Source organism: Hypanus sabinus, chromosome 11 (assembly GCF_030144855.1).
Source record: "Hypanus sabinus isolate sHypSab1 chromosome 11, sHypSab1.hap1, whole genome shotgun sequence".
In the NCBI taxonomy this organism is placed as follows: Eukaryota; Metazoa; Chordata; class Chondrichthyes; order Myliobatiformes; family Dasyatidae; genus Hypanus; species Hypanus sabinus.
Genome location: NC_082716.1, coordinates 110429274 through 110501173, shown reverse-complemented (window position 1 = coordinate 110501173; position 71900 = coordinate 110429274). Strand labels below are relative to the sequence as shown.

At 49.1% G+C, this 71900-nt stretch overlaps 1 protein-coding gene across 3 annotated transcripts; it reads right to left on the bottom strand.

Annotated features, from left to right (window-relative positions):
* Positions 1-18130: 18130 nt before the first annotated feature.
* On the bottom strand, positions 18131-54962 carry LOC132402278 (zinc finger FYVE domain-containing protein 1-like). 3 transcript variants are annotated; one of them, XM_059985116.1, is made up of 12 exons: positions 54831-54962; positions 54365-54588; positions 48768-49272; positions 46325-46542; positions 45515-45621; positions 43620-43728; positions 36737-36834; positions 36193-36310; positions 35171-35341; positions 33693-33873; positions 28260-28364; positions 23538-24927 (listed from the first exon to the last, which is right to left on the bottom strand). In XM_059985116.1, exons 2-12 carry the CDS (start codon positions 54440-54442, stop codon positions 24695-24697), a joined length of 1923 nt encoding a protein of 640 aa, XP_059841099.1. In that variant the 5' UTR covers positions 54443-54588; positions 54831-54962; the 3' UTR covers positions 23538-24694. The 3 variants fall into 3 exon arrangements, with proteins under 3 accessions (XP_059841100.1, XP_059841099.1, XP_059841101.1); XM_059985117.1 differs by lacking the exons at positions 23538-24927; positions 54831-54962 and adding an exon at positions 18131-19170 and having other exon boundaries at positions 54365-54824; XM_059985118.1 differs by lacking the exons at positions 23538-24927; positions 54831-54962 and adding an exon at positions 25934-27787 and having other exon boundaries at positions 54365-54824.
* Positions 54963-71900: the final 16938 nt, after the last annotated feature.

The window sequence follows — 71900 nt, the reverse complement described above, 5'->3', positions numbered from 1 at the left end:
TTCTGATTCTGGAAGAACGTAACGAAGACAGAAAGTAAGAAGTGAGAAAGGCCGCTGTAGTGCGACGTGTTGCTACCCTGACGAGGTGATCAGGAACCGAATGGTTGAAGGGAAGGAGCTGCTCCTGAACCTAGTGATGTGGGACTTCAAGCTTCTGCACCTCCTTCCCAGTGGGAGCTGTGAGAAGATGGCCTGGCCCGGATGGTGGGGATCTTTGATGCCTTCTTGAGGCAGCACCTCCTGTAGATACCATGGATGGTGGGGAGGGAGGTGCCTGAGACGCATCTGGTCTCTGCAGCTTGCACGATTGAATTGTCGTACCAGACTAGTTCCCCAGGGCCGTGGAATGGACAGCCTGTAACTTAATGGAGGATCATACCCATTATATGTTTGAAGCTAATTCTGAGTAATCAAGGAGATGGGATGGGAAGGAATATTATCCAATCATCATTCTCTCCGGGAGAGAGGGGTCATGATTAGCTATGTTCAGGCATCAGATCACAAGACCCAACAGAGAAAATTAAAAGCCGCCAAGAGGAACATCTCCGCCATTGGTGACATTTACTAGGAACATTTTGTACGAAGGGTACAAAGCATTATTACAGATCCCTCCCACCCACCCCACAATCTCTCTGACCCACTACCGTCAGGAAGGAGGTACAGGAGCATCAGGATTAGGTCTGCAAGACGAGGTAACATCTCCTTCCCTCGGGCTGTGAGACTAATGAATACCCTGCCACCCCCAGGGTCTCATCACCTGGACAGAGAGCTGTTTACCTGAGCTGCACGCTACGTGCACTTTCAATGATATTTTATTAACGTATTTGTGGTAATATTTTGTTTTGTGTGATGTATGTTGTGTGGGTGACCTGTGGTCTGGAGTGATGTTGTTTTGTTTGGTTGTAGATACATATAGTCAGGTGACAATAAACTTGAACTTGGTTGGGTGAGAGTGTAAAATTGTTACTTCCAGTTTAACATTCGTATGTTTACTTGTATTTTTATGTAATTACTTATACACGTGTAATTATGCAGTGAATTTCCAGTAGTTAGAGTCACAGAACCTGCTTCCACGTTACATATAGCTGATTCTTCATTGTCTAGAAGCTTCTCCTCAGCCTTTCTCACGCCATGAATCTATTTCATAGATTACTCCTTATCACTGGGATGTGCGTTTTTCTCGCTGGTCCAGGGGCTTCCGATCTTTCTAATGCCATGGACCAAAACCGTTAAGCAAGGGGTCTGTGGAGCCCAGGCTGGGAAGCGGTGTGAAACGCAAGACAACCACAACATGATTCTTCTTCCTTGTTCTCCTTCTCCTTCGCACTCTACCTCTCTCTCTCTCTCTCTCCCTTACCGCAGAGTGAGTAGGTTATCGTCATTTTATTTGTTATGAACAACCAAGAAAACAGCTGTAATCGCAAGACTTGCGCCTCGTTCTCAACTCCCAAAAGATCCTTCTGGAACAAAATATTGACGCCTGATGGAATGAGGGACAGGGAAAGTTTTCCATACTGTCTGGCTATGCGTCTGATGAAGTTCGACTGTGTTCTTTTGGAACCTGGAGCTTGTGGGATTGACTAAAGAGTGATTTTTCAGTTTGCATGTGGTTATATTGCTGTACAGGAGATTGTTCAGCCAGCTGGGTCAATGCTAGGGAACCTCATTGAACATTGAAAGGCCTAGATAGAGGAGTGGCTGTAGAGAGGATGTTTCCTATAGTGGGAAGTTTATGAGAATGATTCTGGGAATGAAAGGGTTAATATTTGAGGAGCATCTGATGGCTCTGGGCTTGTACTCACTGGAGTTTATGGGGGGGGGTGGAATCTCATTATAATATTATAATATTATAAAATATTATAATATTGAAATGCCTTGATAGAGTGGGTGGAGAGGATGTTTCCTATAGTGGGAGGTTTATGAGAATGATCCCAGGAATGAAAGGGTTAATGCACAAGGAGCGTTTGATGGCTCTGGGACTGTACTCATGGGAGTTCAGAAGAGCAAGGTGGGACTTCATTGAAACCTATCGAATATTGAAAGGCCTTGACAGAGTGGATGTGGAGAGGATGTTTCCCATGCTGGGAGAGTCCAGGACCAGAGGGCATAGCCTGAGAATAGAGGGACGTCCCTTTAGAACAGAGATGAGGAGGAATTTCTTTAGCCAGAGAATGGTGAGTCTGTGGAATTCGTGGCCACAGATGGCAGAGGAGGCCAGGTCATTGGGTACATTTAAAGTGGAGCTTGATAGGTTCTTGATTAGTCAGGGCATCAAAGCTTACAGGGAGAAAACAGGAGAATGGGGCTGAGAAGGAAATATTGGTTGGTTCTTGAAGGTAGGTGTTTGGAGGAGGGGGAAGGTGGGTGTGGGAGAGGGAATGAAATGAGAATCGGGGGGGGGGGTGATAGGCAAAAATCAATGTTGGGGAATAGGAGGAGGAGGAAGCTGCAACTGTCCAGAAAATTGGAAATTTATCATAGAACATGGAAGAGTACACACAGGAACAGGCCATTCGGCCCACAATGTTGTGCTGTACCAGCTACAAAGCAAATCAAAAACACACAAACACTAATCCCTCCTCCCTACACATGTCCACATCCCTCCATCTTCCTCACATCCATGTGTCTATCCAAACATCTCTAAAGCCTCTAATGTATTTGCCTCTATCACTGTACCAGGCAGCACATTCCAGACATCCACCACTGTCTGAGTAAAAAACTTACCCCTCACATCCCCCTTGAATCTACCCCCTCTCACTCTCAATGCATGCCCTCTGGTATTAGACATTTCTACCCTGGGAAACAGATACTCCCTGTCCACTCTATCTATGCCTCTCATAATCTTATAAACCTCCATCAGATCTCCCCTCAGCCTCCGACACTCCAGAGAAAACAACCCAGGTTTGTCCAGCCTCTCATGACAGCACGTGCCCTCTAAACCAGGTATATCCTGGTAAATCTCTTCTGCTCCCTCCCCAAAGAATCTCATCATCCTCCCTATAGTGGGGCGACCAGAACTGTTTACAGTAGTCGTTCCTCCCGCTGCCGCTCCAGAATTTGCTTAAGTGGTCCTTAGGTTTCAGCAGGAAAGGATGTGGATTGATTTTTTACTAATTGCACACAAGATTTTGTGCTGTCAATTCGTTTTTAATTCCTGGAGGCCGTAGAGCTGGGCTGCCCTGCAGGAGAGAGGATTGGCCGGTTAGACCTCGGAGCTAATGTGTACTCATATCCCTCCAACAGTCATGGCAAAGACTGTCAGCCTCCAAGGGTCAGTGGTAATGAGGGAATAAAAGTCTCTGTGGAGGTCCATTTGAAGGCATTAGTCTCCATTCCAATTACTGTCTGGGGACTTCAAATTGCAATTAACACTTGAGGAACTCACTAAAGGAGAAGCAAAGCAAATTCCCTGGGAATTCCCGTCATAGCTGGGACTCTCTATGATACGCAGTATTTAATCCGAGAGCCAACGTTCCCTCTGCAGCCCTTCTCACCAGTAAATGGGATCGTCTTATTACTGCTCGGTCGATCAGAGGTCTGGATCGAAGCCCAAAGGCCAGTTGAGAGTCTGGGAGTTGAGGCCCAATGGAGAATTTCTGTGAGTCCGCTGGGACCAGCGTCCGCGAATCCGCAAGTCAGCTGGAGGCCGAAGGTGCTCTCTCTTGGCCCAATGGAGAATTTCTGTGAGTCCGCTGGGTCCAGCGTCGAATCCACAAGTCAGCTGGAGGCCGAAGGTGCTCTCTCTTGGCCCAATGGAGAATTTCTGTGAGTCTGCTGGGTCCAGCGTCGAATCCGCAAGTCAGCTGGAGGCCGAAGGTGCTCTCTCTTGGCCCAATGGAGAATTTCTGTGAGTCCGCTGGGTCCAGCGTCGAATCCGCAAGTCAGCTGGAGGCCGAAGGTGCTCTCTCTTGGGGTGAGGACTGTATATGTGGGTGGCTGGGTCGGAGGAACAGGACGTGTTTCGGATTTGTTCATCTGTGCTGTGTCGAATGACATCATCATTCTGTGCCGCGCTGTGTGACGTGGGCGATCATGGTCTATCCATGATCGTGATTGTTCTTGGCAAACTTTTCTTTCAGAAGTGGTTTGCCCTTGCCTCCTTCTGGGTAGAGTCTTTACAAGACGGGTGATCCCAGCCATGATCAATACTCTTCAGAGATTGTCTGCCTGGTGTCAGTGGTCACATAACCAGGACTTGTGATATGCACTGGCTGCTCGTACGACCATCCACCACCTGCTCCCATGGCTTCACGTGACCCCAATCGGGGGTCTAAACAGGTGCTACACCTTGCCCAAGGGTGACCTGAAGGCCAGTAGAGCGAAGGAAAACTCTGTACCTCCGTTGGTAGAGGTGTATCTCCACCCCACCACCGACATCAACTCTTACCAAGTTTTACTGATGTACCATATGAAGTTTTCTACCGGGACACATCCTGGCTTGGTACAGTATCTGCTCGGCACGTGACCTCAGGAAACCGCAGAGAGTTGTGGACACTGCTTAGTATATTGCAGGAACCTTCTGTGGATTCCTTCTAGACCTCCTGCTGCCTCGCGTTATCAAAGATCCCAATCACCCCAGACATTCCCTCTTCTCCCCCTTCCATCACGCCTACAAAAGGCTGAGATCATGTACTACCAGGCTCAAGGACAGCTTCTACCCATTGTTATCAGACTCTGGAACAGACCTCCTAGATCATATGACATAGGCGTCATGTTAGGCCATTCGGTCCATTGAGTCTGCTTCTCCATTCCGTCATCGGTCTTTTATTAACCCTCTCAACCTCATTTTAACCAAGAACCTATCCATTCCACGTTAAATACACCCAATGACTTGGCCTCCGCAGCTGCCTGTGCGAACCAGTTCCACAGAATCGCCACTTTATGGCTAAAGAAATTCCTCCTCATCTCTGTTCTAAAGGGACCACCTAGTATTCTGAAAGTGTTCTAGATACCCCCACTACAGGAAATATCTTCTCCACATTTACTCTGTCATAGTCCTTTCAATATTTAATAGACTTCTGTGAGATTCCCCCCCCCCATTCTTCTAAACTCCAGCGAGTACAGACCCAGAGTCATCCAAAGCTCATGATATGTTAACCCTTTCATTCCCAGGATCGTTCTTGTGAATCTCCTCTGGACCCTCTCCAATGGCAGCACCTCCTTTCTTAGATATTGACCAATATCTGTTCACAATACTCCAAGAATGGTCTGACCTATGCCTTATAAAGCCTCAGCATCACATGCTTTCTTTCATATTCCAGGTCTCTCAAAATGAATGCTAACATTGCATTTGCCTTCCTCACCACTGACTCAACCTGCAAGTTAACCTTCAGCGAATCCTGCACAAGGACTCTCAAGTCCCTTTACACCTCTGATTTCTGAATTTTCTCCCCATTTAGAAAATGGTCTACGCTTTTATTTCTTCTACCAAAGCGCATGACCGTACCCTTCTGGACACTATAATCCACCTGATACTTCTAGCGTATTTTCCCAGTTGGTCTAAGTCATTCTGCAGACTCTTTTCTTCCTTCAACACTACATACCTCTCCACCTGTCTCTGTAGTGCTTGCAAACTTGGCCACAAAGCTACTAATTGTGTCATTATTGACATATATGTGAAAAGTACCGGTCACAGCATCACCCTGACAGAGCACCAAAGGTCAAGGCACCCAATCAATAAAGCCCCTCTTTATTCCCACTCTTTGATTCCTGCTCACCAGCCAATCTTCCATCCTTGCTAGTATATTTTCTGTAACACCGCCAGCTCTTTGCTTGTTAAGCAGCCTCATGCAGTCAAAGGTCTTCTGAAAATTCAAATACACAACATCCACCAACTCTCCTTCGTCTATCCTGCCTGTTATTTCCTCAAAATGTTCCAATAGATCTGTCAGGTTCCCCATAAGGAAACAGTGCCAATTTCAGCCCATTTTATCATGTGCCTCCTAGTAACCCGTAATCTCATCCTTAAAAATGGACTAATAAGTAATAATAATAAATAATCAATAACATCTTCCCAAACACTGAATTCAGGCTAACTGGCCTATAATTTCCTTTCTTGGGCCTCCCTCCACTCTTTAGGATAGGAGAGAGGCAAAAGGGAATCTCAGACAGTGGCCATGTAAGAAGATGTGACGATTTCATTTAGGTCTGGGGCTGGAGATTTAAAAAGCAGTGCTATGTGGCAGTTTTTGGAGTTGGACTGCACCCAATCAGTGAATGGGATCGTGGGAGAAGCAGTGATTTCACTTAGGTCCACAGTAATTTTTAGAGATGGGCTGTGCCCAGTGTGCAGGATTCATTAGAAAGGGCGAATAAGACAGGGCCAAGTACAGCGGCCATTGTGTGAATGGGCCTGTCTCGGAGTGGTTTTGACTCATCAGGCTGGGGCGAGGTAAGTGCCTGGTCAGTTTCTTCCTCTTTATTCTCCACTCGTCACCTGCAGGGAGAATGGCTCCAGGGGCCGTGTTTTGCTCTGTGTGTGAGACGTGGGAATCCTGGGAGACGTAACCGGGCACACTGAGCTGCAGTTATTCAGGAACTTGGGCTGCAGCTCGATGACTCATATGAGAGAATGAGGAGGCGATGGACAGGAGCTACAGGGAGGTAGTCACCCCTAGATTGCAGGACTGGATGACTATCAGGAGGAGGAGGGGAAATGCACGGTCAGAGGAGAACACCCCTGCGGCCATTCCCCTTGATAATAAGTATACCACTTTGGACACCGTTGAGGGGGATAACCTAACAGGTGGGAGCCACAGCGATTGGGCTTCTGACTGTGGCTCAGAAGAGAAGGGAAAAGAGAAGGACTGCTGATGGTGATGGAAATTCCATAGTTAGAAGAGCAGAGATGAGATCCTGTGGGCGCCATAGAGACACCTGGATGGTATATTGCCTCCCTGGTGCCAGGGTCAGGGATGACTCAGATAGGGTTCACAGCATTCTGAAGATGGAGGGTGAGCAGTCAAAAGTCTTGGTACTTACTGGCATCAATGACAAAGGTAGGAAAGGTGAGGGGGTCCTGAAGAGAGAGTTTAGGGAGCAGTTTAGAAGGCTGAAAAGCAGGGCCCCCAAGGTGGTTGTCTCTGGATTGCTGCCTGTGTTGTGTGCCAGAGATGAACGCTTGGCTGAGGGGAACTGGTGCAGGGGCAGGGTTTCAGATTCTTCTGTGGAACGTATGACCTGGATAAAAGGGATGTGTTACACCGACATCCTCGGGGGCAGTTTTGCTTGAGCTGGTCGGGAGGATTTAAACTAACTTGGCACGAGGATGGGGACCAGAGTGCTAGGGCTGACGATGAGGTCATTAGTTTACAAACCGTGTGTGGCGAGACTGTCAGAAAGGACAGAGATGACAGGGCAAAATTGCAGTCAACAGGGTGAGTTGCAATGTAAAAGGGGGGCAAAATCGCAAAGGACGATGAATACAGGACTGAAGGTGTTCTATCTGAATGCGTGCAGTATACAGAGTAAGGTGGGTGAACTTGCAGCACAGTTACAGATTGGCAGGTATGAAGTTGTGAGCATCACTGAAGTGTGGCTGAAAGTTTATCGCTGGGAGCTTAACATCCAAGGGTACACTTTTTATCAAAAGGACAGGCAAAGGGACTGGTGTGACTCTGCTGGTAAAACTGAAATCAAGTTTTAAAGAGGTGACAGAGGATCAGAAGGTATTGAATTGTTGTGGGTGGAGTTAAGAAACTGCAAGTGTATGAAGACCTCTGAACAATAACAAAGATGTGGTCTGCAGTTCACAATGGGAGATAGAAAATGGATCTCAAAAGGGCAGTGTTTGTTATGTTATGATTGCACTGCTCCTGGGAAACGCTGTCTCATTCTGCCCGGCAGAGCTGATGTACGGTTAGAATGACAATAAAGTTTTTGAATCTTGAATCTTACGGTAGTCACGGGGATTTCAATATGCCGGTACATTGGGAAAATCATGTTGGTGCTGGATTCCAAGCGGAGGAGTGTCCAGAGTGCCTGTGAGATGGCTTTTTCGAGCAGCCTGGGTGAGCCCACTGGAGGATCAGTGATTCTGCTTTGGGCGTTGTGCAATGAACCAGAATTGATTAGAGAGCTGAAGGCAAAGGAATCCTTAGGGGTCAGTGATCATAATACGATAGAATTCACCCTGCAACTTGGGAAGGAGAAATTCAAGTAAGATGTATCAGTACTGCAGTGGGGTAAAGGGAATTACTGAGGCACAAGAGAGGAGCTGGTCAAAATCGATTGGAAGGGAACGCCAGCAGGGATTGCACAGAAGAACTGTCCCAAAAAAGAAGTATTTTGAAGACAGGATGACGCAACCATGACTGACAAGGGAAGTCAAGCCAACGTAAAAGACAAAGAGAGGGCTCGTAATAGAGTGAAAATTAGTGGGAAGTTAGAGGATTGGGAAGCTTTCGAAAACCAACAGAAGGCAACTAAAAAACGTCACAAAGGAGGAAAAGATGGAGTACAAAAGCAATGGCGGACAGACTGAATAAGTATTTTGCATCAGTCTTCACTGTGGAAGACACTAACAGTATGCTGGAAGTTTGAGGGGGTCAGGGGGCAGAAGCGAGTAAACTTGCATTACTAGGGAGAAGAAGTAATGTCTGAATGCAGAAAAGTCACCTGGACCAGATAGTCTACGCCCCCTAGTGTTCGGAAAGAGGCAGTTGAAGAGATCGCGGAGACGTTAGTAATGATCTTTCAAGAATCAATGGGTTCAGGAAGAACGGAAAATTGCAAATGTTTCTCCAGTCTTCAAGAAGGGAGAGAGGCAGAAGGAAGGAAATTATAGGCCAGTTAGTCTGACCTCAGTGGTTGTGAAGGTGTTGGAGTTGATTGTTAAGGATGAGGTCTCAGGGTACTTGGAGGCTCATGATAAAATAGGTCAAAGTCAATGTTATTTCTTTAAGGAAAAATCTCGAGTAACAGATCTGTTGGACTTCTTTGAAGAAATAACAAGCAGGATAGAGTAAGGAAAAAAACATCGGTTGTGTTTACTTTCAGAAGGTCTTTGATACTGCGCTACATAAAGCTACGAGCCCATGGTATTACAGGGACAATACTAACCTGGATACAACACTGGCTGATCGGCAGTAGGCAAAAAGTGGGAATGAGGGGAGTCTTTTCTGGTTGGCTGCTGGTGACTAGTGGTTTTTCCTCAAGAGTTTTGTGGTGGGACCACTTCTTCTGATGTTATATGTCAGTGACGACAGAATTGATGGCTTTGTCGCAAAGTTTGCGGATTATATGAAGATTGGCGGAGGCCAGGTAGTTTTGAAGAAGTAGATAGGCTACAGAAAGACTTAAACAGATTAGGAAAATGGGCGAAGAAACAGCAGATGGAATACAGTGCCGAGAAGTGTACAGTCATGCACTTTGGTAGAAGGAATAAAAGAGTTGATAATTTCCTAAATGGAAAGAAAATTCAAAAATCAGAGGTACAAAGGGATTTGGGAATCCTCGCGGCAGGATTCCCTAAAGGTTAATTCGGAGGTTGAGTTGGTGGTGAGGTAAGTGAATACGATGTCAGCATTCATTTCGAGAGGACTAGAATATAAAAACAAGGATGTAATGTTGAAGCTTTATAAGGCATTGATCAGACCGCACTTGGGAGTACTGTGAGCAGTTTTGGACCCAATATCTAAGAAATGATGTGATGATATTGGAGAGGGTTCAGAGGCAGTTCATGAAAATGATTCCAGGTTTGAAAGGCTTGTCGTATGAGGAGCGTCTGATGTCTCTGGGCCTCTTCTCACTGGAATTCAGGATGAGAAGGGGACCTCATTGAAACCTAATGAATGTTGCAAGGTCTTGATAGAGTGGATGTGGAGAGAACATTTCCTTTGCTGGGGGAGTCTAAGACCACTGGACATGGCCTCAGAATAGAGAGATATCCATTTAGAACGGAGATGAGGAGGAATTTCTTTAGCCAGAGGGTAGTGAATCTGTGGAATTTGTTGCCACTGGTGGCTGTGGAGGCCGAGTCAAACTACTACTTTATCTTTGTTTACTATCTTTTCTTTTAATGGTGGCTCGGCTACAGTTTGAGCCTGTGATCTACATCTCGGCGGTGTGTTTTCAGGACAATTGAGCGACCTGGCGCGTTGCTGTCTCCGACTAAGTTTAGTGAAGTAGCGAGCGAAGGAAGATACCAGTCTCTCACTCGATGCTGCCAAAGGATCGTTGGCAAAGTTTAATCGACGCGGTTTGTGGTTTGGACTCTGTAGTTCACGTTATGATGTGCTTCTGGTTTGTGATTGCTGCTATTTTTGTGCGACTTACATCGGGACAGACTGGTCCTGTGGCCCGCAGATACTGAAGACACAGTGCTGGGTTAGGATGAACTCGGCTGGACTGAATGCCTGGACTTCTTTGATAACTTTATGGTTGTGTTGCTTTATATTCTGCTTTTGTGGCTTGCTGTTTTTCCCGTTTGCATGGTTTCTTCTTTTCCTTGTGATTTGGGATTTTCACGTTTTTTCTTTGAACAGGTTTCATAGCTTTCTTTGTTTTGTGGCTGCCTATGGGGAAGATGAATCGCAAAGTTGTGTACTGCAGACATAGTTTGATCCTCCTCGAAGGATTAGAGGTGGAGAGGATCAGCAACTTAAAATTCCTGGGTGTTGTTATTTCAGAGGACCTGACCGGGACCCAGCAATTATGAAGAAAACACAGCAGGGCCTCTCGGTCCTTTGGCGTCTGCAGAGATCTGGCATGACTGCTGAAACTTTGACAAACTTCTATAGTTGTGTAGCGAAGAGTGTATCGACTGGTATGGAAGATCCTACAAAAACCAATGGATTCAGCCCAGTACATCACAGGTAAAGCCCTCCCAACCACGGAGCACATCTATGTGAAGGCAGCTTCCATCAGCAGAGATCAGCTCCATGCTCCCTTCTCACTTCTGAAGGTACAGGAACCTCGGGACTTGCACCACCAGCTTCAAGAACAGTTATTACCTGTGGTGAACTACATATACCTGTCTGGACACGCCCTCTGCTGACTGCTCCTGTTGCTCCTCCCACAGACCCCTGTATAAAGACCATCAAGGCCTGAGCCCGGCCTCTCAGTCTCCAGGATGTAGTATGGTGGTCACTCACTGCTGGTTCCTTCTTTCAGTCAATAAAAGCCGATATCTCGCCTTTACGTCTCAGAGTGAGTTATTGATGGTGCGTCACTACCTCACCACCATCAGGCTCCTGAACAAAAGAGGATAACCGCACCTCTCCCACAACCAATGATTACACTTTCAAGACTCCTTATCTCACGTGCTCATTATTTATAGCTATTTATTCTATATTTGCACTGCGGTTCGGTGTCGTTTTTCATTGATCCTGTTATAGTTACTATTCTATAAATCTGCTGAGTTTGCCCACAGGAAAATGAACCTCAGGGTTGTGTATGGTGACATATATGTACTCTGACTTAGATAATAAATGCACCTTGAATCTTTGATATACTTAAGGAGAGGTTGATAGATTCTTGATTAATCTGGGCACGAAGGGATACGGGGAGAAGGCAGGAGATTGGGGCTGAGAGGGAAATGGATCAGCCTTGATGAAATGGTGGACAGACTCGATGGGCCAAATGGTCTAATTCTGCTCCTGTTATGATCTGGCACTTTATTGTTCACCTGCACTGCACTTTCTCAGTAATGTTTCCCCTTTATTCTGCATTGTGTTGCTTTACCTCGTTCTACCACAGTGCACTGTGTAATGATTTCATCTGTTTGAACAGAAAGCAAGGCAAGTTTTTCCACTGTATCTCAGCACGTGACCATAAGAATCCAACTACAATAGTAGAACTTTTTAAACCATTTAACCTGAATCCTGGCGGTGCACACTCATCACCTCTGGCGCTTTAACCACTCAAGGTGTCCGGGCTGTAGTAATGCAGTTCTGACCAGTGAAGTTCAGGGGGTGACGTGACTGAGAATATTGTAATTTCCTCCTAGCAGTGACCAAGACAAGCTGAGTCTGCTGGACTCCACGGGAGTCCTTCTTGCTAAAGCCAGTGGATTTGACTTGCTTACAGGTTTTACTGAGCATCTCTGGATTTCTCGCCAACAGCTACTGGATTCAGCAGTGAGAAACCACCTTTCACAGGCTCCATATGACCTGGGTCCTGGCAAACTCCGTGAGGTTGGGATATCTTGCCCACCTGAACCCCGATTTGTGTGAATGCTGTGTCTGTCACTTACTGTCCCCACGCAATTGCTCAGAACATACAGTGCATACGATTATAAAGAAAGTATATTTCAGAATGTAACCTTAACCAAAGAGTTATTAAAGAAAATAAACAGTCAAATGTGAAGCTGTCTTTAACTCGCGCATTCGTCCCTCGGTCTGCGAGAAAGCACACACCACCTCCAAGTGTCACTCAAACAAACGGGCCCCCCCCAGCAGGATAAGCCCTTCCCCCTCGAAGCCAATCATCCACACAAAGCTCCTCATGCCTCAGCCATCCTCCCTCCTTTCTCCTCCTAGCTCCCGTCAAAAAGACCTCAACACTCACCTGTGTTCATCACAAACACCTCTCCACCCAGCGTCCTCTAGAACCTTCTCCCAATTCCACCATCCTGATTGGCTGACACCACATCCCAAAGCTGAACAACCAAGTCTCTTCTCTTGGACTCAAACCCAAACCGGCTGAAAGCACAACAGTGTGCTCTTACAAAACCGCTGAAATGAAATACTTACAGCATGGAGGTAAAAACCTTAGCCAGGGCATTACACCGCAAAGTAAATTTATTATCAAAATACATCCATGTCACCATGTACAACCCTGAGCTTCATTTTATTGTAGGTATACTCAATAAACCTATAGAATAATCTATAGAATATCTAGGTAATGATAGAGATCTAGAAAATTATAAAGCTAACAGGAAGAAGCACAAGAAAGAAATTAGGAGAGCCAGAAGGGGCCATGAGAAGGCCTTGGTGGACAGGATTGAGGAAAATCCCCAAGGCATTCTACAAGTACGTGAAGAGCAAGAGGATAAGACATGAGAGAATAGGACCAATCAAGTGTGACAGTGGAAAAGGGCATATGGAACCGGAGGAGATGGCAGAGGTACTTAATGAATACTTTGCTTCAGTATTCATGACAGAAAAGGATCTTGGCAATTGTAGGGATGACTTACAGTGGGCTGAAAAGCTTGAGCATGTAGATATTAAGAAAGGGGAGCTGCTGGAGCTTTTGGAAAGCATCAAGTTGGATAAGTCACTGGGACCAGACACAATGTACCCCAGGCTACTGTGGGAGGTGAGGGAGGAGATTGCTGAGCCTCTGGCGATGATCTTTACATCATCAAAGGGGACGGGAGAGGTTCCTGAGGATTGAAGGGTTGCGGATGTTGTTCCCTTATTCAAGAAAGGGAGTAGAGATAGCCCAGGAAATTATAGACCAGGGAGTCTTACTTCAGTAGTTGATATGTTGATGGAAAAGATCCTGACAGGCAGGATTTATGAACATTTGGAGAGGCATGATATGATTAGGAATAGTCAGCATGGCTTTGTCAAAGGCAGGTCGTGCCTTACGAGCCTGAACTGAATTTTTTAAGGATGTGACTAATACATTGGTGAAGGTAGAGCAGTAGATGTAGTGTATATGGATTTCAGCAAGTCATTTGACAAGGTAACCCATGCAAGGCTTATTGAGAAAGAAAGGAAGCATGGGATCCAAGGGGACATTGTTTTGTGGATCCAGAACTGGCTTGACCACAGAAGGCAAAGAGTGGTTGTAGACAGGTCTTATTCTGCATGGAGGTCGATCACCAGTGGAATGCCTCAGGGATATGTTCTGGGATCCCTACTCTTTGTGATTTTTATAAATGATCTGTATGCAGAAGTGGAAGGATGGTTTAGTAAATTTGCTGATGACACAAAGGTTGGAGGTGTTGTGGATAGCGTGGAGGGTTGTCAGAGGTTACAACGAGACATCAATAGGATGCAAAACTGGGCTGAGAAGTGGCAGATGGAGTTCAACCCATATTAATGGTAAGACTCTTGGCAGTGTGGAGGATCAGAGGGATCTTGGGTCCGAGTCCATAGGACACTCAAAGCTTCTGCACAGGCTGGCTCTGAAGTTAAGAAGGCATACGGTACATTGGCCTTCATCAACCATGTGATTAAGTTTAAGAGCTGAGAGTTAATGTTGCAGCTATATATGATCCTGGTCAGACCCCACTTGGAGTACTGTGCTCAGTTCTGGTCACCTCACTACAGGAAGGATGTGGAAACCATAGAAAGGGTGCAGAGGAGATTTTCAAGTTCGTTGCCTGGATTGGGGAGCATGCCTTATGAGAATAGGTTGAGTGAACTTGGCCTTTTCTCCTTGGAGCGACGGAGGATGAGAGGTGACCTGATAGAGGTGTACAAGATGATGAGAGGCATTGATCGTGTGGATAGTCAGAGGCTTTTCCCCAGGGCTGAAATGGCTAGCCTGAGAGGGCACAGTTTTAAGGTGATGGGGAGTAGCTACAGAGGAGATGTCAGGGGTAAGTTTTTTTTATTTTTAAATTTTTTTTAAACACAGAGGGTGGTGAGTGTGTGGAATGGGCTGCCAGCAATGGCGGTGGAGGCAGATATGATAGAATCCTTTTAGAGACTCCTGGACAGGTATATGGAGCCTAGAAAAATAGAGGGCCATGGGTAACCCTAGGTACTTTCTAAGGTAAGGACATGTTTGGCACAGCTTTGTGGCCCAAATGGCTTATATATGTTTTCTATGTTTCTCTATAATAACTGTAACAGAATCACACCCACTTGGGCATTCAGCCAGAATGCAGAAGATAACAAGCTGAGCAAATACAAAAAGAAAGAAACTATATTAATAAATAAATAAAGGTTCAACGGTTCAATTTCATATCACAGATTGTGTACAACATGAAATTCTTACTCTTCACAGACAGCTAGAAAACAGAAATAAACCTCAAAGCATCAATTATCGAAAAATGTTAGAACCCCAAACCACGCTTGCCATCCACACACAAACAGCATCAAAAACATAAACCCTCCCCCACCCACCTCAGCAAAACCACCCCCCTCACCACCTGACAATGCCCCAAAGAAACCATGACGTACGTCCATAAGAAAATAAGCAATAAATATCAAGAACATGAGATGAAGAGTCCTTGAAAGTGATCCCATTGGATGTGGGAACATTTCAATGATGGGGCAAGTGAAGTTATCCCTTTGCTTCAAGGATCTGGACAAGCTTTTGGATTACAAGGACATTTCAGTTCATGCCTGGGGATGTGTCAGTGCTGAAACCTATGGAACACCAAATTATAGCACAATCCCTGGTTAGGCTTGCAGAACTTCCTGCTATGTGGTATAAAGTTGGAATAACTTCCTGTCACATATTTATGCAAATCAAATGGTTCAATTTAATATCAGAGAATGTACGTGTTATAAAGTCTTACTTGTCACAGACATCCTTGAAACAAGAAACCCAGGATCAGAATCTGGTTTAAAATCACCAGCATTTGTCATGAATATAGAATGATTAACAGATATTAGCATTACACAATTTGTTTTGTGTTATCTGCATACTTGGTCAACCCCAGTTCCCTGAATTTGTACTAACAGAACCTGAGAGATTCGGCAGATGCTGGAAATCCACAGCAATGTGCACAAAATACTGGAGGAACTCAGCAGGTCAGACAGTGTCTATGGACAGAGTAACACACACAACATGCTGGAGGAACTCAGCAGGTCAGACAGTGTCTATGGACAGAGTAACACACACAAAATGCTGGAGGAACTCAGCAGGTGAGACAGTGTCTATGGACAGAGCAACACACACAAAATGCTGGAGGAACTCAGAAGGTCAGACAGTGTCTATGGACAGAGTAACACACACAACATGCTGGAGGAACTCAGCAGGTCAGACAGTGTCTATGGACAGAGTAACACACACAAAATACTGGAGGAACTCAGAAGGTCAGACAGTGTCTATGGACAGAGTACCACACCGAAAATGCTGGAGGAACTCAGCAGGTCAGACAGTGTCTATGGTCAGAGTAACACACACAAAATACTGCAGGAACTCAGCAGGTCAGAGAGTGTCTATGGACAGAGTAACACACACAAAATGCTGGAGGAATTCAGGAGGTCAGACAGTGTCTATGGACAGAGCAACACACACAAAATGCTGGGGGAACTCAGCAGGTCAGACAGTGTCTATGGTCAGAGTAACACACACAAAATACTGCAGGAACTCAGCAGGTCAGACAGTGTCTATGGACAGAGCAACACACACAAAATGCTGGGGGAACTCAGCAGGTCAGAGAGTGTCTATGGACAGAGTAACACACACAAAATGCTGGAGGAATTCAGCAGGTCAGAGTGTCTATGGACAGAGCAACACACACAAAATGCTGGAGGAACTCAGCAGGTCAGACAGTGTCTATGGTCAGAGTAACACACACAAAATGCTGGAGGAACTCAGCAGGTCAGAGAGTGTCTATGGACAGAGTAACACACACAAAATGCTGGAGGAATTCAGCAGGTCAGACAGTGTCTATGGTCAGAGTAACACACACAAAATGCTGGAGGAACTCAGCAGGTCAGACAGTGTCTATGGACAGAGTAACACACACAAAATGCTGGAGGAATTCAGCAGGTCAGACAGTGTCTATGGTCAGAGTAACACACACAAAATGCTGGAGGAACTCAGCAGGTCAGACAGTGTCTATGGACAGAGTAACACACACAAAATGCTGGAGGAACTCAGCAGGTCAGACAGTGTCTGTGGACAGAGTAACACACACAAAATGCTGGAGGAACTCAGCAGGTCAGACAGTGTCTATGGTCAGAGTAACACACAAAATGCTGGAGGAACTTAGCAGGTCAGACAGTGTCTATGGACAGAGTAACACACACAAAATGCCGGAGGAACTCAGCAGGTCTGGCAGCTAGCAGTTGAAGTTTTGGGCCGAGACCACTCATCAGGGCTCTTGCTCTAACAACCTTTTCTACAGGTGCAGTGTTTGTATACATCAGGTGATCACTTTCCAACCCAGTTGTGACACTCAAGAGTCTCCGTTCACTGCTCTCCGTCCAGTCATCGTTTCCTCATCCACTCCGTGCTTGCAACTTGTGAAATCCCCGCTGAAGTGGCTTGTTGGCAATATTATTTTCTGCATTTATTTTTTTAATATGTTTATCAACAAATGTTTGTTTTGAAAACTATTCAGCAGAGAATGTGATGTGTATAAATTTAGCATTTGATGTATATTACTGACCTGGATAAAAAATGTGGATGGGAGGGTTAGTAAATTTGCATGTGATACCAAGATCGGTGGTGTTGTGAATAGTGTAGGAGACTGACAAAGAATACAGCAAGATGTAGATTAAAGATTCAAAGACCAAAGCATATTTATCAAAGAATGTATATGTAACCAGATGTTTCCTGGAGTGGGGGAGTCTAGGACCAGAGGACACAGATAGAATGGATGTGGAGAGGATGTTTCCTATAGTGGGGGAGTCTAGGACCAGAGGACACAGATAGAGTGGATGTGGAGAGGATGTTTCCTATAGTGGGGGGAGTCAAGGACCAGAGGACAGAGATAGAGTGGATGTGGAGAGGATGTTTCCTATGGTGGGGGAGTCTAGGACCAGAGGACACAGATAGAGTGGATGTGGAGAGGATGTTTCCTGTAGTGGGGAGTCTAGGACCAGAGGACACAGATAGAGTGGATGTGGAGAGGATGTTTCCTATAGTGGGGGGAGTCTAGGACCAGAGCACACAGGTAGTGTGGGTGTGGAGAGGATGTTTCCTATAGTGGGGGAGTCTAGGACCAGAGGACACAGATAGAGTGGATGTGGAGAGGATGTTTCCTATGGTGGGGGAGTCTAGGACCAGAGGACACAGATAGAGTGGATGTGGAGAGGATGTTTCCTATAGTGGGGAAGTCTAGGACCAGAGGACACAGCCTCATAATAGAGCAGGGGTTCTGAACATTTTGTAACCCTGAGGTTCTGTTGGCTGCGTAAGTCTAGAAGACAATTTTTGGCCCCACCAAAATGTGTGAGACTGAGGTGCAAAACCTCCTGTTTGTGTGGATGCTGCGCGATGTGTTCCCCTGTTACAATTCAGTACCACAAAATAACAGGCAGTACAGCGTTTGGAATTGAACAGTTTAGCTTTATGATTCTTAATTTGACTGAAGGGTTAGCAAAGTAAAACAAAAAGGGCCCATTTTAATGAGCCAGTCTAACACGCACAAGTTGGAGCTCACAGGTTCTCTTACGTTGGTCCTCCATCGATTTCCTCAGGCTTCGTTGACTCTCAGCTCCACTCCAAGTCCACTCCTTTCTGGCATCTTCTCTCCCCATCTTCCACCGAACAAAAGACCCAGATCACCTCGGTCTCAGGTGAAAAGACACTTCGCACTTTCCAAAGCCCCCGTTGTCTCCAGCCATGACCCAAGCACTGCTGTTACACAGAAACCATTACACTGGCAGTGAAACCTTTCCCAGGGTGCTACATGTAAATTATACACTTTGAAATTTGTCTGCCTGCAGTCAGCCACAAAGCAAAAAACTCCAATAACCCAATTTTAAAAATGACCAAAAGCCACTGTGCAGAGAAAAAGAGGAAGAAAAACGCACATCGTGCAACAATAGAAGCAAGCTAACAGCATCCCGAACCAGACTGATTCCCAGATCTGCCCCCGGAGCAGCTGGAGTGGGCCCAAGAAAGCCTCGGCCCCCAGTTCATCACACCAGCGGCTGGATCAATTCACAGCCTCATGCCGCAGGGAAAGGAATGAACATTCACGGGAGAGCGAGCGGAACCCGCCCCATCCTCACCCCTGCACCCAGCACTCAGTTTTCCAGTCTGTGTCGGCATTTAAATTGTCCAGGTACCGGGTTGTGCCACGTTCCGGGACCCGAATCCAGGTGCAGCGACACAGTGGGGCCGCCCAGCCCGAAGCCGGTCTCTATCTCGTCGACTTGGCTCAGTGCTTGGGCGATCCAACCTCGCAACCGGGTCAGGTGGACCGGCATCGAGGTTCTTCCACGTCGACTCCTCTCCAAATCACTCAATCCACCTCCACCTCCGGCAGCAGTACGATCTCCGTCTGTGAAGCCAGCAGCCGAAGCACACTGTGCTTCACTATGCTCCAGGACGGCTCACCCCTCAACCAGTCTCGCTTCTGCCTGCCTCCTCAATATGTTTCATGAAAGAGAAGTAATATTTTTAGTGGAATCTCTTGCCTTAGGATTTACCAGTAAGCCGTCACACAACTTCGGTAGCGTCACCTTAAACCAGAAGCTGGACCGGTTACAGATCTGGGCAGAGGAATGGCAGATGGAGTTTAACCCAGATAAATGTGAGGTGTTGCACCTCAGTAGGACAAATGCAAGGAGACAATACACAAGATCCTTAACAGTGTTACTGAGCAGAGTGATCTTGGGATCCGAGTTCAGAGCTCCTCGATAGTAGATATACAGGTCGATAGTGTGGTTGAGAAGGCTTATGGAATATTTGCCTTTAATAGTCAAGGCACTGAGTTCAAAAGTCGAGAGGTTATGTCACAACTTTATAGACCTCTGGTTAGACCACGCCTGGAATATTGAATAGAGTTCTGGTTGCCCCACTATAGGAAGGATGTTGGGGCTCTGGAGAGGGCGCAGAAGAGATTTACCTGGTTTAGAGGGCACGTGCTATCACAAGAGGATGGATAAACTTGGGTTGTTTTCTTTAGAGCGGTGGAGGCTGAGAGGAGATCTAATAAAGGTTTGCAAGATTATTAGAGTGGACAGGGAGTATCTGTTTCCCAGGGTTGAAATGTCTAATACCAGAGGGCGTGCATTGAGGGTGAGAGGGGGTAGGTTCAAGGGGGATGTGAGGGGTAAGTTTTTTACTCAGAGTGGTGGATGTCTGGAATGTGCTGCCTGGGACGGTGATAGAGGCAAATACATCAGAGGCTTTTCAGAGACGTTTGGATAGGCACATGGATGTGAGGAAGATGGAGGGATGTGGACATGGTGTAGGGAGGAGGGATTAGTGTTTGTGTTTAAAAAAAATTCTTTTTAGCTGGCTTGGCACAGCATTGTGGGCCGAAGGGCCTGTTCCTGTGCGGTACTCTTCTACATTCTTGAAACATAGGAGCAGAATCAGGCCATTCAGCCCATTGAGTCTGCTCCACCATTCCATCATGGCTGATTTATTACCCCCCTCAACTCCTTTCTCCTGCCTTCTCCTCGTAACGTTTGACACCCTCAGTAATCAAGAACCTACCAAACTCCACTTTAAATATACCCAATGACCTGCCCTCTCTGCAGAAACAAATTCCACAGATTCACCACCCTCTGGGGAAAGAAGTTCCTCCTCATGCCCATTCCAAAAGGCTACCCCTCTATTCTGAGGCTGTGCCCTCTGGTCCTAGACTCCCCCACCATGGGAAACATTCACTCTATCAAAGCCTTTCAACATTTGGCAGGTTTCAATGAAATTCCACCCCCCCCCCCTCAGTTTTCTAAACTCCAGTGAGCTAAGGCCCAGAGACATCAAATGCTCCTCTTATTTTAACACATTCATTCCCAGGATCTTTCTAGTTACTTCTTCTGGACCCTCTCCAAGTATATTTAGGTTTATCTGGAGAATGAACTGGTACAAGGCACCTGCAGCTTCCATTGTTTGTGGGAGGTCAGTAACAACATCCCTCTGGGGTACAGAGAACTTTGAGATCTGAACATTGACTGGAGGTCAGTGTCCCAAAGCACAGAAACATGTCCTTCATCCCAGCTCACCAATGCCTCCTCGTGTTCTCTGCACTATTTATTTAGTTGATTATTTATTTGCACACTTTGACTTCTTTCACACGTTGATTATTTGTCAGTCTTTGTTCGTCCATCACTGGCAAAGTCCTTCCCCACTGAGCAGAGTTACATGGACTGCTGTCACAAGAAAACAGAATCCATTATCTCAGAACCCCAGAACCCAGACAACGCTCTCTTCCTGCTGCTGTCATCAGGCAGAAGGTAAAGGACCCTCAGGTCCTACACCACCAGGTTCAGGAATAGTTATTACCCCACAACCATCAGGCTCCTGAACCAGTGCGGATAACTTCACTCACCACAATGAGCCTCAGGTCCCACACCACCAGGTTCAGGAACAGTTATTACCCCACAACCATCAGGCTCCTGAACCAGTGTGGATAACTTCACTCACCACAATGAGCCTCAGGTCCCACACCACCAGGTTCAGGAACAGTTATTACCCCTCAACCATCAGGCTCCTGAACCAGTGTGGATAACTTCACTCACCACAATGAGCCTCAGGTCCCACACCACCAGGTTCAGGAACAGTTATTACCCCTCAACCATCAGGCTCCTGAACCAGTGCGGATAACTTCACTCACCACAATGAGCCTCAGGTCCCACACCACCAGGTTCAGGAACAGTTATTACCCCACAACCATCAGGCTCCTGAACCAGTGTGGATAACTTCACTCACCACAATGAGCCTCAGGTCCCACACCACCAGGTTCAGGAACAGTTATTACCCCTCAACCATCAGGCTCCTGAACCAGTGTGGATAACTTCACTCACCACAATGAGCCTCAGGTCCCACACCACCAGGTTCAGGAACAGTTATTACCCCACAACCATCAGGGTCCTGTACCAGTGTGTGGATAACTTCACTGATCTCAACTCTGAAATGATACAACTACTTACAGACTCACTTTTAAGGATTCTGCAACTTATTTTCTCAATATTATCTCTGAACTTTGCAATGAGGTGAGCCATCTAAGGCAGTAACGCTTGCTTGTGTTTTGGTCGATATGTTACTAAACCAGACGTCCCCAACTATTTTTATGCCATGGACCAATACTATTAAGCAAGGGGTCTGTGGCTGGGAACCCCTGCACTAAATCTTTCCTGACCAATTGCTTTTTGAAAGTTGTTAGGGCCTACCTCAACCACTGCCTCGCAGACCACCCTCTGCATGAAGTAGTCACCCCACAGATGCCTTCTAAATCTTTCCCCTCTTACCTGAAGTTTATTCCCTTTGGTTTAAGTTCCAATTTTGCTGGAGAAAAAGAACGTGTATTCACCCCATCCAAGAGCCACATGATTTGATATGACCCAAGGCACCCCTCAGTCTGGAACAGCCCTAAGCCTGCCCAACCTCTCCCCTATAAGGCCACATGGGATATGAGCAATTTAGGCCATCTGGATCACCAAGTCTGCTCCAGCGCTCCATCACAGCAAATGTATTATCCCTCTTAATGCCATTCGTGTCTTCTGCCCCTAACCCATTCATTCATTCATTCCTTATAACTCAGTCCCAGCAACATCCTTGTAAATGCTCTCTGTACTCTGTCAACCTCATTTATATCCTTCCTGCAGATTGTTGTTCCTTTCCACGCCTGAACTTAGTTTCCTATAGCACATGAGGCCGAGTTGCTAGCTCAACACACAACCCAGCAGGGAAAAGCAAAGCAGCACACAAAATGCTGGAGGAACTCAGCAGGTCAGACAGTGTCTATGGACAGAGTAACACACACAAAATGCTGGAGGAACTCAGCAGGTCAGACAGTGTCTATGGACAGAGTAACACACACAAAATGCTGGAGGAACTCAGCAGGTCAGGCAGTGTTTATGGTCAGAGTAACACACACAAAATGCTGGAGGAACTCAGCAGGTCAGACAGTGTCTATGGACAGAGAAACGCACACAAAATGCTACAGGAACTCAGCAGGTCAGACAGTGTCTATGGAGAGAGTAACACACACAAAATGCTGGAGGAACTCAGCAGGTCAGACAGTGTCTATGTTCAGAGTAACACACACAAAATGCTGGAGGAACTCAGCAGGTCAGGCAGTGTCTATAGTCAGAGTAACACACACAAAATGCTACAGGAACTCAGCAGGTCAGACAGTATCTATGGAGAGAAGTACAGTTGACATTTCGTGCCGAGTCCCTCCTGCATTTTGTGTGCATTGCTTGGATTTCCAGCGTCTGCAGATTTTCTCTTTGTTTATGATCAGATGAAAGCGTAGAAGGAGCTGACGGAATCGAACCTGGAGCCACAACTCGAAGTCTGGTGAGGGTGCCACTACAACACCAGCTGGCTAATTCCTGTAGGTAGCTGACCAAAACGGCACACAATACACCACATTAGTGGTGTGTACAACTTCAACATAACATCCCAACTCCTGTACTCAATACTTTGATTTCTGAAGGTCAGTGTGCCAAAAGCTTTCTTTACGACCCTACCTACCTGTGATGCAACTGCCAGTGATATGAAATCTGATTCTGATTCGATGGACGGTGAGCTGGTAGAGGGATTATTGCACTCATGTCTTTGGGTTGTCAACTAGAAGATCAGCACCTACCAGATTCCTTTTCCTTCCTCCCTTCACCTATCACCTCCCAGCTTGTTACTTCACCCCCCCCATTCCCCCTCACCTGCCAACGTGTTCTCCCTCTCCTCCCCCCCCACCCTTCTTATCCAAGCATCTTCCCCCTTCCTTTCCAGTCCTGACGAAGGGCCTTGCTCCGAAACACCGACTATTTCTTTCCAAAGGCGTGGCCTGACCTGCTGAGTTCCTCCAGCGTTGTGTGCGCACGTTGCTCTGCCTTTCGAATCCCACCAGAGAAAAAGCAGGGAGTGCTGGGCTGACCATGTCCCACACGCTCTCGAACCTCCGTCTCTGTCCAATCGGACTCCTGGCCCCCTCTTGCATGGGGTGACCCAGACAGCGGTCACCTCATCTCCCACCCACTCATTTTCTGGTCTACCCCCTCAGGTACTAAAACTCGGGACCACCAGGCTCGGGGACAGTTTCTACCCCGCTGTTAGAGCATGCTTGCACATACCTCTTGTAGAATAAAGATGAATGTTTGATCTCCCAATGAATCTCGTTGCATTTTGTCCACCTGTACTATACCTTCTGTTACTGCATCACTATCTTCCAGGGCCAGCAAGACCGGCAGATTCTTACGGATGCTGATTCTAATAAACTCCAACAGACTTTTATTTCACATTAAACATGATAGCAGTATAATACATCTTTCAGTGAATCCAGTGTGTTCAAAGAGAGTGGGGGGGAAAAGACCCAGAGAGTTCCAGCTTGTCAAACCCTCCAGGAACGTGTAAGCACACTGCTTTGGTTCACAAGCCAGCTCAGAGTCCAGATACCTGCCCGCCATCCGGATCCGAGATCACAATCCGGACCAATTTGCTGGCACACAGACTAAATCCCTGCTTATAATCCAGATCCGGTACTGTGGACCCAGTCACTGGTACAGAGTCCAGATTCCCCCGCATAATGCAGATTGGGATCACGATCTGGACCAAGTGGCTGGTGCGGAGTCCGGGTTCCTGTTTGTCATCCCGATCTGGGAATCTGGACCAAGTCGCTGGAGCGGAATCCGGATCCTGCTCACAATCTGGATGCCCAGAGTCTGGCTTCAATCCTTTTCTCTCTGCTCATACAAGGATGCGCCTGCTCACGCTCCCAACGGATCCTGTCAAGGGTCTAGGGCCGAAACGTCGACTGTTCGCTCCCCTCCGCGGATGCTGCCTGACCTACTGTGTTCTTCCAGTGCTGGCGGGACCGCCAGGGTATTCCCACCAATCAGCCACCAGGGTAGCAAACAATCACCTGCAGGGAGCCCAGGATTGCTCGCGAGTCTCGTCCCTCGAGGTGGGAGGGGTCAACGGTCCCGCCCCGGGTTCACAGATCCCCGTTCTTCTGGCTGCAGTCCACGCACACCCGGACAGGGTGAACCCAGCCCCTGGAGGGCACCGTCCGCAGGCCGGGGGAGCAGGGGCCGCAGAAGCCTCGGCCGCAGGCCCGGCAGTGGTGACGGGAGGTGGTACCCGTGAAGGGCTTCCCGCACCGGTGGCACTCAGTGAGCTGGTTGTCAGGCACCCAGTAATCTGGCCTGGCCACATCCTTAACCAGCCCTGCAAAACAAAAACGCCAACAGGGAGTCACCTAATGTTCGTATGGGGGGGTGGGGAAGAGACCCCTTTTACCTTCCCTACTACCCTGCCCATATCAGCCTGGGTTTGCCCTCTAGAAGGATACCTACCAACACCACAACTCTGAACTGATTCCACGAACTACGGACTCGCTTTCAAGGACCTGGTGGTGTGGGACCTGAGGCTCATTGTGGTGAGTGAAGTTATCCACACCGGTTCAGGAGCCTGATGGTTGTGGGGTAATAACAGTTCCTGAACCTGGTGGTGTGGGACCTGAGGCCCATTGTGGTGAGTGAAGTTATCCACACCGGTTCAGGAGCCTGATGGTTGTGGGGTAATAACTGTTCCTGAACCTGGTGGTGTGGGACCTGAGGCTCATTGTGGTGAGTGAAGTTATCCACACTGGTTCAGGAGCCTGATGGTTGTGGGGTAATAACTGTTCCTGAACCTGGTGGTGTGGGACCTGAGGCTCATTGTGGTGAGTGAAGTTATCCACACCGGTTCAGGAGCCTGATGGTTGTGGGGTAATAACAGTTCCTGAACCTGGTGGTGTGGGACCTGAGGCCCATTGTGGTGAGTGAAGTTATCCACACCGGTTCAGGAGCCTGATGGTTGTGGGGTAATAACTGTTCCTGAACCTGGTGGTGTGGGACCTGAGGCTCATTGTGGTGAGTGAAGTTATCCACACTGGTTCAGGAGTCTGATGGTTGTGGGGTAATAACTGTTCCTGAACCTGGTGGTGTGGGACCTGAGGCTCATTGTGGTGAGTGAAGTCATCCACACTGGTTCAGGAGCCTGATGGTTGTGGGGTAATAACTGTTCCTGAACCTGGTGGTGTGGGACCTGAGGCTCATTGTGGTGAGTGAAGTTATCCACACTGGTTCAGGAGCCTGATGGTTGTGGGGTAATAACTGTTCCTGAACCTGGTGGTGTGGGACCTGAGGCTCATTGTGGTGAGTGAAGTTATCCACACTGGTTCAGGAGCCTGATGGTTGTGGGGTAATAACTGTTCCTGAACCTGGTGGTGTGGGACCTGAGGCTCATTGTGGTGAGTGAAGTTATCCGCTCTGGTTCAGGAGCCTGATGGTTGTGGGGTAATAACTGTTCCTGAACCTGGTGGTGTGGGACCTGAGGCTCGTTGTGGTGAGTGAAGTTACTCCTCAACCATCAGGCTCTTGAACCAGAGGGAATAACTTCACTGGCCCCATCACTGAAATGTCCCCACAACCAATGGACTCACTTTCAAGGACTCTTCATCTCACGTGCTTGATATTAATTGCCTATTGATTACTATTATCTGTTTCCTTTTGTATCTGCAGTGTTTTTGGCACAGTGGTCGAATGCTCAGTTACTGCAGTCTTTCTCTGATCCTTTTAGAGTTAGTATTCTATGGGTTTATTGTGAATGCCCACAAGAAAACGAATCTCAGGGTTGTAGATGGTGACGCTTACGTAGCTTGGCAATAAGTTAACTTTGAACTTTGAGCATTGTCGATAAAGGTCGTGAAGCATTGTTGGTGGGACCCCTACCACCCATCCCACCATCTCTTTGAGCCACTACTGTCAGGAAGCAGGCCTGCGCTGCACAATTGACTTACATCTTGGATTATATTTTACTAATTTAGTTGTGGTAACATTTTGCTTTATGTGCCATGTGTGACAGATGTTTTGTGGGTAGCTTTGCTTCATTTGGCTGTATATATTTACAGTCAGATTACAATAAACATTGAGACAGCAGGCGCGACTGTCAGAGGCCTCTGCACTCAAATAGTCGCTCTATTTCGATGGTGAGTGGGAGTCTGCTGGCTCCGAGCCGGGGGAACTCGAATAAGTGACGCTGCAGACTGTGACATCGGAACAGCAAGCTGCTGGCCTCCCCTCTCACTGAGGCAGGAGGGGTATCTCTCTCTCCCTCGCTAGTAAGAGAGAGCGGGCCTGTCGGAGATGTTGGGATAGACAGCAGCTCTTGATGGACTCTCGATTGCGGGCTTTGCTGTTCCTCGAGATGGGGAGGTTTGGTGCTGATGCTGAAAAGGGGGAGAGGGAGAGGGAGGGCTGATGATTCGGCTGCTGCTTGTGCGTGGGGGGGAGGGGGCTTTGGAGTTTGAGTGCTTTTCTGGCATTTGTTCTTCAGGTTTTGTTTTCTCTGTCTGGTGGATGTCTGTGAAGAGTAAGAGTTTCCAGTTGTATACATTCTCTATTAACTTGAACTTGGAGGGTCAAGCCTGAGTGACAATCCCCCCTCACCGGAGCATCGTAGCTCACAAAGCTGGCCAAACGAGACTCAGTCCCTCCAGCAGGATCCCAAGAGAGTTCCCCTGCTGGCTGCCCAGTCCCCGGCCAAGAGGTGTGGCTGCCTCACAGAGCAAGGCCCGGTGAAGCCCTGGATTCATTCCCCAGCCCCCGTGCCTGGTTTCAACCTCTCAATCGTAGCCGCAGTGGGGGGAGAACACCAATCAAACCCCTGCTGTCAGGGACGGGTCAAAGGGAGGGGGTGACTAAGGGAGAGTGACGGTGACGGGCCTGGGCCGGGCTGACCCAGGCAGGAAGTAAAGTACAGGAGGGTCTGCAGATACTGGAAATATCGAGCAACACACACAGAATGCCAGAGGAACAGCGTGGAGTCAGTCCATTTGGCCCTTCGAGCTGTGCTACCCCAGCAACCCACAGCCCCAATTTACCCTAACCTAACCACGGGACGATCGACAATGACCAGTTACCCTACCTGGCACGTCTTTGGATTGCGGGAGACCCGGAGCGAACCCTTGCATTCTCGGGGGGGGGGGAGAGACATACAGAACCTGGAATGCCCCGATCAGTAACCATCACGCTAATGTGGTTTCCTGATAGAGAGATACACAAGGGAGGTGAGGGGCAGGCAAGGAGAAGGGGGTCCCTCTCTCACTCTTTTCCCCTCCTCCTACCCTGTCTCCCACAGTCTACTCCAGCCCTACCCTTCCACCTATCACCTCCTACTTCATCTCCCTCCATCCACCCACCTTTCCCCTCACCTGCTCTCACCTATCACCTCCCAGCTTCTCACTTCATTGCCCACCCCCCCCACCCACTCACCTTCCCCCTCACCCATCACCTACCAGCTTGGAACTATTCCCCCTCCCATTCCACCACCTTATTCTGGCTTCTACCCTCTTTCTCTGCTGTCCCGCTGAAGGGTCTCGGCCCAAAATAACATCTGTTTATTCCCCTCCATTGATCCAGCATTCTGCGTGTGTTATTCGGGCAAACTGTCCAGGAAAACCAACAGTCGACCGAACTGAGCCCAGGAGAGTGGAGGGAGCAGCTCACACTACGTACCAAGGGGATAATTGACGGCTGAAGACATCACCTCCAGAGTGCTCTGGGCCATCTCAGTGATCCTGCGTGCTAGCAATCCGCTACCATCCGCGGGCAGCACCTTCCCTGTGGAGAGATAGAGAACCAGGTCAAAACGAGCAGCAGGGAATGGCCTGAAGTCAGACTGGAGCCCCCCCCCCCCCGGTGCATCTGCCTGACAGCACGCACTCCCCCCTCTCTCTTTTCTCGCTGCCATCAGGTAGGAGCTGCAGGAGCCTCAGGTCCCACACCACCAGGTTCAGGAACAGTTATTACCCCTCAACCATCAGGCTCCTGAACCAGTGTGGATAACTTCACTCACCACAATGAGCCTCAGGTCCCACACCACCAGGTTCAGGAACAGTTATTACCCCACAACCATCAGGCTCCTGAATCAGTGTGGATAACTTCACTCACCACAATCAGCCTCAGGTCCCACACCACCAGGTTCAGGAACAGTTATTACCCCACAACCATCAGGCTCCTGAACCAGTGTGGATAACTTCACTCACCACAATGAGCCTCAGGTCCCACACCACCAGGTTCAGGAACAGTTATTACCCCACAACCATCAGGCTCCTGAACCAGTGTGGATAACTTCACTCACCACAATGAGCCTCAGGTCCCACACCACCAGGATCACGAACAGTTATTACCCCTCAACCATCAGACTCCTGAACCGGTGTGGATAACTTCACTCACCACAATGAGCCTCAGGTCCCACACCACCAGGTTCAGGAACAGTTATTACCCCACAACCATCAGGGTCCTGAACCAGTGTGGGTAACTTCACTCACCACAATGAGCCTCAGGTCCCACACCACCAGGTTCAGGAACAGTTATTACCCCACAACCATCAGGCTCCTGAATCAGTGTGGATAACTTCACTCACCACAATCAGCCTCAGGTCCCACACCACCAGGTTCAGGAACAGTTATTACCCCACAACCATCAGGCTCCTGAACCAGTGTGGATAACTTCACTCACCACAATGAGCCTCAGGTCCCACACCACCAGGTTCAGGAACAGTTATTACCCCACAACCATCAGGCTCCTGAACCAGTGTGGATAACTTCACTCACCACAATGAGCCTCAGGTCCCACACCACCAGGATCACGAACAGTTATTACCCCACAACCATCAGGCTCCTGAACCAGTGTGGATAACTTCACTCACCACAATGAGCCTCAGGTCCCACACCACCAGGTTCAGGAACAGTTATTACCCCACAACCATCAGGCTCCTGAACCAGTGTGGATAACTTCACTCACCACAATGAGCCTCAGGTCCCACACCACCAGGTTCAGGAACAGTTATTACCCCACAACCATCAGGCTCCTGAATCAGTGTGGATAACTTCACTCACCACAATCAGCCTCAGGTCCCACACCACCAGGTTCAGGAACAGTTATTACCCCTCAACCATCAGACTCCTGAACCGGTGTGGATAACTTCACTCACCACAATGAGCCTCAGGTCCCACACCACCAGGTTCAGGAACAGTTATTACCCCACAACCATCAGGCTCCTGAACCAGTGTGGGTAACTTCACTCACCACAATCAGCCTCAGGTCCCACACCACCAGGTTCAGGAACAGTTATTACCCCACAACCATCAGGCTCCTGAACCAGTGTGGATAACTTCACTCACCACAATGAGCCTCAGGTCCCACACCACCAGGTTCAGGAACAGTTATTACCCCACAACCATCAGGCTCCTGAACCAGTGTGGATAACTTCACTCACCACAATGAGCCTCAGGTCCCACACCACCAGGTTCAGGAACAGTTATTACCCCACAACCATCAGGCTCCTGAATCAGTGTGGATAACTTCACTCACCACAATCAGCCTCAGGTCCCACACCACCAGGTTCAGGAACAGTTATTACCCCACAACCATCAGGCTCCTGAACCAGTGTGGATAACTTCACTCACCACAATCAGCCTCAGGTCCCACACCACCAGGTTCAGGAACAGTTATTACCCCACAACCATCAGGCTCCTGAATCAGTGTGGATAACTTCACTCACCACAATGAGCCTCCAGTCCCACACCACCAGGTTCAGGAACAGTTATTACCCCACAACCATCAGGCTCCTGAACCAGTGTGGATAACTTCACTCACCACAATGAGCCTCAGGTCCCACACCACCAGGTTCAGGAAAAGTTATTACCCCAAGACCCTCAGGCTCCTGAGCCAGTGTGGATAACTTCACTCACCACAATGGGCCTCAGGTCCCACACCACCAGGTTCAGGAACAGTTATTACCCCAAGACACTCAGGCTCCGGAGCTAGTGTGGATAACTTCACTCACCACAATGACCCTCTGGTCCCTCACCACCAGGTTCAGGAACAGTTATTACCCCACAACCATCAGGCTCCTGAACCAGTCTGGATAACTTCAGTCACCACAACTCTGAACTGATTCCACAAACTACGGACTCACTTTCAAGGTCTTTACAACTCATGTTCTCAGTATTATTTAATTTTTTAAAAATTATATGGATGACTTGTCCTCTTCTGCACATTGGTTTTTCATCAATTCTATTGTAATTCTTTATTTTTTTTGTAAAGTGCCAAAGATATTCAAAAGTTTGTCTGGTCTCTGCCCCCACCCCTCACTAACTGCTGCTGGAGGAGGATGCTGGAGTCTTGTGTCTTGTTCAGGGTTCAATCTTTGCAGTTCAGGGATTGGACACTGTAGTTTATGTGTTTCTGTTCCTACTTTTAAAAATATATTTTTTCTGTTTTGTGCTATTTTTAATCTATTTGATACACTTGTTGTAATTGATTTATTTAATTCTATATTATCATGTACGGCATTGAACTGCTGCTGCTAAGTTAACAAATTTCATGACACATGCCGGTGATAATAAACCTGATTCTGATTTTTGCTATTTTGACTGGGGCGGACTGGCCCTACAGTCGATGAACAACACTGCGCTAAATTGAACTGAACTGAACATTCCTAGACTGCTTAAGGACTTTGTGTTTTGTGATTTTTATTTGCCGATTGTGCGACTCGCTGTTTCTGCGTGTCGGATGTTTGACGGTTTCTTTGAACGGGTTCCAGTGTTACTTGGCTTTGTGACTGTCTGGGGGGAAGACAGATCTCTATGCTGTCTACATGCTTTGATACTATGAATCTTTGAAAATACATCTCAGGGTTGTATATGACTCACATGCTTCTGTAATGACTTTACTTTGAAAATCTCCCATCAGGAACTGCCTCACTCTCCCGGCAAGAGGAGAGAAGCCTTTTCTGACTTCCATAAGCTGAGAGAACTAATGCTCAGACAGCTGACTGCGGTAGGGAGCATCTCAATGAATACAGATCAATTAATATGATCAATGGAAGCACTTAGAAAGCAGCTCAGGCCATCAGTTAACAGCCGTCACTGCCTCCTGCTCTCTTTAACCAGCAGAGGAAGCAGGCCCCAACTGTCACTTGGTGTGGAGTGTGTGATTTATGCTCAGGTGCTGTCAGAAGTTCAAGGCCAAGATCAACTGTGCAGAGGTCAAGTCCAGTTGGTGACCAACAACCCCGCTGGTGACCTTAACAGGTCCACAGGTGTAGGGTTAGGCCATTTCGTCTGTCAAGTCTGCTCTGTTCAATCATGGCTGATTTATTTTCCCCCTCAAAGTGCAAAGCAAATTTATTATCGAAGTACATATAGGACACCATATACAACTGAGATTCATTTCCTTGCACATGAATTCAAAGATTCAAAGTACATTTATTATCAAAATATGTAGTACACAACCCTGGGATTCGTCTTCCCCACAGACAGCCACGAAACAAAAAAAACACCGAGGAATCCGTTCAAAGAGAAACATCAAACCTGCCCCCCCCCCCAAACAAACAACAAATAGAGTAACAGCAAAAACAACCGAGCGAAAGCACAGAACATAAAACACAAAATCGAAATCCAGCTATATTCAGTTCAGCTCAGTATTCTTTATCGGCAGTCCACCCCGATCAAAACAAAAATCACAGAAAATAACTTTAAATAAAAGGAGCCACTGGGGGTGGGGGGGGGATGGTGAGAGGAAAAAGGGAAAAAGAGACAGAGACGGCCCTCCCCCCCACCTTCAGCAGCAGTGAGTGAGACGCTGGTAGTCGGTGCTGACCACTCAATGACTTCAAACCTCATCAGCGCTTTAATTGGTGAGAAATGGAGTCGATTATGCCCTGCCTCCAGGCTTCTTGGCCTCAAGGCCCCATACTTTGCTCGAAACCTCACCAGACACCATTGGAGACCGAAAAGTGCCAGATCGCTCAATCGGCCTTTGAACCTTCGAAAGCGAGTCCGTTGGTTGTGGGAACATTTCAATGATGGGGCAAGTGAAGTGCAGCCTATTCTCCTGCCTCCTCTCATATCCATTGATGCCCTTACTGATCAAGAACTTATCAACCCACTGACAACCATCTGTGACGATAAATTCCATAGATACACCACCCTCTGGCTCAAGAATTTCCCCCTCATTTCTGTTAGAAACATAGGAAACCTACAGCACAATACAGGGCCTTCAGCCACAAACCTGTGCCAAACATGTCCCCACCTTAGAACTACCAAGGTTTACCCCTAGCTCTCTATTTTTCTAAGCTCCATTTAGCCATCCAGGAGTCTCGTAAAAGACCCTATCGTTTCCGCCTCCACCACCGTTGCCAGCAGCCCATTCCACGCACTCACCACTCTCTGCATACAAAACATACCCCTGACATCTCCTCTGTACCTACTCCCCAGCACCTTAAAAATATGCCCTCTCATGCTAGCCATTTCAGCCCTGGGGAAATGCCTCTGACTATCCACACGATCAACGCCCCTCATCATCTTATACACCTCTATCAGGTCACCTCTCATCCTCCGTTGCTCCAAGGAGAAAAGGCCGAGTTCACTCAACCTATTCTCATAAGGCCTGCTCCCCAATCCAGGAAACGTACTTGTAAATCTCCTCTGCACCCTTTCTATGGTTTCCACATCCTTCCTGTAGTGAGGCGACCAGAACTGAGCACAGTACTCCAAGTGGGGTCTGACCAGGGTCCTATATAGCTGTAACATTACCTCTCGGACATTCCTCTATTGTGAGGCTGTGCGTTTTGGGCCTACACTTCCCTCACCATAGAGGAACATCCTCTCCACATCCATTCTATCTAGGTCTTTTTTCAATATTCAATAGCTTTCAATGAGACACCCCCCCACCCTTCTTCCAAACTCCAGTGAGCACAGCCACAGTGCCTTCAAAAGCTCCTCACACATTAACCCTCTCATTGCCGGGATCACAGCTGCAGCCTGACCTGTGTGTGGCGTTTTGTACGCAGAGGCCAACCCTGATCCTCCACTGGCAACACAGAGGCTCCGGGTGTTGGGATTTGACTTTGCTCCCTGCCCTGCCCCACGCGGACATTACCTGTGCCGTTGCCCCTGGCTCTGAAGCAGCTGTCGCAGACGCGGACGGCAGCCGTGCCCCAGCCGCGCTCTGGGACGGGCACGCTCTCGCTGGAGCAGGAGTCGCAGCACCCCTCCCCGCATGCCCGGCAGTGATGTTTCCGCTCCCCGGGTCCGAACGCCTTCCCGCAATGGTGGCATTCCTGCGGGGAGAGGTGGGGCTTCCATTAGTGGGTAGTCACTGCGGTCCCCAGATCTGCCCACCCGCCCAAGATCCGTGGGAGATACACCAGAGACCTTGAAGAGGCCATCTGGCCCATCAAGTTCATACCAGGCAAGAGCGCCAATGGAGTGAACATCACCTTTACCTGTCCTGGTCCAATCATGAAAACAGGCCCTTCAGCCCACAATGTTATGCTGACCTTCAAGCCTACCCAAGATCAGTCTAACCTTTCCCTCCTACATGGCACTCAATTTTTCTACAGTGCAGGGGACCCGGGTTCAATTCCCAGTGTTGACTGTAAGGAGTTTGTATGTTCTCCCGTAACCGTGTGGGTTTTCTCCGGGTGCTCTGGTTTCCTCCCACAGTCCAAAGACCTACCAGTTGGTAGGTTAATTGGTCATTGTAAATTGTCCTGTGGTTAGGCTCGGGGTAAATCTGGGGATTTCTGGCTCAATGGGCCAGAAGGGTCCATCTCAATAAATAAATAAAAACAAATAAATTAAAATTCTGCCCCCTCGTGGAAGTTCTGCAGAATCCTTTCTGCTCTTTTCCCGTGAACAGGTTTCCCTCGTCTTGTTGCTGCCAGGGAGGAGCCAGGAGCCTGAAGGTATGTATTCAACATTTCAGGTTCTTGTCTTGTCCTGTCCAGACTGCACTAACCGCTGCCACTGGGCTATAAACGTGCAGGAGCAGAGTGTGGTTAAGAGCCTTGCTCGAGGACACACACGCTGCATCAGCTGAGGCTCGAACTAACGACCTTCAGGTCGCCAGCCCAAAGCCTTAACCACGTGGCCACACTTCTTCCCCTCCACCAGCGGATTCCTGAACACCATCAATTCCTGCATTGATTCCTGAACCAATGCAGGATGATGAATGAAGTCACTGTCAGGCTGTCTAAGGTCCCTCACGTTTCTGCCTCTACACCACACCAGGCAGTGTGGTCCACACACCCACCACTCACTGTGTAAAAACCTACCTCTGATATCTCCCCCCCGCCCCCAGCCCCCAATACTTTCCAGCAATCATCTTAAAATCACCATCATTACAGGCCACGTGGGCAATCAAGGTCTTTCCCGGTATTCTCTGGCTATCCGCAAGATCTCTGCAGGTATATTTCAGAAAGTGTCCGCTGAGCGCAAGTTTTACATCGTCCCTGCAGGAGAGGGAAGGAGGCAGCATGGAGTGGGAGAAGCATCTCGGACCCTGGAGCACCAGAGTGGGACTTGAACCCTTCACCCCTCTCCACCTGTTCCTAACCCGGCTGGGGAGGGACTCACGGTTATCTGGGAGTTTGGGATCCAGTAGTCCGGGGCGACGTGGTCGGTCAGCCAGGCCGTGAGCGCCCGAGTTGGGCCACTGCCGTACTCGCTGACGGACTGGATGACGTTGCACACGTTGTCCAGCATCCCCCGAGCTCTGTTACTGCTCCCCCTCAGCCACGATTCACACTGCAAAATACACAGACACCGCGTTGGCGCAGTCTCACCCCCACAGCAATTCAGAATTTACCATCAACAGACATATACGCTCAGCAATCACATGCCCCTCCCACCGGTGCTGCCCTCTAGTGTTCACTTAGTGAATCAAGCTGGATTGCACTGGTCTGCAGCTGCACCAGCCGGCGTGCGACGAGGAACTGCTACGTGCTTGTTCTTATAGAAACATGGCTACAGGACAACATCCATGCATCATCAATCTGCAGGCCAGGACACTCGGGGGTTTGGACTGTTGCTTCTCTGTGACTGTGCTTTTTTCTGCTATTGTAATTAGGTGTTCAACATATACCTTGTGCTGTGCATGACGGTTGGTATGGGTTTTGCACCTTGACCCCGGAGGAACCCTGCTCCATTTGGCTGTTCAGCTGTGTACGGTTGAACGACAACTGAATGAACGATGTTGATGCAGCTACAACGAAGGCACGGCAGTGTCTATATTGCATTGGGAGTGTGAGGAGATTTGGCATGTCACCAAAGACCCTACAGACATACTGTGGAGTGTGTTCCAACTGGCTGCATCACCGGCTGGAATGCTAGGAGGGTGGGGGTGGCAGCTTCTTCCCCTCTGTCATCCTTTTTCTGAATGGACCTGTGAACACTACCTCACTTACAGTTGTTTTTTATGTATCACCACATAACAACAAATGTCACGACGTAGGCCAGCGATGTTAAACCCAACTCTGATTTGCATATTTCAATAACATATTTACTTTGAGCTTCTGATGGTAAACACAACTTTGACCTTCAGTTCCGAGGCCGCAAGGCAACGGAACCCCCACTCTGCAGTGAGGCACAGGACTCACCCCCAGCCAGACGTGCCTCAGCTCCGCACGCACAACCGAGCCCTCTGGGTCTTGGTTCCCAATCCAGTATTGCCGACTGCGATAGATAATCCCGCAGTTTGGACATTCCAGCACATACCTACGCAGAAACACAACACCCAGCGTTGTCACAGTATTCTTCAGATTCATTTATCACACATTCACTGAAACGTAGCCAGCCGGTGGTGAAGTGGCATCTTCGAGGCCAGCGGTCCCGAATTCAAATCCAGTTGGCTTCCCATCCGTGCTTTGCGTCGGGTTAGCAACGCGGTCTCATAAAAATCAGACAAAAATGCGAAAGAAACGGTAAGGCTGCTGCCCAACGCACCACGAGGCGTGGAGAGGAGCCACATGGAAACAGAAATGTATCGCTTGTGTTAACGACCAACGCGACCCAAGGGCGTGCTGACGACAGCCCAGTGCCAACGTAGCATGCGCGCAACGCTCAGCGGACTCTGGCCGTGCAGTGGTCACCAAGACGCCGTGCCTCCCCCCCGCCCCCCCTCAACAATCGCACTCAACTCACCCTGACCAGGCATAGGTGGCCAACCCGAGCCACTGGCCGTCTGTGGAGGAAGAGGTCTTGGGGCTGACGGTCACCTCGAGGCCGTGCTTGAAACAAGTCTGGGTGGAGGAAGAGGAAAGAGACCGAGTGAGCAGAGGACTGGGAGGTCCCTGGGGTGACTGACCCCCGACAAGGCAATCAATGGGTGCTCTAACCCAATGGATGGAAGTGGAGTACAGATCAAAGGGGATTACCTTCCGCCACTCTGAGAGAATATTCTAGATCACTACAATGTGTGACAGTCAACACTTCACTGCCCTGACACCTCTCTGACTCAAAAAATACATCCAATTTTTTTTGCCATGAGCAAGATCTAAGATGCCCACCATCTGGGCCATGCCATCTTCTTGAAGCTACCATCACACAAGTACAGAATGCCAAAGTCCCTCTCCACCAGCTTCAGGAACATCTAGACTCACCTAGACTAGCCGAAAGCTCCTGAGCAAACACCCAAAATGCCAGACTGAGATGTCTGAACGTGAGGAGAATCTCCAAACATTCTCCTAAAGAAAAGGCGTCCTTGCTTCAGAAACCCAACAAAATGATGCTGTGCTGTAAGGGTCCCAGCCCGAAACGTTGACTGTTTACTCCTCTCGGTAGATGCTGAGTTCCTCCAGCATTTTGTGTGTGTTGCCAGCATCTATTAAATCTTCTTATTCTGGCTTCTTCACCCTTCCTGTACAACCCTGGGTTCCTCCAGCATTTTAGATCATACAGTACAGGAGCAGAATTAGGCCATTTGGCCCAGTGAATCTGTTCTGCATTTCATCATGTCTGATCCATTTCCCTCTCAGCCCATCTCTTACCTTCTCCCCATATCCCTTCATGCCCTGACTAATCAAGAATCTATCAACCTCTGCCTTAACTATACCCAATGACTTGCTCTCCACAGCCATCCTTGCAATGAATTCCACAGGTACATCACTCTCCGGCTAAAGAAATTCCTCTCACTTCTATCCTAAATGGACATCCTTCTATTCTGAGGCTGTATCGTCCAGTCCTAGACTCACCACCATAGGAAACATCCTCTCCACATCCACTCTATCTGTGTCCTCTGATCCTAGACTCCCCCACTGTAGGAAACATACTCTCCACATCCACTCTATCTGTGCCCTCTGGTCCTAGACACCCCTACCATAGGAAACCTCCTCTCCACATCTATTTCTTCAAAGAATTCCAACAGATTATTCAGCAAGATTTTCCCTTAAGAAAACCACGCTGATTACGGCCTATTTTGTCAAGTGCCTCCAAGTACTCTGAAACCACATCCTTAACAGTCAACTCCAATTCTCCATTCTTGAAGAGTGGAACAACATTTGCAATTTTCCATACCTCCAGAACCATGCCCGAATCTATTGATCCTTGATCATTACTAATGCCTCCACAATCTCTTCAGCCACTTCTTTTGGAACCCAGGGGTGTGCACCATTTTGTCCAGATGACATCACCATCAGATCTTTCAGTTTCCCTAGCACCTTCGTCTTATTAATGGCAACTTCACTCTCTTCTGTCCGCTTACACTCTCCAACTTCTGGCCTACTGCTAGTGCCTTCCACAGTGAAGACTGATGCAAAATATAAATTTCAGTTCATCCACCATTTCATTGTCCCCCAATACTCCCTCTCCAGCATCATTTTCCAGCGGTCCAAAATCTACTCTTGCCTCTTTTACTCTTCATGTATCTGAAGAAACTTTTGGTATCCTCTTTAATATTATTGGCTCGCTTACCTTCATTTTCCATCTTTTCATTCTTTCTGATTTTTTTAGTTGCCTTCTGTTGGTTTTTAAAAGCTTCACAATCCTCTAACTTCCCACTAATTTTTACTCCATTATAAGCATTCTCTTTGGCTTTGACTTCCCTCGTCCACCACGGTTGCATTATCTTGTCTTTAGAATACTTGTTTGGAATACATCTATCCTGTGCCTCCACATTGCTCCCACTATCCTTGCTAGTGTTTCCTTCCAACCAACTTTGACCAGATCCTCCCTTGTGCCTCTGTAATTCCCTTTATACCGCCGAGGCATTTGACTTTAGTTTCTCCTTCTCAAATTGCAGGGTGAATTCTATGATATTAAGACCATAAGAAACACGAGTTGAATTAGGCCATTTAACCCGTTGAGTCTTCTCCGCCATTCAATCATGTCTGAATCTTTCCCCCCCCCCCCCCTCATTCTCACTCCCTGGCCTTCTCCCTGTAACATTTAATGCCATATCCAATCAAGAAACTATCAAGCTCTAGCCTAAAATCACCCAACAACCTGGCCTCCTCTGCTGCCTGTGGTAATAAAGTCCACAAATTCTCCACCCTCTGGCTAAAGAAATGTCTACACGTGTTTTAAATGGACACATCTCTACCCTGAGGCTGTGCGCTCTTGTCCTAGACTCCCGCACCATAGGAAACATCCTTTCCACATCTACTCTAGGCCTTTCAGCATTCGAAAGGTTTCAATGAGATCCCTTGCATACTTCTGAATTCCAGCGAGTACAGACCCAGAGCCATCAAACGTTCCCCATAAGATAAGCCTTCCATTCCCGGAATCATTGTCGTAAACTTCCCCTGAACACCCCCTGCCCCAATGCTAGCACCTCTTTTCTAAGATGAGGGGCCCAAAACTGTTCACAATACTCAAGGTGTTGCCTCACCAGTGACTTATAAAGATTTGGCATCACATCCCTGCTCTTGTATTCTAGACCTCTTGAAATGAATGCCAACATTGCATTTACCTTCCTCACCACAGACTCAACCTGCAAGTTAACCTTCAGGGTGTTCTGCACAAGGACTCCCAAGTCCCTTTGCATCTCAGATTTTTTTGATTTTCTCACCGTTTAGAAAATAGTCTGCACATTTATTTCTACTACCAAAGCACATGACCATGCATTTTCCAACATTGTATTTCATTTGCCACTTTCTTGCCTATTCTCCAAATCTGTCTAAATCCTTCTGCATTTTACCTGTTTCCTCAACTCGACCTGCCCCTCCACCAATCTTCGTATCATCTGCAAACTTGGCAACAAAGCCATCTATTCCATCATCTAAATCATTGACATACAGCATAAAAAAGTGGTCCCAGCACCGATCCCTGCGGAACACCACTAGTTACTGGCAGCTGACCAGAAAAGGATCCTTTTATTCCCACTCGCTGCCTCCTACCAATAAACCAATGTTTTAACCATTTTTGTAACTTCCCTGTAATACCATGGGCTCTTAACTTGGTAAGCAGCCTCATGTGTGGCACCTTGTCAAATGCCTTCTAAAAATCCAAATATACAATATTCACGGCATCCCCTTTATCTATTCTACTTGTAATTGCCTCAACAAATTCCAAAAGGTTCGTCAGGCAGGATTTTCCCTTAAGGAAACCACGCTGACTTTGTACTATCTTGTCCTGTGTCACCAAGTTCTCCATCACCTCAACCTTAACAATTGACTCTAGCATCTTCCCAACCACTGAGGTCAGGCTAATTGGTCTATAATTTCCTTCCTGCTGCCTTCCTCCTTTCTGAAAGAGTGAAGTGACATTTGCAATTTTCCAGTCCGCTGGCACCATGCCAGGGTCTAATGATATCAAGATCACTTGACCCCCAAGGGTTCCTTTACCTTAAGCTCTCTTCATTACACAACACCCAATCCAGAACAGCTGATCCCCTAGTTTGCTCAACCACGAGCTGCTCTAAAAACCCATCTCACAGGCATTCTAGAAACTCCCCCACTTGGGATCCAACACCAACCTACCAGTTCATTGAAATCCCCATGACTACTGTGACATTGCCCTTTTTACATGCCTTTTCTACCTCCTACTGTAATTTATAACTCACATCTTTGCCACAGTTCAGGGGCTGGTATACAATTCCCATTGGGGGTTTCTTTTAACCCTTGCAGTTCCTTAGCTCTACCCACAAGTATTCTACATCTTCCGATCCTCTGTCATCTAATGATTTGATATCATTTTTTACCAACAGAGTCCAGCCAACCCATCTGCCTTCCTGCCCATCTTTTTGATACAATGTGCACCCTTGAACATCAAGCAACCAGCTATTATCCTCTTTCAGCCATGATTCAGTGATGCCCACAACTTCATACCTGCCCATCTGTAACTGTGCTGCAAGATCACCCACCTTACTCTGTATACCGCACGCATTCAGTCCTGTATTCATCGTCCTTTGCGATTTTGCCCCTCCTTTACAATGCAGTCATCCGGTTGACTGTAATTTTGCCCTATCGTCAGCCTGTCCTTGCTAGTAGTCTCACTACACACTGCCTCCATAAACCAAATGCATGTGCATTCAGCATCTGCAGAATCTCTTGCGTAATTGATGCTGTAATTGTTTTGCCATTATGTAATCAGAATGCTCTTCCCCCAGCTGAATGTGATATTAATAACTCGTGTGCTTTTTTAAAGATGCGCTGAAACTGAACTGGGCACTCCCAAGTATGAATCACCACTGAGTCCCTGACTATTGCCCCTCTAAAGGGACAGAGGGTGCCATCAAGTCCTGCACAATGGTCCTTCTGGACTATCGTGGGTGGGAAGGGGGAGACGGACTTTAGATCACATGGCCCTGCTACTCAGCACCGGATAGTCCAGGGGCATCTTGGAGAGGAAACAAAAAACTAGTCGGCAGGTCAGGCAGCGTCTGCAGAGGGTAGAATGCCGTTAGCATTTCTCTCAACGGCCTTCCAGCAGAACAGGAAAGGTGAGAAAAGGCTTTAGTTTTAATTTGCAGAAAGGGTGGGGGTAGGAAGGTTAGGACAAAGGGAATGTCTCTGATAGGGTGTGGACAGGGTTGCTGTGATGACGTGTTATCTAAGAAGCCGTCTGATTGGCAGATTAATGAGGACCACTGAGGGCATCCTGTGTTTTGCCTGTGGAGTATTTTGTGGCGAGGTGGCGCCAGTGACGAACGCCAAAATCCCGTAGACAACTCATGGAGCGGCTAGACATTCTTCTTTAAAATATATTTCTTACCCGGATCTGAGACCAACTGCAGCCTGTAAATTCCACTTTAAGAATGTATCTTTGAGCCGACCGAATGATTTGTCCCTGTTGTCAAATCTTCGGGGATTCAGTGAGGTTGAGCAGGGTCGGTCATCAATTCCTAACGGCAGAATGTGAACCCGCGGCCGGCTCCATTACTCCACTCCGATTAGAGCGTCGAGCAAGATTAAAACTGAAGAGTGAAAACGAACGGGTGTCCTGCTTTTCACCCGTCTCCCTTTCGCCGCTGCCAGTGGAAGGCGCGCGAGTCTTGGGTCGCAGTTCGATTGCCTTGGCGGCCCATGGCTGTGGAATCCTTTTCAAGAGACTCTGCAGTTCGATGACCGATGCCCTCGATGCTGGGCGCAATCCACAGCTGTGGACACTTTCCGCGTCTCTGCCGTTCACGCTCCATGCTTTCTTCACTCCTTTTCACGCCACCTCGGCGATGTGACTGCCGTGTTTCAGCGCGGAACTGGCTCTGCACGCACGCTGTGGCCTGCGGCTGCTGACACCGTGCTGAACTCGGAGGCTGCGGGTCCTGGACCGTTCGGGGACCGAGCAGTGTAACGATGTTCAATGCTCACTGTGTTATTCACTTGGTTTTTGCCAGGTGTTTAAATGGACATTTGGTGCTTTCTTCAATCGAGTCCCATGGTGCTTCCTGGTTCGTGGCTGTCCATGGGAACCTCAGGGTTGTATTCTGTATACATACTGAAATAATAAGGGTACTTTGAATCTTTGACTTCTGTGGTAACGAGGGCAATCAGTGACTTAGAAACACAAGAGATTCTACAGATGCTGGAAATCCAAAGTAGCACACACAAAGTGCTGGAGGAACTCAGCAGGTCAGACATTGTCTATGCACAGTGACACACAAAAAATGCTGGAGGAACTCAGCAGGTCAGACAGTGCCTGTGGACAGAGTAACACACATAAAGTGCTGGAGGAACTCAGCAGGTCAGGCAGCATCTATGGAGGGGAATGAACAGTCAATGTTTCAGGCCAAGAATGGAAGGGAAAGACTCAGGAATATAAACAGTTGCAGGGAGGAGAGGGGAAGGAGGACTAGTTAGAAGATAAACACAAGAGCTTCTGTAGACGTTGGAACTCCAGAGCCACACACACAAAATGCTGGAGGAACTCAGCAGGTCAGACAGTGTCTATGGACAGAGTAACACACACAAAATGCTGGAGGAACTCAGCAGGTCAGACAGTGTCTATGGACAGAGCAACACACACAAAATGCTGGAGGAACTCAGCAGGTCAGACAGTGCCTGTGGACAGAGTAACACACACAAAATGCTGGAGGAACTCAGCAGGTCAGACAGTGCCTGTGGACAGAGTAACACACACAAAATGCTGGAGGAACTCAGCAGGACAGGCAGGACTATGGTCAGAGTAACACACACAAAATGCTGGAGGAACTCAGCAGGTCAGGCAGCATCTACTACTACGGAGGATAAACAGTCAATGTTTCGGGCCGAGACCCTTCATCGGGACTGGAAAGGGAGTGTGCAGGGGCCTGTGCCAGGGAGGTACAGGTGAAGCTGAAGTTTGCAGAGCTCATATCTGACAGGGCGGCACTCCCTCAGCACGACGGCGAGCCTGGGACTGGTGACTCACGGAGTGAGCCGCACAGGAGACCTTCCCCCACCGCCCAACCCGAGGAAAAGCTACTGGCACGATGCGTGAAGCTCCCACCCACTCTGAACAATGCCCCGATAAATTCACCCCTCCATCCTGGGGGCAAGGAGCGAGGGGCAGCGTAGGGTGGGGTGGGGGACACCGACTCTCGACAGGCCCAGTAAATCCACCCCCCACCCCCCTTCCCGAGGGCAAGGTTGGGGGAGGGGGGGGCACCCACCTTGCAGATCAGCACCTTGTTGTTGTACTGGTGCGTGAAGCGACAGCGCTCGCTGGCAGCGTGAGGAATGCCATCCTTCATGTGGTTCATACTTTGCCCGCACCGGGCCCTGCAACGCACAACGTGGAGGATTACAGAACAGCTTAGGCCCTTCGGCCCACAGTGTTGTGCTGACCTTTAACCTACTCCAAGATCAATCTCCTCCGAAAGGACCACAGCCTTGTCGTAGGGTTTGAGGCTTGAGTGCCTCGATGACCCCGACAGCTGGAGTGGGGGCTTTATGCTCTGGCTCTTGGTAGGGTCGCCCATGACAAACAGGTCAAAGGGCAGAGGCCAGACTAAGAGTGGTCCACCGGTCCTCCAGGTTCGGGGGTTCAGCTCACGGCTGACAAGCAAAACTGTTACTGAAACAGCAATGAAGAATCCTTCTACATCTGAGTGTGACTGTATTCCCAAGTCTCCACCCGGGATTTGCATGACTGACGGGAGTGAAAACCGAGAGGAAGCTGCTGACACGATGAAGGAAGCCCTGAACACCCCCAGAGACGGAGGACCTTCATTGCTGCCCGAAACACCAGCATCCTATCAGGCAGTAGAGTAGTTATCCTGAGATACAGGACAGTAACACCTTGTCGTAGGGTTTGGAGGTTTGTGTGCTTCAGTGACCCAGGGAGTTATGTTGGCTGGAGTCAGGACTTTCTGCTTTGGCTCTTGGTAGGGTCACCCATGCCAACAGGTCAAAGGGCAGAGGCCAGACGTAGAGTGGTCCACCGGTCCTCCAGGTTCAGGGGTTCAGCTCAGGGCTGACAACCCTGACTGGTCAGACAAAACTGTTACTGAAACGGCCATGAAGAATACTTCTATGTCCGAGTGTGATGGTATTCTTGAGTCTCCACCCGGGATTTGCATGACTGACGGGAGTGTAAACCGAGAGGAAGCTACTGACAAGATGAAGGAAGCCCTGAACACCCCCAGAGATGGAGGACCTCAGACATCAGCGGTGTGACGGGCAGTAAGTCAGTAATCTATGAAAAAGTCTCTGACAGGCCAGTCAGTCTAAGCCCCTTATTGTCTTGTATGTCTCTATCAAGTTATCTCTCGTCGCACTTCTCTCCAAAGAGAAAAGCCCCAGCTCGCTCAACCTTCCCTGATAACCCAGACCATATCCTGGTAAATCTCCTCTGCACCCTCTCTAAAGCTTCCACATCCTTCCTATGATGAGGCGACCAGACTGAACACAATATCCAAGTGTGGGTTAATCAGTTTAATAGAGTTGTAACATTATCACAGCTCTCGAACTCAGTCCCCGCACTAACAAAGGCCAACACAGAAAATGGCCTTCTTAACAACCCTACTGGGGGACCAGGCACGGTCACACCGCTTTCCAATTCAATAATCAACCAACATTTATTAACTTAATAATAATAAAATGAAATAAATAAATTACTCAACCCCCTTTCCTTCAGATTTGGATTCACAGGAGGGAGCCTGGAGCAATGTGCGAGACAGTAAGGCCATGGGACCTAGAAGCAGAATTAGGCCATTCAGCCCATCGAGTCTGGTCCACCATTCCATCATGGCTGATTTATTTTCCCTCTCTATCCAATTCTCCTGCCTTCTCCTCATAACCTTTGGCACCCTGTCTAATCAACCTCCGCTTTAAATACACCCATTGATTTGGCCTCCACAGTCATGAATTCCACAGATCCACCACCCTCTGGCTAAAGGAATTCCTCATCTCCGTTCTGAAGTGACTTCTCTCGATGTGGAAGCCACGCTCTCAGCTCCTGGACTCTCCCGCTGTTGGAAACATCCTCTTTCTCTCTAAGCCTTTCAATATTCGGTAGGTCTCAATGAGAGGAGGCAGAGGCATTTAAATGCTGCTCAGGACTCACCCACAGCTGAGGCAGGTAGTGCAACACCGGAAATATTCATCGGGAAAGAAGGAGAGAGTTGGGAGTCGATCGTTGCTAATCTCCCCGTTGAATCGGTCGCTCAGGGCCTGGAATAGAACATAGAACACTACAGCACAGCCCAGGCCCTTCGGCCCGCAATGCTTAACCTACTTCAAGATCAATCCGACCCTTTCCCTCCTGCATAGCCCCCATCTGGTTGCCACGGTAACACAGCCATTAGCGGGATGCTATTACAGCGCGGGGCCTCGGTGTTCAGAGTTCAATCACAGCATCCTCTGTAAGGTATTCGCACATCCTTCCAGTAAAACGTGCGATCCAGTCTGGTTTGGTCAATGGGTCATTGCAAATTGTCCCGTGATTAGGTTAGGGCGAAATCAGGCCTGCTGGGGAGGGAGGGCCTACACCGCGCGGTATCGCTAAATAAATTAAAAGGTAACGTGAACTGCAGGGAAGACTTGCATTGCTGTGGTGCCTGTCACAGCCGCCGTGGCAATCACCCCTCAGCCCCACCACAAACACTCCACGCAGTCCAGCTCCTGGTGGAGGAAAGGCAGCGGGCAAACAGTGCTCAGCAAGGTCACACGCACAGAAAAAGGAGACGCTGAGGTGAACGGGGCCAGGGTCTGAGGGACAGGGTGGCTGTGTACAGTACGTCAGTGGTATTAAATCCAAACCTGATGCACCGCACCTCTCTCAGTAAACCAATTATCAATGTGTATATTGATCATTTCATAGTGCTTGAACTGGTCCACACCCCACACCTCCTCCTCCCTTGGCACCCCCAATTACCTTCAGTGCCCAGTACACCACAGATGGGGCCCTCCGGGAGCGGGTGGAGGCATTGCCCGCACATCGCCGCACCGCCCGCAGGAAGCCACTGAAGTCCGTGGGCCCGCCCGCGGTCCTCGTGCCAACGTACTCAATGGAGTTGAAGGCGTCGGTGGACAGGCCCAGCTCGTGGAACCGCTTCTGGAGCAGCTGCTCGGCACCTCCGGGGACCCGGGAATCTGCGGAAGGTCGGACCACACTCCTGTTGGTTCACTCTAATGAGGCGGCCCCACCCCCCCCACCCACCGATTTCCACAGCCCCTTCCCCATCCCTTTCAGGAACATCCCGTGGCACCTTACAGACAATTCTGGCTTCTTTTGGAGTACGAGCGGGAATCAGGGATGCCAATTTACACACAGCAAGATCCAATGGACATTATGATGGAATTACTGCAGGTCATGGGTAGCGTAGTGGTCAGTAGAGCACTGGACCATTCAGGAGTCACCGGTTCAATTCCTGCCGCTGCCTGTAAGGAGTCTGCATGTTCTATCTGTGGAATACGTGGATTTCCTCCGGGTGCTCTGGGCTCCTCCCACAGTTCCGTTGGTAGGGTAACTGGTCTTTGCAAATTGTCCTGTGGTTAGGCTAGGGTTAAATCGGAGGTAGCTGGGCAGCAGCACTCAAAGGTCCAGATGAGTCCATTCTGCACTGCATCTCAATCGATCAATAAATAAGGCGTTTCAGGTTGGTAAGAGGCATCGACAGACTTCCCCCTCCCCCCCAGGGCAGAAATGGCTAACACAAAGGGACGCAACCTTACGGGACTGGACCGAACTACAGCGGGAACGTCAGAGGTGGATACTTTTTCCTCCCTCACACACAGAGTCGAGCGCCCTGCCAGGCAGATACATTAGGGACTTTAAAGGCTTAGTTGAAAGTAAAATGGAGGGATATGTGGGAGGGAGGGTTACATTGATCTTGGAGCAAGCTAAGGGACAGCAGGACATTGAGGATATTGTTCTACGCCCCTGCGGCCCAGCTCAGCCACACAGACAGCGTCCACAGGAAGGTCAGAAGAATGAAGGGGTTAATGTATCGTGGCTCTGGGCCTGTACTCACTGGAATTCAGCAGAATTTTACTGATATATTGAGATACAGTGTGGAGTAGTCCCTTCTGGCCGTTCGACCCCCACCACCCAGCAATCCCCCAATTTAATCCGAGCCCAATCACGGGACAACTTGCAATGACCGATTAAACTACCAACCAGTACGTCTTTGGACTGTGGGAGGAAATGGAGCACCCGGAGGAAACCTGCATGGTCACAGGGAGAACGTACAAACTCCTTGTCGACAGCAGCGGGAATTAAACCAGGGTACCTGTGCTAACCACTACACTACCATGCTGCCCACGAGGCGGTAGTGGGGGTAGGATCTCCCCTATCCAATATTGAAAAGCCTGGACAGAGTGGACCTGGAGAGGATGTTTCCTATAGTGGGGAGTCTAGGACCAGAGGACACAGATAGAGTGGATGTGGAGAGGATGTTTCCTATAGTGGGGGAGTCTAGGACCAGAGGACACAGATAGAGCAGATGTGGAGAGGATGTTTCCTGTAGTGGGGGAGTCTAGGACCAGAGGACACAGATAGAGCAGATGTGGAGAGGATGTTTCCTATAGTGGGGGAGTCTAGGACCGGAGGACACAGATAGAGTGGATGTGGAGAGGATGTTTCCTATGGTGGGGGAGTCTAGGACCAGAGGGCACAGATGGAGCAGATGTGGAGAGGATGTTTCCTATGGTGGGGGAGTCTTGGACCAGAGGACACAGATAGAGTGGATGTGGAGAGGATGTTTCCTATAGTGGGGGAGTCTAAGACCAGAGGACACAGATAGAGCAGATGTGGAGAGGATGTTTCCTATAGTGGGGGAGTCTAGGACCAGAGGACACAGATAGAGCAAATGTGGAGAGGATGTTTCCTATAGTGGGGAAGTCTAGGACCAGAGGATACAGATAGAGTGGTTGTGGAGAGGATGTCCAGTTAGAACGGAGATGGAGAGGAATTTCTTTAGCCAGAGGGTGGTGACTCTGTGGAATCTGTTAACCACAGACGGCTGTGGAGGCCCAGTCATTGGGTATATTGAAAGCGAACAATAATAGGTTCTTGATTAGTCAGGGCGTTAAAGATTACAGAGAGAAGGCAGGAGGATGGGGTTGAGAGAGAAAGCAAATCAGTCACGACAGAATGGTGGAGCAGACGCGATGGACCAAAGGGGTTTACCACTGGTCCACATTGCCTGCCTGAGGTAGCCCAGTCTCAATGTGCCAATGCCATGAGGAAACCCCTTAGGGCATGGGTGCCTTGGGGGAGGTGCTGCTCCCCCTGCTTGCGGGTGGCTTCCAGGGTCCAGTACCAGTCTCCACCCGGAGGGTCCGCATCCTTTCGCACCACGGGGAGGGGGACTTACCGCTGCCCAATGGGTTGGTGTTGGCAGTCTCGTGGAAGATAATGACTGCGGGGCCGAGGCTGGACAGGGGCATGTCCAGGTCGCAGCGAACGGACACGGCCCTGAGCTCGCTGGCAAAGTGCCGGAGAAAGGCCCGCGAGGCGTCTCCCAGGAAGCCGAACAGGTCGTTGCAAAGGCGCTGGGCGCGGCTGCGGTAGACCACCACGTCGGAAACGGCCAGCACCTTCAGCAGCAGGCGCATCTGCCGGGCCGGCTGAGCCGAGGCCCCCAGCAGGCCCTCAGTGTCCAGCAGGAGGAGGGAGAGCGAGGGCTGGAGGGCTGCCCACACCCCCGCCGTGCAGGAGCTCTGGCTGTCCGAGGTGCTGAAGACCTGCCGGCCCCCGAAGAAGGCGGCGTTCAGGGTGTGCGACTTGCCGTCGCCCGTGTTCCCGAAGATAGAGAGGACCTTTACCGTCTGCCCTGGCACGGCCCCCAGTCGCTCCAGGAAGCTCTCCTCGTTCGCCACCTGCCCGACAAGGACAAGCGTTAGCCCGCACGGCCGGAGGCTCTCCCCTGGGTCCAGAGCTTACCAACAGAGAACAGGACACACCCTTTGGACCTCAGAGTTATGCAGTTAAGTATACTTCCCTCCAGTTTTCCCCTTGTGCCTCCTCTGCAATAGCGGCAACCAGACATACACAGCACTTTGACCAACTACACTGTGCCGACCTTTTAAGCAGCTCTGAAGATCAACCCAACCCTTCCCCCCCACATAACCCTCCATTTTTCTATCTGCCATGCGCCTAGCTAAGGATCTCCTAAATGTCCCTAACGTCTCACCACCCAAACAGCACAGACACACAAACACACAAACTCACACTCACTCTCACACACACTCACTCTCACACACAAACACACACACACACACTCACGCACGCGCACACACTCACGCACACACACTCACGCACACACACTCACGCACACACACTCACGCACACACACTCACGCACACACACTCACGCACACACACTCACGCACACACACACACACACACTCTCACACACACACACACGCACACACACACACACGCACACACACACACACACACTCTCACACACACACACACACACACACACACACACACACACACACACACACACACACACACACACACACACACACACACACACACACTGCTCTCCATGTCAACAAAGTAGCTACCCCTGTCATCCCTCTATACTTTCCTCCAGTCACCTTCGGATTATGCCCCTTCTGCTCTGGGAAAACGCTGCTGGTTGTCCGCTCGTTCTACGCCTCTTCTCAGCCCGTACAAGCCCACATCCCTATAGCGGTTAGCGCGACACTCGGAGTAGAGTTCAGGGTTCAATTCCGGCATCCTCTGTACGTTCTTCCCACGAGTGTGTGGGTTTCCTCCGGGCACTCCAGTTTCTTCCCACAGTCCAAAGGCGTTGGGGTTAGTTGGTTACCTGGTTGTTGTAAATTATCCTGTGACTGGGCTAATCAGGGACGGCTGAGGATTCCACATCCGACTACAGTTACTAACGTACCGAGGCAAGAGCTCAACTCTCTGGCAGCAAGCGCATTCCTACAGCACCCCAGCACACCCCCGAAAGCAGTCTACAGCTAACGTACCAAGCTTATTTAATCATTTAGTGACACAGTATTGAGTAGGTCCTTGCAGCCCAACAACCCGCTGATACAACTCCCTGTCCTAATTACTGGACAATTAACCTGCTAACTGGAACGTCTTTAGAGTGTGGGAGGAAACTGGAGCCAAAAAAAATAAATTCAAAGATTCAGTTATTATCAAGGCCTGTATCCATATACGACACTGAAATTCCTCTTCTCCAGGTAGCCACAAGGAAATAACATTTACATCATTCAGTGAGAAGCATCAACACCAACACCTCCACCCCCCCCCCCCCCCGGGCATACAAAAAAGAACGGTTTCCCAATCATCAACCCCCAAAATCCCCTTTCCCCGCACAAAACAGAACAGGAACTCACCCCTAAAAAAATAACACCCCCCGCACAAAAAAATCTAAGAGACCACCAACTCCCAAACACCCTCCCCTCACACGACACAACGGAAAAGGAACGGGCGTTACAAAATATAAAAACCACATGTCTGAAAAGTCCACAGTCCGTAAGCACCCGGACACAACCCACGCACTCATGGGAAGAACAAACAAACTCGCTTACAGAGGACACGAGAGGTAAACTCACTCCGACACCCCGAGCTGTCATAGCGATGCTCTGCTACTGTGGCACCCAGCCGCCAGCTAATCCGTCAAATAACTCGCAAAACTGAATTTTGATCAGAATAGCAAGACAGCTTGTCTTATGAGGATAGGCTGAGCGAGTTAGGGCTTTTCGTTCTGGAGCGGAGGAGGGTGAGAGGCAACTTTAGTTAGAGCTGTACAAGATACAGCCCTGTGTAAAAGTCTCACTATATAGACGTGCCCAAGATTTCTGCACTGTACTGTAGCAATTTCATGTATCACACTGTACTGTCGCTGCACGACAGAAAAAAAAACAAATTTCATGATAGATGTGAGCAATGATAAACCTGATTCTGATCTGGGTCTCCATTGTGAGTGGGAAGGGGGCAGGGAGAGGGGAATCGTGGTTGGGAAAAGGGAGGGCAGAGGGGAGGAAGCGGGAAGCACCAGAGAGACTAATGATCAATAAACCAATTGTTGGAATCAAATGACCTTGCCTGGTATCAGAGGTAAGGGGATGCAAGGGGAGGTGGTAGAGGCAGAAACATTAGAGACATTTAAGAATCCCTTAGATAGGTACATGGATGAAAGGAAAATTCAAGACTGTTTACTGTCATTCATCAGTACAAGAGTCTAAAGGAGAACAAAATCATTGTTATTCAGCATAAAACACACAAGAACGCACGATATATAAACATAAAACCAACCCTACTGTACAAGTGAGCGCTTACGTGTGGAGCACAGACTGACTAGACTTACATAAGGTGACACGCGATGCTACGCGGGAGGGAAGAGTTAGAATGTTCTTGCAGTGGGTCAGCACAACATAGTGGGCCAAATGGCCTGCAGTGTGCTGTAGTGCTCTGTGTTTAATACCTGTGCTGGTGATGGGGTGTGTATCAGAGAAAGACCTTTTCTCCCCGACACGCACACTCAGCGCGGTGGGCGTGTGGGACACACCGCCAGCGGAGCTGGTCGAGGCCGATACGTTGGGGTCATTTAAGAATCCCTTAGATGGGCACACGGATGGCAGAGAAATGGAGGGGGTAAGTCAGAGGTAATCGTTAAACTAATTCCAGAGTTAGCACAACATCGTGGGCTGAAGGGACGGTACTGTACTGTAAAGTTAAAGTAACTGAGGGTCCAGAACTTCCCTCCAAAACACGAGGATAGGTTGAGTGAACTCTCTTCAGAGGATGGCAGGCGACTTGATGTACAAGATGATAAGAGTCATGGTCCGGGTGGACAGCCGGAGACTCTCTCCCAGGGTGGAAATGGCTAACGCGAGGGGGCATCATTTTAAAGTGATTGCAGGAAAGTTAAGGCGGGGGGAATAAGGAAGATGTCAGAGGCAATTTATCTATTTTAAACAGAGACTGGTGGCTATGTGGAACCCCCAGCCGGGGGTGGTGGTTGAGGCAGATACTGTAGGGACATTTAAGATAAGCAGGTGGATGATAGAAAACTGGAGGGTCGTGTGGGTGGGGAGAGTGAGACTGATTATTATCTATTTACTGACATACCGCAGCCCCTTCGAGCTGTACTGCCCAGCAATCCCCCAATTAACCGCACAGACGGTGAGGCGTCACCAAACACCATTCAGTATGTCTCCCAACAGTACAGAAACCAGCCCTTCGGCCCATCCAGTCTGTGCTGGCCACCAACTCCCATCTACACAAATCAACACCCCCAGATCTACCCCGCTCACCCAACAGCAGGCGGTAACAGTACCAACCTGTCCGCCACGAGGGAACCGCGGCGCCCAGGGAGAAGCGGCATGGTCACGGGGAAACATTCAAACCCCACACAGTTCCAGAGCTCCGGACTGAACCCACGATGCTGGAGCTGGGCTAAGGTACAGCCTTCAGATCCTACACAACTTCCTAGGTGGCATGAACTAGACAGCCTCCAACCTGACAACGTGGACGTGGAATTCTCCAACCTTTCCCCCACCCTCTTCATTTCCTTGGTCTCCTACCTCTCCTCCTCACATGCCTGTCCCCTCCTCCTTCCCTTTCTCCTATGGTCCACTCTCCTCTCCTATCCGACTCCTTCTTCTCCAGCCCTTTACCTCTTCCACCCATCACCTCCCAGCTTTTTACTTCACTCCCCCCCCCACCCCCAATGGCTTTACGTATCACTTTCTAGTTTGTCCTGTCCTCCCCCACCTTCCTCTCCAGTCCCAGTGATGGGTCTCAGCCTGAAACGTCGACTGATCGTTCAGTTCCCAGTTACCATTCTCCCCTTCCCTCGGCTGGCAGCTGGACGGCTATCTCACTCCAACACAAGAAACAAACCCGTTAACCTAACCAGATGCCAGACGTGCCAGGGTTAACGCTGGGTGGACCACCGCAGTAAGCCGGGGTGCCATGGTTAACGCTGGGTGGACCACTGCAGTAAGCCGGGGTGCCAGGGTTAACGCTGGGGCAGCAGGAAGCCAGGGGTTATCAAGGCCGGGAGACCAGCCTGTTGTCCACAGTGGGAAACAGGGATTCCCTTCCTCCAAATTGTCTACAGTTCTGGTCACTGAATTATAGGAAAAATGTCAACAAAATAGAGAGAGTACAGAGGAGATTTGCTAGAATGGTACCTGGGTTTCAGCACCTAAGTTACAGGGAAAGTTTGAACAAGTTAGGTCTTTATTCTTTGGAGCGTAGAAGGTTGAGGGGGGGACTTGATAGAGGTATTTAAAATTATGAGGGGGATAGATTGAGTTGACGTGGATAGGCTTTTTCCATTGAGAGTAGGGGAGATTCAAACAAGAGGACATGAGTTGAGAATTAAGGGGCAAAAGTTTAGGGGTAACACGAGGGGGAACTTCTTTACTCAGAGAGTGGTAGCTGTGTGGAATGAGCTTCCAGTAGAAGTGGTAGAGGCAGGTTCAGTATTGTCATTTAAAGTAAAATTGGATAGGTATATGGACAGGAAAGGAGTGGAGGGTTATGGGCTGAGTGCGGGTAGTAGGTGGGTCTAGGTGAGAGTAAGCATTCGACACGGACTAGAAGGGCCGAGACGGCCTGTTTCCGTGCTGTAGTTGTTGTTATTAATGAAGGAAGGAGAGAGTGCCCCTGGGGCCTTAGGCTCCGTGCTGAACGGCCTAAGGTTGGGCTTCCCCGAGTGGGGTGGGGAAGGTAGGTTTGGGGGGGGGGGGTGAGGGGCTATAGAGGGAATCTGATAGGAGAGGGAAGTGGGCCACTGAGGAAGGCGATGGAGGAGAGGGCGGGGTGGGGGAAAGTAGGAGGAGGCGAGGCGAGGTGAGAGGGCAGAATGGGGGCTGGAGGGTGGGAGAGGAGCGATTACCGTGTAGCCAGGTCGGGGGATACAATGTACCGGCCGGGGATTCCCCGCCGACCCGCCCTCTGCCATGAAACTTACCAGCAGCTGCTCCTCCTCATCCAGCAGCAGGAAACTTTTGGCCCGGTCTGTCCGCGGCTCGTCGCCCAGCTCCCCCATTGCCCGGAGTCCGTGCGGGGCAAGCCCGCAGCCCCTCACCGGAGACCCGGCTCCCTCGGGCGGGGTGAGGCCGGCAGCGAATCAGCCCGGTCGGCTCCGTCCCCGGGGGCCGGTCCACGATCACCGGCCTACGCCGCGGTGATACGCTATATATACAAAAAAACAGCAAATTACTCTGCATATATTTAAAAAGTGAAACTATTGCCAAAAGGGAGAAAGAAAAGTGGGGAGGTAATCAAAAAAAAATAAAGACACAAAAATGCTGGCAGAACTCCGGCCTGCTGAGTTCTGTCGGCATTTTGTGTCTTTATTTATTTCCAGCATCTGCAGATTCACTCGTGTTGTTGCTGGTGAGGCTGTTCACTCGTTTCCGCGGGCGCTCCCTGACCTGCCGCGTTCCTCCAGCTGGGTGTGTGGATTTCCAGCAACTGCAGACTTTGTCGCGTTGGTCAGGTGGTGTTCACGGGTTCAATGTCCATTCAGGAATCTGATGGCAGAGGGGAAGAGGCTGTTCCTGAATCACAGTGTGTGTCTTCAGGCTCCTGTACCTCCTCCCTGATGGCAGAGGGGAAGAGGCTGTTCCTGAATCGCTGAGTGTGTATCTTCAGGCTCCTGTACCTCCTCCCTGATGACAGAGGGGAAGAAGCTGTTCCTGAATCACTGACTGTGTGCCTTCAGGCTCCTGTACCTCCTCCCTGATGGCAGAGGGGAAGAAGTTGTTCCTGAATCGCTGAGTGTGTATCTTCAGGCTCCTGTACCTCCTCCCTGATGGCAGAGGGGAAGAAGCTGTTCCTGAATCGCTGAGTGTGTGTCTTCAGGCTCCTGTACCTCCTCCCTGATGGCAGAGGGGAAGAAGCTGTTCCTGAATCACTGAGTGTGGGTCTTCAGGCTCCTGTACCTCCTCCCTGATGGCAGAGGGGAAGAAGCTGTTCCTGAATCGCTGAGTGTGGGTCTTCAGGCTCCTGTACCTCCTCCCTGATGGCAGAGGGAAGAAGCTGTTCCTGAATCGCTGAGTGTGTGTCTTCAGGCTCCTGTACCTCCTCCCTGATGGCAGAGGGGAAGAAGCTGTTCCTGAATCGCTGAGTGTGGGTCTTCAGGCTCCTGTACCTCCTCCCTGATGGCAGAGGGGAAGAGGCTGTTCCTGAATCGCTGAGTGTGTATCTTCAGGCTCCTGTACCTCCTCCCTGATGGCAGAGGGGAAGAAGCTGTTCCTGAATCACTGACTGTGTGCCTTCAGGCTCCTGTACCTCCTCCCTGATGGCAGAGGGGAAGAAGTTGTTCCTGAATCGCTGAGTGTGTGTCTTCAGGCTCCTGTACCTCCTCCCTGATGGCAGAGGGGAAGAAGCTGTTCCTGAATCGCTGAGTGTGTGTCTTCAGGCTCCTGTACCTCCTCCCTGATGGCAGAGGGGAAGAGGCTGTTCCTGAATCACTGAGTGTGGATCTTCAGGCTCCTGTACCTCCTCCCTGATGGCAGAGGGGAAGAGGCTGTTCCTGAATCACTGAGTGTGGGTCTTCAGGCTCCTGTACCTCCTCCCTGATGGCAGAGGGGAAGAAGCTGTTCCTGAATCGCTGAGTGTGGGTCTTCAGGCTCCTGTACCTCCTCCCTGATGGCAGAGGGGAAGAAGCTGTTCCTGAATCGTTGAGTGTGGGTCTTCAGGCTCCTGTACCTCCTCCCTGATGGCAGAGGGGAAGAAGCTGTTCCTGAATCGTTGAGTGTGGGTCTTCAGGCTCCTGTACCTCCTCCCTGATGGCAGAGGGGAAGAAGCTGTTCCTGAATCGTTGAGTGTGGGTCTTCAGGCTCCTGTACCTCCTCCCTGATGGCAGAGGGGAAGAAGCTGTTCCTGAATCACTGACTGTGTGTCTTCAGGCTCCTGTACCTCCTCCCTGATGGCAGAGGGGAAGAAGCTGTTCCTGAATCGCTGAGTGTGTGTCTTCAGCCTCCTGTACCTCCTCCCTGATGGCAGAGGGGAAGAAGCTGTTCCTGAATCGCTGAGTGTGTGTCTTCAGGCTCCTGTACCTCCTCCCTGATGGCAGAGGGGAAGAAGCTGTTCCTGAATCGTTGAGTGTGGGTCTTCAGGCTCCTGTACCTCCTCCCTGATGGCAGAGGGGAAGAAGCTGTTCCTGAATCGTTGAGTGTGGGTCTTCAGGCTCCTGTACCTCCTCCCTGATGGCAGAGGGGAAGAAGCTGTTCCTGAATCACTGACTGTGTGTCTTAAGGCTCCTGTACCTCCTCCCTGATGGTGGCAATGAGAAGGGGGCACGTCCTGGGTGATGGGGGTCCTAACTGATGCACAGTGCCTTCTTAGAGCATTGCTCCTTGAAGATGCCCTGGTTGTTTGGGAGGCTATTGTCCCTGAAGTTTGTTCTGCTGCAGCACAGTGCCCCCACCCCCACACCAGACCGAGTTGTAGCCAGTTCGAACGCTGTCTGCGTCTTCGGTGAGAAACCAAATCCCCCTCACGCCGCTAATGCCTTCTTTGTAGCTGCATCGATGTGTTGGGTCCAGGCGAGATCCTCAGGAACGAGAACCTGCCAAGTCTTTCCACCCCGGCGATTTGGCATCGAGAGTAGGCAAGACCAAAGCCAGGCGGGGCAAGTCCAGGAGCACTTGTTGCTCTGTCTATCCTGAGACCTTGTGGCCAGTCCGCCAAGGGACAAGGGATGTGACTTGCAGTCTCCCATGTTGATCCTTCGGCCCAACAAGTCCGTGCCAGCCATGGTACCCACTCAGCCAGTCATAATTTCCTGCCTTGGGACCGTATTCTCGAAGCCCTGCTGCTTCATCTACCGACCCTCGAGCCAAGCACGCGAGTGCACTTCTGAAGAAAGCACGGCAGGACCTCTACTTCCTCAGGAAAACTTTGACAAACTTCTATAGGCGTGTGGTGGAGAGTGTATTGACTGGCTGCATCACAGCCTGGTATGGGAACACCAATGCCCTTGAATGGAAGATCCTACAGAAACGTAGTGGATACGACCCAGTCCATCACGGGTAAAGTTCATCCAACCACTGAGCACATCTACATGAAACTCTGTCGTACGAAAGCAGTATCCGTTACCACCCAGGCCGTGCTCTCTTCTCACTGCAGCCATCAAGCGGAAGGTACAAGAACCTCAGAACTCACACCACCAGGTTCAAGAACAGTTATTACCCCTCGACCATCAGGAGCTTGAACAAAAAGGGATAACTGCACTTACTAGCCCTTCCATTGAGAAGTTCCCACTAACAACTTTAATGACTCTTTATCTCACATTCCTGTTATTCATTGCTATTTATTTATATTTGCGTTTGCACGGTGCTCTATGCTCTACTTGATCCTCCATTCATCCTGTTATAGTTATTATTCTATAGATTTGCTGAGTATGCCCGCAGGAAAATGACTCTCAGGGTTGTATACAGGGGTTGGGGTGGTGGGGGCTAAGCAGGAGCTATACCTTGCCCAAGGGTGACTGCAGGCTAGCAGACGTAAGGAGCGCCTTACACCTCCTTTGGTAGAGACGTCTCTCCAACCCCTCCACCCAAAGTTAAGAAGTATAAAAACATAAATAATTAGTTCAAAGAGAGAGCGAGTAATGAGGTAGTGTTCATGCACCGATCAGAAATCTGATGGTGGAGGGGAAGAAGCTGTTCCCGAAACTCCTCAGACTGAGCAGCATCCGTGGAGGAAAATAAACAGAATCGGAATCAGCAAACACGAGGAAATCTGCAGATGCTGGAAAATCCAGCAACACACACAAGATGCTGGTGGAACACAGCAGGCCAGGCAGCATCTACAGGGAGAAGCACTGTCGACGTTTCGGGCCGAGACCCTTCGTCAGCACTAACTGAAAGGAAAGATAGTAAGAGATTTGAAAGTAGTGGGGGGAGGGGGAAATGCGAAATGATAGGAGAAGACCGGTGGGGGTGGGGTGAAGCTGAGAGCCGGAAAGGTGATTGGCGAAAGTGATACAGAGCTGGAGAAGGGAAAGGATCATGGGACAGGAGGCCTCAGGAGAAAGAAAGGGGGAGAGGAACAGAAAGAGATGGAGAACAGGCAAAGAGTGATTGTGAGAGAGACGGGGTGGGGGGGGAGGGAGGGAGGGAGAGAGATAAATAAGGAAGGGATGGGGTAAGAAGGGGAGGAGGGGCATTAACGGAAGTTAGAGAAGTCAATGTTCATGCCATCAGGTTGGAGGCTACCCAGCTGGTGTATAAGGTGTTGTTCCTCCAACCTGAGTGTGGCTTCATCTTGACAGTAGAGGAGGCCATGGATAGACATATCAGAATGGGAATGGGACGTGAAATTAAAATGTGTGGCCACTGGGAGATCCTGCTTTCTCTGGCGGACAGAGCATCAGTGTTCAGCAAAATGGTCTCCCAATCTGCGTCGGGTCTCACTGATATATAAAGGCCACACCGGGAGCACCGGACGCAGTATACCACACCAGCCGACTCACAGGTGAAGTGTCGCCTCACCTGGAAAGACTGTCTGGGGCCCTGAATGGTGGTGAGGGAGGAAGTGTACGAGCAGGCCCACGTCGTATATTCATTGTCTTTGCAGCAGCGGTGCAATGCGATACATAATAATAGAGAAAAATCTGTTAGTTACAGTGAGCGTATATAAGATATGTAGTTAAATTAATAAAATAAATAGGAATAAAAAAGTAGTGAGGTAGTGTCCATTTAGGAATCGGATGGCAGAGAGGGAGAAGCTGTTCCTGAATCACTGACTGTGTGTCTTCAGGCTCCTGTACCTCCTTTCTGACAATGAGAACAGGGCAGGTCTGGGTGATGGATGCTGCCTTTTCGGTGCATCGCTCCTTGAAGATGTCCTGGATACTACGGAGGCAAGGAGCTGACTGAGTTTACAACTCTGCAGCTTACTTTGATCTTGTGCAGTATCCCTGCCCGTTCCTGCCCGTTGCACCCTGTTGGAATGCTCTCCACGGTACACCTATAGAAGTTTTCGAGTGTCTTTGGTGACAGTCCAAATCTCTTCAAGCTCCCAATGAAATGTAGCCGCTGCCTTGCGGTCGGCATTTTGGACTGAGACCCTCAATCAGGACACTGCTCAGTTCTCCCCTCTGCACTCAACATCTTCTCACCAGCCAATCACCTTCCCCCTTTCTCATGTGCTCCACTCTCCCCTCCTGTCCAATTCCTTCCCCTGCTGCCCTTCACCTCTCCCACCTACCTGGCTTCACCTATTGCCTTCCAGCTGTCCTCCTTCCCCTCCACCCACCTTTTTATTTCGGCATCTTCCCCCTTCCTCCCCAGTCCGGATGACGGGTCTCAGTCCGAAAAATGGGCTCTTTATTAACCATATAACAATCACAGCATGGAAACAGGCCATCTCGGCCCTCCTAGTCCGTGCCGAACTCTTAATCTCACCTAGTCCCACCTAACCGCACTCAGCCCATAACCCTCCACTCCTTTCCTGTCCATATACCTATCCAATTTTACCTTAAATGACACAACTGAACTGGCCTCTACTACTTCTACAGGAAGCTCATTCCACACAGCTATCACTCTCTGAGTAAAGAAATACCCCCTCGTGTTTCCCTTAAACTTTTGCCCCCTAACTCTCAAATCATGTCCTCTCGTTTGAATCTCCCTTACTCTGAATGGAAACAGCCTATTCACGTCAACTCTATCTATCCCTCTCAAAATTTTAAATACCTCGATCAAATCCCCCCTCAACCTTCTACGCTCCAATGAATAGAGGCCTAACTTGTTCAACCTTTCTCTGTAACTTAAGTGCTGAAACTCAGGTAACATCCTAGCAAATCATCTCTGCACTCTCTCTAATTTATTGATATCTTTCCTATAATTCGGTGACCAGAACTGTACACAATATTTCAAATTTGGCCTTACCAATGCCTTGTACAATTTTAACATTACATCCCAACTTCTGTACTCAATGCTCTGATTTATAAAGGCCAGCATTCCAAAATCCTTCTTCACCACCCTATCTACATGAGACTCCACCTTCAGGGAACTATGCACTGTTATTCCTAGATCTCTCTGTTCCTCTGCATTCCTCAATGCCCTACCATTTACCCTATATGTTCTATTTGGATTATTCCTGCCAAAATGTAGAACCTCACACTTCTCAGCATTAAACTCCATCTGCCAACGTTCAGCCCATTCTTCTAACCGGCATAAATCTCCCTGCAAGCTTTGAAAACCCACCTCATTATCCACAACACCTCCTACCTTAGTATCATCGGCATACTTACTAATCCAATTTACCACCCCATCATCTAGATCATTTATGTATATTACAAACAACATTGGGCCCAAAACAGATCCCTGAGGCACCCCGCTAGTCACTGGCCTCCATCCCGATAAACAATTATCCACCACTACTCTCTGGCATCTCCCATCTAGCCACTGGTGAATCCATTTTATTACTCCAGCATTAATACCTAATGACTGAACCTTCTTAACTAACCTTCCATGTGGAACTTTGTCAAAGGCCTTGCTGAAGTCCATATAGACTACATCCACTGCCTTACCCTCGTCAACATTCCTCGTAACTTCTTCAAAATATTCAATAAGGTTTGTCAAACATGACCTTCCACGCACAAATCCATGCTGGCTACTCCTAATCAGATCCTGTCTATCCAGATAATTATTAATACTATCTCTAAGAATACTTTCCATTAATTTACCCACCACTGATGTCAAACTGACAGGTCTATAATTGCTAGGCTTACTTCTAGAACCCTTTTTAAACAATGGAACCTCATGAGCAATACGCCAATCCTCCGGCACAATCCCCGTTTCTAATGACATATTAAAGATCTCCGTCAGAGCTCCTGCTATCTCTACACAAACTTCCCTCAAGGTCCTGGGGAATATCCTGTCAGGACCCGGAGATTTATCCACTTTTAAATTTCTTAAAAGCGCCAGTACTTCCACTTCTTTAATTGTCATAGGTTCCATAACTTCCTTACTTGTTTCCCACACCTTACACAATTTAATATCCTTCTCCTTAGTGAATACCGAAGAGAAGAAATCATTCAAAATCTCTCCCATCTCCCTCGGCTCCACCCTGATTCTCTAAGGGACCAATTTTATCCCTCACTATCCTCTTGCTTTTAATATAACTGTAGAAACCTTTCGGATTTACTTTCACCTTATTTGCCAAACCAACCTCGTGTCTTCTTCTAGCTTTTCTAATCTCTTTCTTAAGATTCCTTTTACATTCTTTATATTCCTCAAGCAATTCCTTTACTCCATGCTGCCTACATCTATTGTAGACATCCTTCTTTTTCCAAACCAAGTTTCTAATATCCCTTGAAAACCATGGTGCTTTCAAACCTTTAACCTTTCCTTTCAACCTAACAGGAACATAAAGATTCTGTACCCTCATAATTTCACCCTTAAATGACCTCCATTTCTCTATTACATCCTTCCCATAAAACAACTTCACCCAATCCACTCTCTCTAAATTCCTTCACATCTCCTCAAAGTTAGCCTTTCTCCAATCAAAAATCTCAACTCTAGGTCCTGTCCTGTCCTTCTCCATAATTATATTGAAGCTAATGCTATTGTGATCACTGGACCCGAAGTGCTCCCCAACACACACATCTGTCAGCTGACCTATCGCATTCCCTAACAGGAGATCCAACACTGCCCCATCTCTAGTCGGTACTTCTATGTATTGTTGCAAAAAACTATCCTGCACACACTTCACAAACTCTAAACCATCCAGCCCTTTTACAGAATGAGCTTCCCAATCTACGTGTGGAAAATTAAAATCTCCCACAACCACCACCTTGTGTTTACTACAAATATCTGCCATCTCCTTACACATTTGCTCTTCCAACTCACGCTCCCCATTAGGTGTTCTATAAAACACTCCTATCAGTGTCACTACCCCTTTCCCATTCCTCAATTCCACCCAAATAGCCTCCCTAGAGGAGCTCTCTAATCTATGTGTAGACATTTCTTTAGCCAGAGGGTGGAGAATTTGTGGACTTTATTACCACAGGCAGCAGAGGAGGCCAGGTTGTTGGGTGATTTTAGGCTAGAGCTTGATAGTTTCTTGATTGGACATGGCATTAAATGTTACAGGGAGAAGGCCAGGGAGTGAGAATGAGGAGGGGGGGGGGGAAGGTTCAGACATGATTGAATGGCGGAGAAGACTCAACGGGTTAAATGGCCTAATTCAACTCGTGTTTCTTATGGTCTTAATATCATAGAATTCACCCTGCAATTTGAGAAGGAGAAACTAAAGTCAAATGCCTCGGCGGTATAAAGGGAATTACAGAGGCACAAGGGAGGATCTGGTCAAAGTTGGTTGGAAGGAAACACTAGCAAGGATAGTGGGAGCAATGTGGAGGCACAGGATAGATGTATTCCAAACAAGTATTCTAAAGACAAGATAATGCAACCGTGGTGGACGAGGGAAGTCAAAGCCAAAGAGAATGCTTATAATGGAGTAAAAATTAGTGGGAAGTTAGAGGATTGTGAAGCTTTTAAAAACCAACAGAAGGCAACTAAAAAAATCAGAAAGAATGAAAAGATGGAAAATGAAGGTAAGCGAGCCAATAATATTAAAGAGGATACCAAAACTTTCTTCAGATACATGAAGAGTAAAAGAGGCAAGAGTAGATTTTGGACCGCTGGAAAATGATGCTGGAGAGGGAGTATTGGGGGACAATGAAATGGTGGATGAACTGAAATTTATATTTTGCATCAGTCTTCACTGTGGAAGGCACTAGCAGTAGGCCAGAAGTTGGAAAGTTTAAGCGGACAGAAGAGAGTGAAGTTGCCATTAATAAGACGAAGGTGCTAGGGAAACTGAAAGATCTGACGTAAGCATACTTACTAATCCAATTTACCACCCCATCATCCAGATCATTTATGTATATTACAAACAACATTGGGCCCAAAACAGATCACTGAGGCACCCCACCAGTCACCGGCCTCCATCCCGATAAACAATTATCTACCACATTTATTCCCCTCCATAGATGGCACCTGGCCTGTTGAGTTCCTCCAGCACGTTGCTTTCACTTCTGTCTAGGAGTTGCTCACAGCCTCTTGCCTGGTGTTTACCCCACAGTGAATGTCGCTCAAACAAGTTTATTTATTGAAACCAGGTTCGTCTCACACTTTGCTGGAAGCACTTGGAGTTCCCTTTGTCCACATTCCCTGTGGTGACAGTATTTCAAATCATCTCCACCTTGTTTGGAGTTCAAGCGTGAAAGTAAATCTATTATCAAAAGTGTATCAGTGGCGCCGTATGCAACCCACTTCCGCACTCAGAGGGTGGTGGAAGGGTGGAACGAGCTGCCAGCACGAGTGGTGAGTGTGAGTTCGATGTCAGCACTAAGGGGCAGTTTGGACAGGTACGTGGATGGTTATAGGTATGGTATGGAAGGTTATCGTCCCAGTGCCGGTCGATGAGAGTCGACAGTTTGAATACTTCCGGCATGGACGGGGCAGGGGGCCTGTTTCTTTACTTTTCCATCACTCTGTGACACCACCCACAGACTTATTTTCTTGCAGGCATTCACAGAAGAAATACAATAGAATCGGTGAAAAACCACACACAAGCAACCACAACCACTGTGTGAAAGGGGGCAAAACACAAATACAAACAAATAAATCAATACTGAGAGCACGAGTTGTAGAGTCCTTGAGACTGAGTCGATAGGTTGTGGAATCAGTTCAGAGTTGTGCTGAGTGAAGTTATCCACACTAGTTCAGGATCCTGATGGTTGTGGGGTAATAACAGTTCCTGAACCTGGTGGTGTGGGACCTGAGGCTCATTGTGGTGAGTGAAGTTATCCACACACTGGTTCAGGACCCTGATGGTTGTGGGGTAATAACTGTTCCTGAACCTGGTGGTGTGGGACCTGACGCTCATTGTGGTGAGTGAAGTTATCCACAATGGTTCAGAAGCCTGATGGTTGAGGGGTAATAACTGTTCCGGAACCTGGTGCTGTGGGACCTAAGGCTCATTGTGGTGAGTGAAGTTAACCACACTGCTTCAGGAGCCTGATGGTTGTGGGGTAATAACTGTTCCTGAACCTGGTGGTGTGGAATCTGAGGCTCATTTTGGTGAGTGAAGTTATCCACACTGGTTCAGGACCCTGATGGTTGTGGGGTAAAAACTTCTCCTGAACCTGGTGGTGTGGGACCTGAGGCTCAATGTGGTGAGTGAATTTATCCACACTGGTTCAGGAGCCTGATGGTTGTGAGGTAATAACTGTTCCTGAACCTGGTGTTGTGGGACCTGAGGCTCATTGTGGTGAGTGAAGTTAACCACACTGGTTCAGGAGCCTGATGGTTGTGGGGTAAAAACTGTTCCAGAACTTGGTGGTGTGGGTTCTGAGGCTCATTGTGGTGAGTGAAGTTATCCACACTGGTTCAGGAGCCTGATGGTTCTGGGGTAATAACTGTTCCTGAACCTGGTGGTGTGGGACCTGAGGCTCATTGTGGTGAGTGAAGTTATCCCCTCTGGTTCAGAAGCCTGATGATTGTGGGGTAATAACTGTTCCAGCACGGTGGTGTGGGTCCTGAGGCTCATTGTGGTGAGTGAAGTTATCCCTTCTTATTCAGGAGCCTGATGATTGTGGGGTAATCACTGTTCCTGAACCTGGTGGTGTGGGACCTGAGGCCCATTGTGGTGAGTGAAGTTATCCACACTGGTTCAGGAGCCTGATGGTTGAGGGGTAATAACTGTTCCTGAACCTGGTGGTGTGGGACCTGAGGCTCATTTTGGTGAGTGAAGTTATCCACACTGGTTGAGGAGCCTGATGATTGTGGTGTAATAACTGTTCCTGAACCTGGTGGTGTGGGACCTGAGGCTCATTGTGGTGAGTGAAGTTATCCCCTCTGGTTCAGGAGCCTGATGATTGTGGGGTAATGACGGTTCCTGAACCTGGTGGTGTGGGACCAGAGGCTCATTGTGGTGAGTGAAGTTATCCACACTGGTTCAGGAGCCTGATGGTTGTGGGGTAACAACTGTTCCTGAACCTGGTGGTGTGGGACCTGAGGCTCATTGTGGTGAGTGAAGTTATCCACACTGGCTCAGGAGCCTGATGGTCTTGGGGTAAAAACTGTTCCTGAACCTGGTGGTGTGGGACCTGAGGCCCATTGTGGTGAATGAAGTTATCCACACTGGTTCAGGAACCTGATGATTCTGGGGTAATAACTGTTCCTGAACCTGGTGGCGTGGGAACTAAGGCCCATTGTGGTGAGTGAAGTTATCCACACTGGTTCAGGACCCTGATGGTTGTGGGGTAATAACTGTTCTTGAACATGGTGGTGTGGGACCTGAGGCTCATTGTGGTGAGTGAAGTTATCCCCTCTGGTTCAGGAGCCTGATGATTGTGGGGTAAAAATTGTTCCAGAACTTGGTGGTGTGGGTCCTGAGGCTCATTGTGGTGAGTGAAGTTATCCCCTCTGGTTCAGGAGCCTGATGGTTGTGGGGTAACAACTGTTCCTGAACCTGGTGGTGGGGGACCTGAGGCTCATTTTGGTGAGTGAAGTTATCCACACTGGTTCAGGAGCCTGATGGTTGTGGGGTAATAACGGTTCCTGAACCTTGTGGTGTGGGACCAGAGGCTCATTGTGGTGAGTGAAGTTATCCACACTGGTTCAGGAGCCTGATGGTTGTGGGGTAACAACTGTTCCTAACCTGGTGGTGTGGGACCTGAGGCTCATTGTGGTGAGTGAAGTTATCCACACCGGTTCAGGACCCTGATGGTTGTGGGGTAATAACTGTTCCTGAACCTGGTGGTGTCGGACCTGAGGCTCATTGTGGTGAGTGAAGTTATCCCCTCTGGTTCAGGAGCCTGATGATTGTGGGGTAAAAACTGTTCCAGAACTTGGTGGTGTGGGTCCTGAGGCTCATTGTGGTGAGTGAAGTTATCCACACTGGTTCAGAAGCCTGATGGTTCTGGGGTAATAACTGTTCCTGAACCTGGTGGTGTGGGACCTGAGGCTCATTGTTGTGATTCAAGATATCCACACTGGCTCAGCAGCTTGATGGTCTTGGGGTAATAACTGTTCCTGAACCTGGTGGTGTGGGACCTGATGCTCATTGTGGTGAGTGAAGTTATCCATACACTGGTTCAGGAGCCTGATGGTTGTGGGGTAATAACTGCTACTAAAACTGGCGGTGCGGGACCTGAGACTCAATGTGGTGAGTGAAGTTATCCACACTGGTTCAGGAGCCTGATGGTTGTCGGGTAATAACGGTTCCTGAACCTGGTGGTGTGGGACCTGAGGCTCATTGTGTTGAGTGAAGTTATCCACACTCGTTCAGGAGCCTGATGTTTGTGGGGTAATAACTGTTCCTGAACCTGGTGGTGTGGGACCTGAGGCTCATTTTGGTGAGTGAAGTTATCCACACTGGTTCAGGAGCCTGATGGTTGTCGGGTAATAACGGTTCCTGACCCTGGTGGTGTGGGACCAGAGGCTCATTGTGGTGAGTGAAGTTATCCACACCGTTTCAGGAGCCTGATGGATGTGGAGTAATAACTGTTCCTAAACCTGGTGGTGTGGGACCTGAGGGTCATTGTGGTGAGTGAAGTTATCCACACTGGCTCAGGAGCCTGATGGTCATGGGTTAATAACTGTTCCTGAACCTGGTGGTGTGGGACCTGAGGCTCATTGTGACGAGTGAAGTTATCCCCTCTGGTTCAGGAGCCTGATGATTGTGGGGTAATAACTGTTCCTGAACCTGGTGGTGTGGGACCTGAGGCTCATTTTGGTGAGTGAAGTTATCCACACTGCTTCAGGAGCCTGATGGTTGTGGGGTAATAACTGCTCCTGAACCTGGTGGTGTGGGACCTGAGGCTCAATGTGGTGAGTGAAGTTATCCACACCAGTTCAGGAGCCTGATGGTTGTCGGGTAATAACGGTTCCTGAACCTGGTGGTGTGGGACCTCAGGCTCATTGTGGTGAGTGAAGTTATCCACATTGGTTCAGGAGCCTGATGGTTGTGGGGTAACAACTGTTCCTGAACCTGGTGGTGTGGGACCTGAGGCCCATTGTGATGAGTGAAGTTATCCACACTGGTTCAGGAGCCTGATGATTCTGGGGTAGTAACTGTTCCTGAACCTGGTGGTGTGGGACCTGAGGCTCATTGTGGTGAGTGAATTTATCCACACAGGTTCAGGAGCCTGATGATTCTGGGGTAATAACGGTTCTTGAACCTGGTGGTGTGGGAACTAAGGCCCATTGTGGTGAGTGAAGTTATCCACACTGCTTCAGGACCCTGATGGTTGTGGGGTAATAACTGTTCCTGAACCTGGTGGTGTGGGACCTGAGGCTGATTGTGGTGAGTGAAGTTATCCACACTGGTTCAGGAGCCTGATGGTTGTGGAGTAATAACTGTTCCTAAACCTGGTGGTGTGGGACCTGAGGGTCATTGTGGTGAGTGAAGTTATCCACACTGGCTCAGGAGCCTGATGGTCATGGGTTAATAACTGTTCCTGAACCTGGTGGTGTGGGACCTGAGGCTCATTGTGGTGAGTGAAGTTAACCACACTGGTTCAGGAGCCTGATGGTTGTGGAGTAATAACTGTTCCTGAACCTGGTGGCGTAGGACCTGAGGCTCATTGTGGTGAGTGAAGTTATCCACACACTTGTTCAGGAGCCTGATGGTTGTGGGGTAATAACTGTTCCTGAACCTGGTGGTGTGGGACCTGAGGCTCATTGTGGTGTGTGAAGTTATCCCCTCTGGTTCAGGAGCCTGATGATTGTCGGGTAATAACTGTTCCTGAACCTAGTGGTGTGGGACCTGAGGCTCATTGTGGTGAGTGATGTTATGCACACTGGTTCAGGAGCCTGATGGTTGTGGAGTAATAACTGTTCCTGAACCTGGTGGTGTGGGACCTGAGGCTCATTGTGGTGAGTGAAGTTATCCACCCACTGGTTCAGGACCCTGATGGTTCTGGGGTAATAACTGTTCCTGAACATGGTGGTGTGGGACCTGAGGCTCATTTTGGTGAGTGAAGTTATCCAGACTGGTTCAGGAGCCTGATGGTTGTGGGGTAATAACTGTTCCAGAACGGTGGTGTGGGACCTGAGGCTCATTGTGGTGAGTGAAGTTATCCCCTCTTGTTCAGGAGCCTGATGATTGTGGGGTAATCACTGTTCCTGAACCTGGTGGTGTGGGACCTGAGGCCCATTGTGGTGAGTGAAGTTATCCACAATGGTTCAGGAGCCTGATGGTTGAGGGGTAATAACTGTTCCTGAACCTTGTGGTGTGTGACCTGAGGCTCATTTTGGTGTGTGAAGTTATCCACACTGGTTCAGGACCCTGATGGTTGTGGGGTAATAACTGCTCCTGATCCTGGTGGTGTGGGACCTGAGGCTCAATGTGGTGAGAGAAGTTATCCACACTGGTTCTGGAGCTTGATGGTTGTTGGGTAAGAACAGTTCCTGAACCTGGTGATGTGGGACCAGAGGCTCATTGTGGTGAGTGAAGTTATCCACACTGGCTCAGGAGCCTGATGGTCTTGGGGTAATAACTGTTCCTGAACCTGGTGGTGTGGGACCTGAGGCCCATTGTGGTGAGTGAAGTTATACACACAGGCTCTGGAGCCTGTGGGTCTTGGGGTAATAACTTTTCCTGAACCTGGTGGTGTGGGACCTGAGGCTGATTGTGGTGAGTGAAGTTATCCACACTGTTTCAGGAGCCTGATGATTGTGGGGTAATAACTGTTCCTGAACCTGGTGGTGTGGGACCTGAGGCCCATTGTTGTGAGTGAAGTTATCCACACTGGTTCAGGAGCTTGATGATTGTGGGGTAATAACTGTTCCTGAACCTGGTGGTGTGGGACCTGAGGCTCATTGTTGTGATTCAAGATATCCACACTGGCTCAGCAGCTTGATGGTCTTGGGGTAATAACTGTTCCTGAACCTGGTGGTGTGGGACCTGAGGCTCATTGTGGTGAGTGAAGTTATCCATACACTGGTTCAGGAGCCTGATGGTTGTGGGGTAATAACTGCTACTAAAACTGGCGGTGCGGGACCTGAGACTCAATGTGGTGAGTGAAGTTATCCACACTGGTTCAGGAGCCTGATGGTTGTCGGGTAATAACGGTTCCTGAACCTGGTGGTGTGGGACCTGAGGCTCATTGTGTTGAGTGAAGTTATCCACACTCGTTCAGGAGCCTGATGTTTGTGGGGTAATAACTGTTCCTGAACCTGGTGGTGTGGGACCTGAGGCTCATTTTGGTGAGTGAAGTTATCCACACTGGTTCAGGAGCCTGATGGTTGTCGGGTAATAACGGTTCCTGACCCTGGTGGTGTGGGACCAGAGGCTCATTGTGGTGAGTGAAGTTATCCACACCGTTTCAGGAGCCTGATGGATGTGGAGTAATAACTGTTCCTAAACCTGGTGGTGTGGGACCTGAGGGTCATTGTGGTGAGTGAAGTTATCCACACTGGCTCAGGAGCCTGATGGTCATGGGTTAATAACTGTTCCTGAACCTGGTGGTATGGGACCTGAGGCTCATTGTGACGAGTGAAGTTATCCCCTCTGGTTCAGGAGCCTGATGATTGTGGGGTAATAACTGTTCCTGAACCTGGTGGTGTGGGACCTGAGGCTCATTTTGGTGAGTGAAGTTATCCACACTGCTTCAGGAGCCTGATGGTTGTGGGGTAATAACTGCTCCTGAACCTGGTGGTGTGGGACCTGAGGCTCAATGTGGTGAGTGAAGTTATCCACACCAGTTCAGGAGCCTGATGGTTGTCGGGTAATAACGGTTCCTGAACCTGGTGGTGTGGGACCTCAGGCTCATTGTGGTGAGTGAAGTTATCCACATTGGTTCAGGAGCCTGATGGTTGTGGGGTAACAACTGTTCCTGAACCTGGTGGTGTGGGACCTGAGGCTCATTGTGGTGATTGAAGTTATCCACACTGGCTCAGGAGCCTGCTGGTCTTGGGGTAATAACTGTTCCTGAACCTGGTGGTGTGGGACCTGAGGCCCATTGTGATGAGTGAAGTTATCCACACTGGTTCAGGAGCCTGATGATTCTGGGGTAGTAACTGTTCCTGAACCTGGTGGTGTGGGACCTGAGGCTCATTGTGGTGAGTGAATTTATCCACACAGGTTCAGGAGCCTGATGATTCTGGGGTAATAACGGTTCTTGAACCTGGTGGTGTGGGAACTAAGGCCCATTGTGGTGAGTGAAGTTATCCACACTGCTTCAGGACCCTGATGGTTGTGGGGTAATAACTGTTCCTGAACCTGGTGGTGTGGGACCTGAGGCTGATTGTGGTGAGTGATGTTATGCACACTGGTTCAGGAGCCTGATGGTTGTGGAGTAATAACTGTTCCTGAACCTGGTGGTGTGGGACCTGAGGCTCATTGTGGTGAGTGAAGTTAACCACACTGGTTCAGGAGCCTGATGGTTGTGGAGTAATAACTGTTCCTGAACCTGGTGGCGTAGGACCTGAGGCTCATTGTGGTGAGTGAAGTTATCCACACACTTGTTCAGGAGCCTGATGGTTGTGGGGTAATAACTGTTCCTGAACCTGGTGGTGTGGGACCTGAGGCTCATTGTGGTGTGTGAAGTTATCCCCTCTGGTTCAGGAGCCTGATGATTGTCGGGTAATAACTGTTCCTGAACCTAGTGGTGTGGGACCTGAGGCTCATTGTGGTGAGTGATGTTATGCACACTGGTTCAGGAGCCTGATGGTTGTGGAGTAATAACTGTTCCTGAACCTGGTGGTGTGGGACCTGAGGCTCATTGTGGTGAGTGAAGTTATCCACCCACTGGTTCAGGACCCTGATGGTTCTGGGGTAATAACTGTTCCTGAACATGGTGGTGTGGGACCTGAGGCTCATTTTGGTGAGTGAAGTTATCCAGACTGGTTCAGGAGCCTGATGGTTGTGGGGTAATAACTGTTCCAGAACGGTGGTGTGGGACCTGAGGCTCATTGTGGTGAGTGAAGTTATCCCCTCTTGTTCAGGAGCCTGATGATTGTGGGGTAATCACTGTTCCTGAACCTGGTGGTGTGGGACCTGAGGCCCATTGTGGTGAGTGAAGTTATCCACAATGGTTCAGGAGCCTGATGGTTGAGGGGTAATAACTGTTCCTGAACCTTGTGGTGTGTGACCTGAGGCTCATTTTGGTGTGTGAAGTTATCCACACTGGTTCAGGACCCTGATGGTTGTGGGGTAATAACTGCTCCTGATCCTGGTGGTGTGGGACCTGAGGCTCAATGTGGTGAGAGAAGTTATCCACACTGGTTCTGGAGCTTGATGGTTGTTGGGTAAGAACAGTTCCTGAACCTGGTGATGTGGGACCAGAGGCTCATTGTGGTGAGTGAAGTTATCCACACTGGCTCAGGAGCCTGATGGTCTTGGGGTAATAACTGTTCCTGAACCTGGTGGTGTGGGACCTGAGGCCCATTGTGGTGAGTGAAGTTATACACACAGGCTCTGGAGCCTGTGGGTCTTGGGGTAATAACTTTTCCTGAACCTGGTGGTGTGGGACC

Excerpts from the sequence above, each read along its gene's own strand:
- LOC132402278 (XM_059985116.1), bottom strand. The coding sequence starts at position 54,442 with ATGGGGGAGCTGGGCGACGAGCCGCGGACAGACCGGGCCAAAAGTTTC. Across the intron at positions 43,729-45,514 it reads ACTACCTGCCTCAGCTGTGG|GGCCCGGTGCGGGCAAAGTA; the intron begins GTGAGTCCTGAG and ends TGTGCGTTGCAG. Across the intron at positions 35,342-36,192 it reads TGAGGCACGTCTGGCTGGGG|TGTGAATCGTGGCTGAGGGG; the intron begins GTGAGTCCTGTG and ends TGTATTTTGCAG.